General features: G+C 37.3%; 1 protein-coding gene across 1 annotated transcript; it reads left to right on the top strand.

The window, feature by feature from the left end:
* Positions 1–13,821: 13,821 nt before the first annotated feature.
* On the top strand, positions 13,822–67,906 carry SLC5A8 (solute carrier family 5 member 8). The gene is made up of 15 exons (XM_040637371.1): positions 13,822–14,172; positions 19,401–19,466; positions 21,030–21,081; positions 26,660–26,727; positions 27,735–27,889; positions 30,400–30,540; positions 33,520–33,649; positions 36,435–36,523; positions 37,420–37,532; positions 40,973–41,040; positions 54,474–54,560; positions 57,884–58,089; positions 63,781–63,884; positions 67,401–67,480; positions 67,781–67,906. The coding sequence occupies exons 1-15, from the start codon at positions 13,822–13,824 to the stop codon at positions 67,904–67,906; spliced, it is 1,836 nt and encodes a 611-aa protein (XP_040493305.1).
* Positions 67,907–72,089: the final 4,183 nt, after the last annotated feature.

Here is a 72,089-nt window from a genome sequence, read left to right as displayed (position 1 = left end):
AACCAATACCATATGATATCATTTATATGTGGACTCTAAAAAATAAACAAAAAGCAGAAATAGACCCATAAATACAGAGAACAAATTGATGGCTGCCAGAGAGGAGGGGGAATGGGCAAAATGGATGAAGGGGAGTGAGAGATACAAGCTTCCAGTTATGGAATGCATAAGTCATGGCAATAAAAGGTGGGTCATAGGGAATATAGTCAGTTTTGTATTTTAATAGGGTTGTATGGTGACAGATGGCAGCAACACTTATGAACATAGCATAATGTATTGACTTGAATCACTGTGTTGTACCCCTGAAACTAATGTAACATTGTGTGTCAACTATACTTCAATTTAAAAAAAAAAAAAACATACAGGGGCGCCTGGGTGGCACAGCAGTTAAGCGTCTGCCTTCGGCCCAGGGCGTGATCCTGGCGTTATGGGATCGAGCCCCACATCAGGCTACTCTGCTGGGAGCCTGCTTCTTCCTCTCCCACTCCCCCTGCTTGTGTTCCCTCTCTCGCTGGCTGTCTCTATCTCTGTCAAATAGATAAATAAAATCTTTAAAAAAAAAAAAACATACAAAAATAGATTTTAGGAACATAACCTGTTCATAAGGATGGGGCTTTCTACCTTTCAGTAGAAATGGTATGAGATCGGCCTTAGGAGATTCTAGATACAGCGTGGCTTCCCCCACCTTGCTCCCTTGTTCAATCCTTTCCTGTTACACATTGGGGATGAATAGCATTGCCTTTTGGAGGATTGCAAAGCACGAGCCTAACAAAGCTAATGTTTCTAGGACCATCTAACTCAGTTTTCCCAGAAATAAGCATGGGAATGAAGTTTTGAGGCCTAATGAGACCTTTTCTGATCTGAGAATGAGTTGGGAAACTCAAACTTCCTTTCTTTGTTCTTTTCAAGGAGGTGAAGGGGCTTGTGATGGCACTTGAGGGGGAAGGCTTTTGACAGATTAAGCACACAGGGTGCCATGGGAAATAAAATTGACAATAGATTCAGTTTAGTGAGATTTTGACAACTTTCAGAATTCTTCAGTCAAGCTTCAAATTTGGGGGGGCAAGAGAAAGCTTTTTGTCAACTGGGTTACACTTGGGTTTAGATTGGGGTACAGGTGGTTTCCAGTTGCCTAGCAAAGTTCCTCCAACTGCTAGAATTTGAAGAGCAGCCAGGGCTGGGCTGGGAGCATTTTACACAACTTTACTAAGCCAAGTTTCCCCTAGGAACCAATTATCTTTTGGCATAAAACAACCCTTGGCCAGTGAAAGTTTCAGCACACCACCTGGTCCAGGTAGCTGCCCTTTTGGAGAAGAAAGGGGCAGAGAGGATACTCACAGTGCCAGTAAGCAGAGCTCTCACAATGTAGGGAAGCATTCCTTCTCTTCTACCTTTACAAGAAAGGAAATTTGGAGTGTTCGTTCTCTGCTATTGGCGCTTCTCCTCATCACAGAGGCTTTGGGCCTATTTGCTATAGTAGATTGTTCTGTGCTCATTCTGTTGCTGAGAGGACAACTCTCCCTATAGATGATTTTCTGCTATTACAGATTTTTTCTTTTCTTTTTTTTTTTTTAAGACTTTATTTATTTTGAGAGAGAGAGAGCACAAGCGAGGGGGAAGGGTAGAGGGGGAGAGAGAAGCAGGCTAGCAGGCTCTGTGCCAAGCAGGGAGCCCAATGGACATGGGGCTCAATCCCAGGACCCTAGGATCATGACCCGAGCTGAAGGCAGACGCTTAACCGACTGAGCCACCCAGGTGCCCCTTTACTTTCTTCTTAAGTCCTATCTCCACAATGAGAATATGAAATCCTTGAAGTTGAGGATTGCGTGATGCATTTCATCTGTTTCTACCCTAGATCTTTCACAGTGTAGATTCTCAATATATGCTATGCGTTGATGATGACATTTACAAATACTTTCCTCTATTTATACAAAATATTGAAGAATAGCCATCATAAAAATGTGGGTTAAACTATGAGTATAATAGGTCTTCTTTTGCTTACCTGCATATTCTATTTCTGCAATGATTGGGAGTGGGGGAGAATCTCTGCCCTCAACAACCTTCTACCCTCCTAGAGGGAAAAGAGACCACAAATGTATTTGAACATAAAATTAATTAACTAAGAAAACCACCCAAAGCTAACTTTTATTGAGCACTTACTATATGCCAGGAACTGCTTTAAGCACTTTACCTGTGTTAGTTCATTTAATCCTAAAAATGATTCTTCTAATCATAGATGTCTCACATTGTCTTAAGAAACATCCTGTGCTCAAAAACTGGGTTATTTCCTGATTTTACACAAGCAGACTGACATACTTTATAATCCTAGTCATCATGATACAATAACACCTGTACTTTCATTTGAAAGACTTTAGGGAAATGGTCAATATACTGGCACAAAGGTGTGCTTTCACTCCATCATGAAATTGGGACTTGTACATGTCACAAGTATAAATGCAAATGAATTAAAGAAATTATTTCTAATCATTGGAGATTTTGAAACTGATAGTCTACTGGGTCCCACATCACTGCCTCATGGCATGACAAGAACTTGCTTACCAGATGACAATTCTCCAAGTATCACTCTGCTTAACTCATCCATCTTAAGAAGAGTGGAGTGACCACATGGATACTTAAAACGATTCTATTTAAAGTAAAATCTAGCCTGTAACATATGGAGATTTTGAGGTTGGCCTTCTAGCTCTGAGGATTCCCCCATCTGATGGGCAGTAGAAGCTACCTGAGATTCTCTAATGTTTCCAGGGAAGCAAAAATCATATGTAATGAAAGCAGAGAAGTTGGTGTCAACCCAAGGCCAACCCATCACCCCACCCAAACCAGAAAAGCAGGAGCTTGATGCCATGGAATGTGATAACTCCTCCTGCCAACCATCAGCTGGACTCAGAGCTTCCTGAGGTAGTTCCTGGAACTTTTGGCAAATGGAATCGAGAAAACAGGTTACACCGCCACTGTCAGAAACTGGAGCAGTCTCTGCAAGTAAAACAGAATCTATCACTTTAAGGAAAATAATAATCATAAAGACTATTAACAACGAAAACAATCCTGCCTATTTAGATTGGCCTACTGATACTCTAAAACATTTCTCCACTTTGGCCCAGAGTCAAGAATAGATGCTCCAGAGGGAAGAAGCAGGAGTAGCTATTGTTGGCAGAAAGGACAATCAGAATTTTGAAGCTGGGAAGTCCTAAGACCTTTCATTTCCCAAACAGGAGACAGAGGCATAGAGAGATTCAGAGACTTACCTAATATCACACAGCACAGTCAGTACTGGAATCCAGATTTCTGGGCTTCTAGTTCAGTGTGCTTTCACTTCGGATATTACCTTTTTTTTTTTTTAATAAAATGATGTAACATTGCAGAAAATGGAAAGTTTAGCAAAAAAAAAAATTACCCATAATCACAACTTTCTAATAACTATGGTCATTTTTATTTTCTTCTAACATGTCATTATTTTCATGTCTTTAACATAACTATAACCATTAATCATATGTTTCTGTTTTTCAAAGCCAAAAAATAAGCCTTTTCTCACTTAAAATTTAGGTGAATCTTTTATGTTCATTCCTGTTTATTTTTTGTTTGTATGTTTCAAGTTTTTATTTAAATTCCAGTTAACATAGAGTGTAATGTTAGTTTCAGGTGTAGGGTTTAGTAATTCAACACTTATATACAACCCCCAGTGCTCCTCACAAGTGCGGTCTTTAATCCCCATCACCCATTTGACAATCCGCCCCCCCGACGCACCTCCTCTCCAGCAGTCCTCAGTGTGTTCTCTATAGTTGAGTCTGTTTTATGGTTTTCCTCTCTCTCTTTCCCTCCTATGTTCATCTGTTTCATTTCTTAAATTGCACATATGAGTGAAATCATATGTTTATTATTGAATGCTTACATGCACCAGTGTACTGTTCTAAATAACACAGTCCCTGTCCCACAGAACTAACATTCTAGTGGGGTAGACATAGAATACATAAATGAGTAAGTAACGTACGATATTCGCCAACCAATGAGGATAATTTGTTTCTGAATAAAGGCCTTTGTGGGGGAAAATATAGCTCATTTTCTCATAGGCTGAAATTGTAACTAGCAGTAATTTCAGCTGGAAAAGAATTTTTCTCTAAAACCCCTAAATTAATTCTCAGTTACGCTAAAAACAAAGCTAGTCCCATTAAAATAGACACAATTCTATCATTGGTAAATAACGATCATAGGACTGTACTCACAAAGCATCTATATGCTATCCAGTGTTTATGTAATTAAATGTTTAAGAAAAAAAGAGCAATAAAGAATAAAGACATGAATGAAAGTGATGCACAAAATGAGTATTTCTGTGAGTACTTTAAAGGGAGAAACTTAAAGCAATCCACATCATTTTCAAGACTGCAAGGATGACACATGGGTGCTTATGCCAAATGTGCCCAGTGGCTTCCTAGCCCAAGAAGTCCAAATCCATCTTCCTGAATGTGAAGCTGAAATGAAGGTATTACTTCTTGTAATACCCCCCCCCCCTGCAAACACAGTTCTATCCAGGACAGCAGGACTGAATAGAATAATGGAAGTAGTGATAAGTGGTAGGAAACAAAATTTTTTTTAAAAACCATAAATAAATAAACAAACAAACAAATAAATAAATGTATGTATATATACATACACACACATACATACACATACATATGTACATATATGACTAAAGTGTCATTCAGGAAGCTATTGGATGATGTGTGCAGCCAAGACAAAGGAGTGTATCAAGGAAGACACATGAGATTCAGGCGATAAGAGATCTACTGGAAAAAGACTGGGAAAATCCCTGGAGTATGATAAACTGAGATCCCAGGGCAACAACTATGTAGCAGTTCTAGAGAGCAAACAGTCCACAGTGATGACATGATGTATTGAGGCATATTGGGTGGAGATTTACACTCTTGGGGAAGAGTTTGGGAGAGAGATGACTGGGGGAAGGATGCAGAGGGTCTTTTTTTTTTTTTTTTTTTTTTTTTTTTGAGTATATAGATATTCCCTTAGTCCCCCAATTTTCAGTATAACAGTTAGGCTACAGTTATATCCAGTGTCCTCTGTCTAGAGTCTCTCTGGTTTAACCTCTTCTGAAAGTGAAATTAAGTCTTCTGCTGGTGTGGGGGAGGGGCTGTTGCCCAGCTGCCCAGGGTAGGGATAAAATTTCCTCATATCTAGATTTTCAACCAATTCTGTTTTCAGCTGCCCCTCCCCAGCACCCTCTCCCCTTCAAGAACTATTGCAACCTCCAATCCCTGATCTTTTTGGTCTTCTGAGACACAACGAAGCCTGCTTGCAGGCTTCCTACTCTGTTGGCTTGAATTTCAGCTTCCTCTGGTTTTCTAAGTAAATTTCTACTTATTCATCTGCTTTTTGGCTTCCAAAATTTTATTCCTCTTCTTTTGTCTTTTGCTCTGTTTATCTTTTATGGTTTATGCTCTTTTTTTTCCACTACAGTCATGTCAGTAAGGTTTGAGAAGGAACAAAAGGTGAATATGTGTTCAATCTGTCATGCTGTTTAAAACCTAATTTTCTTTTAGGGGCGCCTGGGTAGCGCAGTCATTAAGCATCTGCCTTTGGCTCAGGGCGTGATCCCGGTGTTCCGGGGAGCCTGCTTCTTCCTCTCCCACTCCCCCTGCTGTGTTCCCTCTCTCTCTGGCTGTCTCTCTGTCACATAAATAAATAAAATCTAAAAAAAATAAATAAATAAACCTAGTTTTCTTTTAAATTGTAAAATATTTGCATACAGTTTAATGAATAATTATAAAGCGAGCAATCATTGACCAATACTCAAATCAAGAGATAAAACATTGCCAGCACCCTGAAAGCTCTCTATGTATCCCTTCCTGATGGCAACTCACTACCTCTCCCCAGAGATAACACTACTCTACCTTTTATGATTTATAGCTTCCTTCTTTTTCCTTATGATTTTACCACTATTTACAATCACTGTGAAACAATACAGTATAGTTTGGTCTGTTTTGGAATTTTATATAAATAGAGTCATACAGAGCATGTTCTTTTGTGTCTGACTTCTTTTATTTAACTCTATAAAATTCTACCATATCATTACACACATCCATTTTGATTGTATGAGGATTCCACAAACTATTAATCCATGTTACTGTGAATGTACTTTTGGGTTATTTCCAGTTTGAAGTAAGTCTTATAGCTATAGACATTCTTGTGCATACTCCTTGGTACACAGATACATAAATTTCATTTGGTATACAACAGGAAGTGAAAATTTGGTATCACAGTGAATGAATATCTTCATCCTTACATTACCAATCATTTTCCAAAGTATTTATATCAACATTATATGCATGTTTCCACTGCTCCACGTTCTCACCAACACTTGGTATTATCTGACTTTAGTTTTTGCCAATTTGGTAGCTGTACAACCTAACATACTTAGCAGGAAATTCAGTTGACCCTTGAACAACATGGTTTTGAACTGCACATGTCCACTTATATGCATATTTTTTCAATAAATACAGAACAGTACTGTAAATGTATTTTCTCTTTCCTATGATTTTCTTAACATTTTCTTTTCTCTAGTTTACTCTATTGTAAAAATACAGTATATGATACATATATCACACAAAATTTGTGTTAATTGACTGTTAGTTAATATTATTGGTAAGGTATCCTGTCAACAGTAGGCTATTATTCAGGGAATCAAAAGTTATCTGTGGATTTCCACCATGCAGTTAGGGTCATTGCCCCTAACTCCTACATTATGCAAGAATCAACCGTATTTTGCTTAGTTTTCCATGTACCTGCCATCACTTTATCACCCCACTTTTTGAAAGAATTTTTTAAACTCCTCTCTCATAAAGGTCAAATTTCATTGGTGTTTTGGGGGATATGTTCCACATGGCGCTTCCTGTTTCCCATGGATCTCCTGTTTCCTCACTCCCATGTCTTCCTCTTTCTGCATTTTTCTCCCTGTTTTCATAGAGCACATTCTCCAGAAGCTTCATAAGAAATGGTATGTAGAGAATACAATTTTGGGGGCCTTGATATTTGAAAACATCTTTATTCTCCTCTCCCATTTGCTTGATAGATTGATTGGGTTAGAATTTTAGGTTGGAAATAATTTCCTAAAGAATTTTGAAGGTACTTTATTGTCCTCTAGCTTACAATGTTGCTGTTAAGAAGTCTGATGCCATTCTGATTTCCGATCTTTGTATGTGACTTCTTTTTTTTTTTTTTTAAACCTCTGGAAGCATTTAGAATTGTTTATGTATGGGGTTCTGACATTTTAGAATATTGGGTCTTGATGTGGGTTTTTTCTTTTAAAAGATTTTATCTATTTTAGAGAGAGGGCATGCACATATGAGCAGGGAGAGGAATAGAGGAAGAAAAAGAGAGAATCCCAAGCAGATTCTGCACTGAGCATGGTCCCCAACATGAGCTCGGTCCCAGGAGCCTGAGATCACAACCTAAGCTGAAATCAAGTCGGTCGCTTAACCCACTTAGCCATCCAGGAACTCCTTAATGTGAGTCTTTTTAAATTCACTGTCTATACACTTGGTGAGCACTTTCAATCTGAAGACTATCATAGAACACTCATGAAAGAAATTGAGGAAGACACAAAGAAATGGAAAAACATTCCATGCTCATGGATTGGAAGAACAAATATTGTAAAAATGTCTATGCCACCCAGAGTAATCTATACATTCACTGCAATCCCTATTAAAATACCATCAACTTTTGTCACAGAGCTGGAAAAAATAATCCTAAAATTTGTATGAAATCATAAGACTCTGAATAGGCAAAGGAATGTTGAAAAAGAAAACCAAAGCTGGTGGCATCATGATTCTGCACTTCAAGCTCTATTACGAAGCTGTAATGATCAAGACAGTATGGTACTGGCACAAAAACAGACACATAGATCAATGGAACATAATAGAGAACCCAGAAATGGAGCCTCCACTCTATGGTCAGCTAAGCTTTGACAAAGCAGGAAAGAATATCCAATGTAAAAAAAAGATAGTCTCTCCAACAAATGGTGCTGGGAAAATTGGACAGTCACATGCAGAAGAATGAAACTGGACCATTTTCTTACACTATACACAAAGATAAACTCAAAATGGATGAAAGACCTCAATGTGAGGCAGGAATCCATCAAAATCCTAGAGGAGAACACAGGCAGCAACCTCTTCAACCTTGACTGCAGCAACTTCTTGCTAGACACGTCTCCAAAGGCAAGAGAAACAAAAGCAAAAATGAACTATTGGGACTTCATCAAGATAAAAAGCTTTTGCATAGCAAAGGAAACAGTTGACAAAACCAAAAGACAAGTGACACAATGGGAGAAGATATTTGCAAATGACGTATCAAATAAAGGGCTAGTATCCAAAAATCTATAAAGAACTTATCAAACTCAACATCTAAGAAACAAATAATCCAGTCAAGAAATGGGCAGAAGACATGAACAGACATTTCTCCAAAGAAGACATACAAATGGCCAATAGACACATGAGAAAATGCTCCACATCACTTGGCATCAGGAAAATACAAATCAAAACCACACTGATACCACCTCACACCAGTCAGAATGGCTAAAATTAACAAGTCAGGAAATGACAGATGTTGGTGAGGATGTGGAGAAAGGGGAACCCTCTTACACTGTTGGTACGAATGCAAGCTAGTGCAGCCACTCTGGAAAACAGTATAGAGATTCCTCAAGAAGTTGAAAATAGAGCTGCCCTATGACCCAGCAATTGCACTGGTAGGTATTTACCACAAAGATACAAATGTAGTGAACCAAAAGGGCACCTATACCCCAACGTTCATAGCAGCCATGTCCAGAATAGCCAAACTATGGAAAGAGCCCAGATGTCCATCAACAGATGAATGGATAAAGAAGATGTGGTATATATACACAATGGAATACTACTCCGCCATCAAAAAATGAAATCTTGCCATTTGCAACAACATGGATGGAACTAGAGGTTATTATGCCAAGTAAAATAAGTCAGTCAGAGAAAGACAATTATCATATGATCTCACTCATATGTGGAGTTTAAGAAACAAAATAGAGGATCATAGGGGAAGAGAGAAAAAAATAAAACGACTAAATCAGAGAGGGAGATAAATCATAAGAGACTCTTAATCATAGGAAACAAACTGAGGATTATTGGATGGGTGGAGTGGGGGGATGGGGTAACTGGGTGCTGGACATTAAGAAGGGCATGTGATGTGATGAGCACTGGATATTATATAAGACTGATGAATCACTGAACTCTACCTCTGAAACCAATAATACATTATATGTTAATTAATTGAATTTAAAAATAATCACGTTCTAAGGTTTTGGGAAATTTTCTTGAATTTTCCTTTGATAATTTCCTTTCCTCCATTCTCTCTCTAGAATTCCTATAGTCATGTTTTAGACTCCCAAGATTGAACTTCTAAATTTCTTTTCTTTTAGCTTCTATTTTTCATCTCTCTCTACTTTTGTTCTGCTTTATAGGTTTCTTCAACTTTATCTTCTGACCATTCACTAGTTGTTAATTTCTGCTTCTATATTTTTTGATTTCCAAGAGCATCTTCTTATCCTCTGAAATTAAGAGCAAATTCTGCATTTCACAGCATGCAGAATTTTCCTTGTTTTTTTCAGAAAATAATAACTAAATTTTTAGGGTTTCCCTTTGCATCCTGCATTGACTCTGTTTTTTTAATGTTTCTTTTTTTATTTTGAGGATTTTATTTACTTATTTGAGAGAGAGAGAGAGCAGGGGAGAGGGGCAGAAGGAGAGGGAGAAGTAGACTCCCTGCCGAGCAGGGAGCCTGATTCGGAGCTCCATCCCAGGACTCTGGTATCATGACCTATGCCAAAGGCAGACACGTAACTGACTGAGCCACCCAGGCGCCCTGTAATGTTTCTTTTCTAGTTTGTTTTTGTCTCTGTCTTTCTTCAAAAGGTTTTTCTCTAACAATAGTGATTCCTGACTATCCATTCATATTAAGGAGAGAGGCAATAGAAGCCAGCAGGAAAGTGTGTGTGGAGGCTGGGCTCATGGATGGGAGGGTCTCACTTTAGGACAGTCAGGTGGGGGCCCTGCCTTTTTATAGAACCCCTAAATGCCAGCATTCTCTTGGGCTGCTTGGTTTCTTCAGAAAGAAATCCTCTCCAGTCCTGCCTAAGAAAGCATACAAATTTGGGAGTCCTCATGCTGGGAGCCTAGTAGGAAAAGGATAGGGAGCGTGTCTCACCATTCAGTAGACAAACTTTTTCTAATCCCTGTCTTTTAGGAAAATGACTCACTCTAGTGCTTAGCTCTGACAGGTGTCCTTAGCCAGAGTTTTTTTACTTTAACCTCTCCAGAAGGTGTCTGTAGTTTTCCAGCAAGGAAAAAGGAGAGGCACTTACCTGACTGCCAGTCCCAAAGCACTCCTTATATGAGTCTTCTGGTTTTTCATTCTACCTCATACCCCAACTTTAGAAGTGTATGGCCCCTCTGATTTCTGACTTTTCCCAGGGGTATTATTGTACAAATTGCTTTGTCAGCTTCCTTTCCTTAACGTATTTCACAAGTGAGGAAAGCTGAAACCTATGTCATTTTCCACTTGTCTATCTGCATTCATTCTTCCCAAACTGTGGCAAACTTTTTATTGGCGATCATCTCATCTTGCCTTCTCTCTGTCCTTATGGGCTGACACCTTTTTTACTCCTTTGATGCCATGTTAATGGTGATTTAGGAGGTACTGGGGTATGTGCAAGGAATACATTTTAGTACATGGCTTTCCTTCTTTGTGTATAAGTTTCTGTATCCAAAAGAAGATTTGAGATTACTTGCAATAAAAGATACATATGCAGGAAAGGTTGAGACTTGGGAAAAACAACAAAAATTAAGTAGCAAAAGGAGGGAAATATCTGTGCCAGAAAATCAAGCTAAGGGTCTGGGCTATGATAGTATAAAAGTTGGCCTCACTAAGCTGCTATGGCAGTTTTGCTAGAAGGAGAAATATGATGAGTTTCATAGCCCTTATTATTTAGCAGGAAGAATACCAGGACATTAGATAAAACTTCTACTAAATTTATTGGGTTGGTTGATCCCATTACTTAATAAAAGTACCTAGTACTACAACTCAGAATTGATTACACTGAGTTGGTTAGAGTGAGACCCAGATAAGAAACAAAAGAAGACATGTGTGTGGTGGTATAGATGCTAAGTACTGATTCATATACATCTTTCCCAACTCAAGCCATGTGACAACAATGGCAATTGTACTGACCTGAAATTTCCAACTTTACTCAATGTTCCTAGGTGGAAGGATGTTAAGAAAGTACTCTGTAGAGGAAGACTCATGTGCTCTTATCTTCCTTGGCTAATTCAGAAGGGTATTCTCAGAGTCCCCTAGGAACTGTGATTGTGATGTCAAGGTAAAGAATAGGCAGACAGCAGAGAATTATGTTGGTAACACTTTCCTTTGCTTTTCCTCTCAAAAACAAGAGGAAACAGCCCATAGGTAAGCATATGAGTAAATCTAGATTCAGGATCCAATAAGATCACTCTCAGATTTCCAAATTTCACTTTTAGAAATTTGGGGGAAAATTCTGGATGCCAACAAGCATTGTAAAGTAGGGTCAGTATGTAGGTTTAGCATGTTTTTTAGGCAACAAACAGTGCTAGGTTCTGGGGGTTTACAAAGATGGGTAAGCACAGTCCCTTTTCCCCAGGAGCTTATCTTCCACCCACAGGAGATAATAAAATGGCACAGACATTTAATAGAGGAGACACCTTGCAGAGCTTATCATCCTCCTAGGTGGAGAACTAGTCCTCCTTCCCTACCCTCAGGGTGAATCTGCTCAGCCCACAGTGAGAACCCTGCCCTTCTGGCCAGGAATGATGGGATTAGAGGTCTGGGGACCTGTGACCAAAGCTTCTCCCAGAGATTTAGAATTAGAATTCAAAGGTGCTAATGGGTCTCTGCAGTGCACTGAACTAAGGGCATTTTTGACTAAGCACCTGTGGCAATGCAGAGAACACATCTGGAGAAAGAGAGGAAAATGAAGCAGGCATGTAGAATGGCTTTCCAGTTGCTGCTTTTGGATTCATGGAACCCATAAGACCTCCTGTATGAAGAGGCTTGATCAAAACAACTGCAATACTGTACCACCATGAAGGCCAACAAATGAGTATAAACATGCTAAGAGGACTAAGGTAGGTGAGAGAGTACCGCTGGTTGTAAAGCAGATGGGATTAGGAGATACTGTTTCCTGNTGAGTTTGAGTGCCAGGCAGTGAGAACAGGAGAAAATGCTGTCTCTGTCCAAGAGAGTCATAAGTGCAAAGATAGTAAATTTTACACAGTTGGGACATAATTCCAAGCCACATATTTGTTTAAATGATTGAGTTGCTTGGATTTAGCTTCTATTTCCTTCTTTAGTTCCCTTTGAAAATGTTATACAAATAACGCCAGGTCACAAAAAAATAAAACCTGAGATAGCTTTCTTCTTTCACATACTGGGTTGGGCTAAATGCATTCTGTGGATTGTTTACCAAGGATCACCTGGTAAATTATAAAGATGTATGACAATGAACAAACATGGCCTAAAATAGACCTATGCCAGGGTACTTTTGACTGGAGGGTCTATTTTACAGGAAAAACCTGGGAGTCACATTGCTTTACAAGGGTGACTCGTGTATTGTTAGTAATATTCCAAGGCAAGCTACTTAAAATATGTCCTGAGGACTGATACTGGAAATGATCTTGTTTTCAATATGCTTTCAAGTGTCTTCATTTAAGTGTACATATTTATGTCTACATTTAACATCTATCTACATTTGAACTCTACAAAATATAGCATTGTGATTCGAAGAACAAATTCTGAGATCAGACCTGGAATAAAAATCTTAATTGCCACTCTTGGGCAAGTGTTTTCATCTTCCTAAGCCAGTTCCCTCATTTGAAAAATGGAGATGATTCCTACCTCAAGGGTGATTGGAAGAATTACACTAATGTATAAGGTGCCAAGCATGTTCTATGTCACATAGATAAGACTCTTTAAATAGTAGGTATTATTAATACTCTAGAAACTGCCACGTTTAGGAGAGGACTGTTGGGCATCAGAAATGTTGATTGAATGAAAAGGCAGGCACCAATAGCACAGATTTCTTCCTCTCCTTTGTCATTGCTTACCTGCCTCAGGACTGATAACCTCAGCTCACTGCACACTGTCACCGGAATCTCCCATTCATTTATCAAATAAGGCAATCTAAAAACTCTGGGTGTATCTTCTCGTAAGGACCTGGACTGTTCAACTGGAAAGCTAAAAGTATAGGCGTGACAATTAGCCTTCGACCCACACCCCCCCCCCCCCGTAGCTCACCTGCTTATTTAAATGGTGCCTCTCTTCAGGTGCCAGTTGGTAACCTTTAGGCCGATCGCTCCGTGTGGACTGGCTGCCTGGCGCAGCTGGAGGCTCCACTTCTCGCAGGTGTCCGCGGCGCTCCGCGATCCCGGCCACCCCGAGCCCGCACCAGATGAGGGTTTAGCGTGGCGGAGGGTAGCGCCCGGAGCTCCCCGGAGTCCCAGTTAGAGGAGCTGACGGCGACTTCCGGCCTCCGCACCTTCGCCGGGCAGCTCGGGGCCACTTGGGGCGGGTGGGGGGGACGGATACCTGGAGGACGCCTCCAATCCCCGCGGGCGCCACGCCCGCCGCGCCCGCAGCGCGGGTAATAAGAAGAGCGCGCCAGGCCGCAGAGGTAAAACTCGGGCTCGGGCAGCGCGCCGCGGGGCCACAGTGTGTACGCAGAGCCCGGGCGACCGAGCGACCATGGACGCGCCGCGGGGCATCGGCACCTTCGTGGTGTGGGACTACGTGGTGTTCGCCGGGATGCTGCTCATCTCGGCTGCCATCGGCATCTACTACGCCTTCGCGGGGGGTGGCCAGCAGACCTCCAAGGACTTCTTGATGGGCGGCCGCAGAATGACTGCCGTGCCCGTGGCGCTGTCCCTCACCGCTAGCTTCATGTCGGCCGTCACTGTCCTGGGCACCCCCTCGGAGGTCTACCGTTTTGGGGCCATATTCAGCATCTTTGCCATCACCTACTTCTTTGTGGTGGCCATCAGCGCGGAGGTCTTCCTTCCCGTGTTCTACAAATTGGGAATTACCAGCACCTACGAGGTAAAGCGGGGGGCGCTGGGGAGGAAAAGGGGCAGGGCTTTTCAGGATCTTGGAGGGATTTTCCTCGGGGCGGACTCACCACCGTATCCAAATCTCTCCCTGTCTAGGTCCCTCACCTCCCCTGCCCTCCCTTTTGGAGGAGAGGTGCCCAGTGAAGGCGAAGGAATCTTGGGGCTTACTCTCAGGAGCTCAGTGAAAAAGAGAGGCTTCCAAAGTAAACGGAATGATTTGGACTAGTACTCACAAGGGCCCTTTCTGCTTTAACATCTTTGATTCAGAGTCAAGGGGAAAGATTTTAATACTCTTTATCAGAGGGAGGGCAAGTTGTTCAAGTCTCAGCCCCCCTCCTTGAAAGGAATCCCCTTGTTCCAGGTCCCCAGGCACCATTCACTTTTCCAGGATAGCTGGAGAAAAATTAATGCACTCTCCCCTCGGCGCCCTCCACACACACACATTCCCTGGAGAGGCAGATTCCCAAATGGTTAAGGTGCTGTAACTCTTGTCTCAGTACCTGAATTTGAGACCAGATTCTACCATTTACTAGCTGGGTAACCTTGGGTGATTTATTTAACCTTTCGTGCCCATTTTTTCATCTCAAAATGAAAATGATACCAACAACTTCATCCAGTTGTTGGGAGGATTAAATGAGATTCAAGTGTAGCATTTAGAATAGTATTTGGAGCAGGGTGAGTGCTGGATAAACTCTGACCGTAAGTATTTGTGGTGGTAGTGGCAGAAGTGGTTGTCTTGGGGTCACTAGGAAGATTTGGCTGCAAGGTTCTTAAACAGGCCTACCTTCTCTGTATGTGGAAAGATGATTAAGGAAAACCATCCTTCCTGTTGCACAGCTCCACGGGTTATAGGTTTTCTTCAGCTGTCTACAGGAAAGGGCTTTGCAAAGCTGGGGAATGTTTGGTTTAGTTTAAAGAGCTGTTGAATGGGAGTGTGGGGTTGGGGGGTGGATTAAAGCTCAGGCGAGTGAGGGGCCTGTTCAGTGCCCTCACTGGTCTCCCTTCCCCAGGCACTCACCCATAAGCAACATGGACAAACTGGGCAAAGTTTCCTCTCTCCCAGGTCATGATCCAGAGGGTGCTGACACTCATCCTCAGCAACCTCCTCAGTCCTTGAGCTTAGATACTCTTTGCTTTAATCCAGAGCCACTGGAGAGGTGGTTTCCTAGTGAGGCTGGTTCAACTGGTGCCGGCTATAGGGCCTCAATGGCACAAGTGTCAGTGACAAACTGACGGGGTTGTAGTGACGCCATCTAGGGTGAGGCACCCCTGGGGCAACAGTGCCTTCCAGTCACTCCGGTCATTGTGTTTGGAAGAGTTCAGTCATCATCCCAGAAGTGAGCAGGATGGAATTTCTCTGTTTTGCTCAAAGGTAACAAACTTGCTGTCCCAGGCCAAGCTCTTGTTTTTGGTGCCTTTTTTTTTTTTTTTTTTTTACCCTATGGTATTCTGAAAGAAAATTAATTTAGCATTTATGCTGTTGAGAAGTCAAAAAAATTCCAGATTCTAACTGCTTTTGAAAATGTAGAAGCCTGAGTGTACCTAGTCAGTTAAGCATCTGCCTTCGGCTCAGGCCATGATCCCAGGGTCCTGGGATAGAGCACACATCAGGTTCCCTGCTCAGGGGGAGCCTGCTTCTCCCTCTCCCTCTGCTGCTCTGCTTGCTTGTGCTCTCTCTCTCTCTGTCAAATAAATAAATAAAATCTTAAAAAAAAAACAAAAACGACAATCTAGAAGACTGGTGACACTGGGCTCACATTCCCTGTGGTGCAGGAACTCTGGTTTTACAGCCATTGCTCTCACTCCCTGTTGATTTCTTTATTGAGGCCTCATCATTGTAGGTGCATGGTTACTTTCTTATGGTAGAGAAATCTTTATCTGCATTTTTGTCTTCCTTAAAAATGCAAAAGAGAAAATGGACACTGGGACTTAGGGAGAACTTTAGTTTAAAGAGCTGTTGAATGGTGGTAGGGAGTGAAGGGAGTACTTGTTTTTGAGGGAGATGTGAGAGGACAAATTTCTTAGCAGATATGAGGAATATTCCAACATTTTAATATAGGAACACCGGGCTGATCCATTGGTGTATATTACCACTGGTGTATGAGCCCTTAGGCAATTTGAGTCCTTGAGCTCTGATCTGTAGTTAACTCCAGAACTCAGAAAGGGTTTCAAGAACCTGGCAAGAGGACTTCAGTCTCCAGAGAGGAATGCTCCTCTCATAAGCACTGACCCATGCCTCCTTGGGGGCAGCAACATTAACTCAACCAGAAACAGATTTCCCACACATTTCCCGTGGTGGAGGCTGTTAGCAGGGTTTCAGCTAAAAATGGCAAAAAGTCAACGTTTACCAAATGCTTAATACATGCGTGGCGCTGGGGTGCATGTTTTACACACATACATGATCTGACTCAATACTCAATCCTTATAAGGGACGTACCATGAGAGCCTCATGTTGCAGACAAAGTTAAGCTACATAAGAGAGTATCAGGCAAAGTAGACACATGCCTGGAGGCTATGAATTGGTGCCTACTGGCTGCTTCTGAAGCCTCTGGTAAGTCTGTTATACCCCCAGGCAGGGCTTAAAAGAGTGCAGAGAGAACAAGAGAAGTAGAACAGAACACCTAGAGTTGTGGGCATGCTGGGGGTGTCCATGACTGGGGGCACTGGGGGCAGAGAAGTGAGATAACATGCTTTGTCCCTGATAGTTGGCCATAGCAAACACTGTCTTGTGAGTATTTTTTGTTTTATGCTGAGAGGTGGAACCACCTACACAGAATGAGAAGTCCAGCATTGAGTGATACCTGGTATTCTTGCTGAAATATGAAATCTCTTCCTACTTACATTTCTTTAGCTAGAATTGGCTGTTCAGAAGCATTTTTGTTATCTGTTTATCCCTGCCTTCAAAGTGTAGGCCTGATAGGTGTTTAGCCACTTCCAGACCCACAAACAAGAAGTATAATGCAGGAATCCAGTTTCATTCCCCACTTTTTTGGGATCTTTCTGGGTCCATGTAATCTGTGTGTTGGAACTGAGTTGTCCAGAATATATGTGTGTTTGTGTGTGTATCTATATACATATATATGTGTGTATATATACATATTTGTGGATTATATTTATTCGTGTATATATTATTTATATATGTTTATTTGTGAATATATATGTATGCTTATAATTGTGGATTATATTTATCTGTGGATTTGGATACCAACTTCTTAATGTTTTAGTTTTGAATAACAGTTTATAGTATTTCCCCAACCATTCATATCATTCAGTAGTCTCCAAACCCCTGCTATGTAAGAGGGGAAAGAAAATACTGTGATCCTCATTTTCAAGAGGAGGAGCCAAAGATCTTCAGTGACGGCCCCAAGCTTGTGCAGTCACAAGTAGGACTGGGTTGAGGGCTGGAACTCCTCCCAAAAACTATACTGTGCTGCATATTTTTTTACCTGTCAGGTGTTTTGGAAGGTCCTACTATATGTCAGTGTCACCTACTCACTCAAAGCCATGGTCAGTTTGCTTACTTATTTATTTGGAATAATGTAGTTGTTCCCTGCCCAGATTTGGGCATTAAATGGTCCTAGACTTGCATTGTGGCTCTGACAGCTATTAGGTTTCAACTTTGATGTTCTCCCTGAGCCCCGGTGCCCTCCCCTCTAACAGGTAGTATGGCCTCAGGGAGCTGTTGGGAGGACAGTGTACACAGCAGGTACTCTATAACGGTTACCTGTGATTATGGAGCAAAAATATCTGGTGTCGTTTCCCCAGATTATTACTTCATGTCAGTTTTTCCTTCCTCTTCTTTTTCTGGTATGAAGACTGTTTTCAGCTTTAAAATTCTCTCAACGTGAGTAATAATATTCAAGTTAAAGTATGTTTAAGACCCCAGCTTCCTTCCAGCTCTAAAATTCTATGGTTCTAACTTTATAGTATATTATGACATAGAATACAGGAGATGAGCCAACTATATTTTAAGATACGGCAGATGCCAAGGAGAGTAGGAAAAATTGATGGGGTTGTTGGCACTGAACAGAAACTGACTTAGGCCAATTTAAGTAAAAAATAATTTATTTGGGAGGATATAGGGGTAGCCCATAGAAAAGAGTGAAAAGCTGAACAAATAGGCTGTGAAAGACAGAAGCCAGGGAAGCCTCTTCAGGCCACTGTCAGGATCAGTCTGCTTTGTTTCAGTCGTTTTCTGTCTTTATATTGTACCTCGGAGATCGAAATACCCATTGGAGAGAGGAACTGATTGGCTGAGCTTGGGTCATGTGACCATCCCTGAGTCAAAAGAGGCAGGGCACCTTGATAGACAATTCCATCACAATTGCCTACAGTGGGAAAGGGCTGATTCCCATGTGAATCAGGGAAATGTCTGAAGTAGATGCCAAGAGAAAGGGGAGAACAGTACTTTGCTCATTTTAAAAATGCAGAATATAATCCATTTAGGTGATATTCTGGAAAAGCCAAAACTAGGGATGGAGAACAGATCAGTGATTGCCAAGATTTAGGGGTTGGGAAAGAGTTTGACCACAAATGAACAACATAACAGAGTTCGCTGAGGGTGATGGAACTGGGCTGTATGTGTTAAAATGCAATGAACTGTACTTTAAAGCAAGAGTCAATTTTGCTATATGTAAAGAAAAATAGTAGTAACGTAGGAATACAGAATACAAATCACTTATGAAGTTGCTTTAAATTTCTTTTTTAAAATTTAAATCAATTTAGTTAATATATAGTGAATGTACTATTAATTTCAGAGGTAGAATTTAGTGATTCATCAGCTGTATAGAACACCTAGTGCTCATTACTTCAAGTGCCCTTCTTAATGCCCATCACCCAGTTAGTTACCCATCCCCCACCCACCTCCCCTCCAGCAACCCTCCATTTGTTTCCTGTAGTTAAGAGTCTCTTATGGTTTGCCTCCCTTTCTGTTTTTATCTTATTTTTTTTTCTTCCCTTCCCCTATGTTCATCTATTTTGTTTCTTAAATTCCACATGAGTGAAATCATATGGTATTTGTCTTTCTCTGACTGACTTATTTCAATTAGCATAATACCCTCTAGTTACATCTATGTCATTGCAAATGACAAGATTTCATTCTTTTTGATGACTGAAGTGGCTTTAAATTTCCAACCCCCTTTACTTCTTAAGCAGCTGATTTTTTTTAAGTGTGTGAAGTTTTCACGTATTAATCATTTCTTCTTTTTTTGGGAACAGTATTTAGAGCTCCGATTTAACAAATGTGTACGTCTCTGTGGAACAGTCCTCTTCGTTGTTCAAACAGTAAGTCACTCTCCATTCCTTTGCTCTACCTTTTGTTAGGCTTTTCATGGTTATTGACACTTCATTTATATTCATCTTCCTCTTAGCAGCTGAGTGCTTTAGGGATGGGTTTGATAAAGGAGGTCCAGGAAGGAGTTTTCATTCTCATCCCTATTTGTAATTCACTTCTCCAATCACAAGCTACCTAAGCATTTGCAAGAGCATGAGTGCCTTCGTAATTACTTAACGTGACTCCATTTTCTTTCTCTGTAAATGGCATAACTTAGATTGGTCATTAACACTTCCAATGTAAAAGGAAGGAACCCTTTGGGGTCTGGTAGAGAGAACTGAACCTGGTAGCTTGCATTTACCTACTGTCCAGACCCTTTCTGGATCATTTTTAGAAACGCCTACAGAAATGAAAAGTGGGGAACAAATGTTAGGACGATGGTCCATAGCCATGTTTTCAAATCTTCAGCTTGGTCAGGATAATGACTGTGGAAATCTGGTTCATTCTTGCAAAAAAGAGGAAAGCATCTCCCACTTGAAGGACTTACTTCCATTGATCTACCCATGTAATATAATCAAACATTCAAATACTATATAATTTGGCTTTTTTCATAATATGTTTTTATAGAGTAAACATAGAATCATAGAGAATCATAGAATCATAATACATTTTTATAGAATAAGTCACATACAATATATATAATTGAAAGATAAAATGCAGTGAAAATGATGTTCTAAGGAGGGTACATATTGCATGGTGCACTGGGTGTTATATGCAAATAATGAATCCTGGAACACTACATTAGAAACTAAGGATGTACTGTATGGTGATTAACATAACATAATAAAAAATTATTATAAAAAAATTTACATGAAGTTTAAATCAAATAAAAAATACATATCTGTAAAATTATTTTTACTACAAAGAAAATTAAATTTTGTATCTGAGTATGAGATCTTAAAAAAAAAAGAAAATGATGTCCTGAGAAAAAAGACCATTTTATCATACTATTGTACCCCAGATTAATAAATATTTGTTAGATGTATGAGTGAAAAATAATATATAGAAAAGATAGAATATGGTTTTTGATGGCTTTCAGGATTTTTTCAGTGCAAATTAATTAATGAGCGTGCAAACTTTTTAAAACCAGTTTCCAAAATTTTCACTGGTTTCCTAGTTACTTATGCAGTGATTAATGATAGTTTGAAAGCATTTGAATGAGAGGGCATCTCCTTTTAAATTTATTTTTTCTTTCTTTCTTTCAGTTGTTTAGATTGAGGAGAATTGATTTCGAACTTGAGGTGATGGATCAGTGACTATCTGCACTAAGCACCATGTGAAAAGTCCATAATTTTAACACAATTGGTCATAAAAGATTTTTGTAACCTATGACCACACCACAAACAGAAACGGAGAATCAACTTAAATAAAGATTTAAATAACATTTTCAAGTTACAAACACATTTTATTAAGTATATTGAAACTACTGTTTTAATTCATTGTTGAATTTATAGAAAAAATTGATAATTTATTTTATGATTCATACTGTTTATTTGGTTTCTTTTTTCCCATAGATTCTGTATACTGGAATTGTTATTTATGCCCCTGCCCTGGCTTTGAATCAAGGTACATTTTAGAGTTACCAGTTATGTCACTCAGATTTTGGGGGTCATTCTCTCTTTGGGGAGATGGGGAGATGGAGGAATGTTTCCAGTAACCTGCATCAGCTTGAGGGGAGCAAGATGGGCTTAGTGTTTAGCAGCTTCTTTGCGTTCCTGGATCGATAGCTCCAAAAGATCTATGATTAATAGAAGAGCAGACCTCCCTGAGGTGCCAACCTGCCATGCTCCATTCCTTCAGAATGCACGCCCCCTATGGTCTAAATCATGAATGGCTTGTACTTTCTTCCTTGGTGGCTGTAATCTGGAGCCCATAGTCAGGAGGCTTCTGTGTTACTCAGCTCAGTTCCATTGTAAAATATGGCAGGGGGAGAACTTTTCTTATTCCCATTTCTAATGTAGTCCAAAATGCAATAGAAGGAGATCTGTGTGATTTGAAATATCAGCTTGCTCCTAGTGACAAAATGAAAGATGACTCTGGTGTCCTTTTAAACAAATATATGAATATGATGCTGATTGACATACTCCTGGACTCTTTGGTTTTAGGCAGATAAAAGCCATGAAACTGGAATAGTTTACTGAGGCAAAGGTGCCTGTTAGTCATACCTTCAAAAGGCTTTCGGAGAACCCAACGTCCTTTAAGTTCTTATCAATTAGATGTGAGTTTATCACTAAAGCTTCCTTATGAAATGTACAAGTGGACTCTGACGGGAAAAATGTGATGCATTTCCTGGAGTTAATATAAAATGGAAAAGCCCTGCTAAATCCACACTCTAATTTCCTGCTTTCATGGTAGATAGATAGTAATTATTACCTAAGTTTATAAAGTACAACAGTATCATTACAAAGAATTCCATTATATAAAATGCTCTTGGATTCTGAATGCCAGGCATGTTCCATGTCAATATTACCAACATCATGAATGGGTCATGTGTTGTATAAAGAGCTGAGCTATAAACTTCATAAGTTACCTATTCGCTCTAAGTATAATTAAAGATGTGGCTTTAGGGTTTGAAAGTACAGTCCTGGCCTTCCATCTATGAAGAAATCAAGGACTCTGCTCTTATCATTTTATTGGGCTATTCCCTAGGAATTAGGACCCTGCATTTTGACCACTTGAATATCACAGTACTTTACTGTGACCAAGGATAAATATAAATACTTGGTGAGCAACGGATGCTCCATAGAAACTTGTTTAAGTGAAATGGATCTTAATATTCTCTAGGTCCAATCATTTCCTTTTTACCTTTTTAAAAATATATATATAGAAAACTTCAAACATATACTAGAAGCAATGGAACAGTATATTGAACTCTAATGTACCCTTAACTCTACACTAAAAATGATCAACTCTTGGTTCAATTCACTCTGTTTTCCTCACTAGGTTATTTTGGTATAAGTCTGAAGTATTTCATAATTTCATCTGAATTCAATGTCTTTTAAAAGTAAGGATGTGCTAATTTTTTCACTGAGTTATATTGACATAACGTTGTATTATATTATAATGATTCAAGAATTGTATATATTGCAAAATGACCACCACAATGTCTAGTTAACATCTGCCTCCATATATAGTTACAAAAGTTCTAGTGATGGGAGCTTTTAATATTTACTCTCTTGGCAACTTTCAAACATACAGGATTATTAATTATAGTCACCATGCTGTACATTACATCTCCATGGCTTATGTATTTTATAACTGGAAGTTCGTACCAGGATGTTATACAATTATACCATATTCATATCTAAAATATTAACATTATTTTTAAAAATATCAATATGAAGTCAATGTTCAGATTTCCCTGATTTTTTTTCAGTGTTTGTTAGAATCAGGGTTCAAGTAAGTTTATGTAATTGCAATTAGTTTATTTGTCTCTTAAGTTTCTCTTTCTTGCTTTTTAATTTTTAATTTTTTTTTTTTTTTTTTAAGTAGGCTCCAAACCTAGCATGGGGCCCAATGCAGGGCTTAAACTCACAACCCTGAGATCAAGACCTGAGCTGAGATCAAGAGTTAGACGCTTAACTAAATGAGCCATCCAGAAGCCCCTCTTGCTTTTTAAAATTAAAAACCATTTTTGTTGATGGGGCACCTGGGTGGCTCAGTCGTTAGGCGTCTGCCTTCGGCTCAGGGCGTGATCTCGGTGTTATGGGATCGAGCCCCACATCAGGCTCCTCCACTGGGAGCCTGCTTCTTCCTCTCCTACTCCCCCTGCTTGTGTTCCCTCTCTCTCTGGCTATCTCTCTCTGTCAAATAAATAAATAAAATCTTTTTAAAAAAACATTTTTTGTTGAAATACAGCTTAATACATCATAAAACGTACAGAAATTAAGTGTATAGTTAGACAAGTTTTAACAATTGTACAGCGTTTTGTGACCACCACCCAAGTCAAGATACAGACTATTTTCACCATCTAACCCTAGAAGATTTTCTTGTGCTTCCTTCTAATAAATTCCCCCACCAACCCAAGCTGCTGCTTTCTGATTTTTATCACCATAAATTAGTTTTCCCTGTTCTTAGATTTTATATAAATGGAATCAAATAGTGGCTTTTTTGTAACTGGTTTATTTTACCCAACAAAATGTTTCTGAGTTTCATTCATGTTGCTACATGTTTCAGTAGTTTGTTCCTATTTGTTGCTAGTATTTCATCATCTGTATCTCTACAATCTGTTTATCCATCAACAACATTGGGTTGTTTCCAGTTTTAGGCTACTATGAATTAAGACTACTAAAATCATTCTTGCACAGGTTTTGTTTTGTCTTGCTTTGCTTTTTTTTTAATTCATTTGCATTTGTCACAGCCTTTTAAAGCAGAATATGACTTGAACACTACATTTCCACTCACAAAACTTGCTGAGTTGCATTTTGAATGCTTTACAACAGTCCTAAATAGGCTTATGATTTCGCTACTCTAAACAGTGCTCTTCTTTGGAAAACAAGCCCTGCGAGTAGTTATTCCCATCAAGTTAGTTCAGTTTAACATACTAGTTTCTAGATGCCTGGTACATGCAGTTGATAACCACAGGGGATAGGAGATTTAAAAAGCAGATCCTAGAAGGTGAAAGTTGTTTTAACCAATATTTTTCTTTTAAACATCAAAGTATAGCTCAGAATACTTCAGTGACAAGAAATTTGGCCTTACTAAGGAATCTGCTTGATTGCTAAACACTTTAGACCACACAGTTAACATTAGGTTACATTACATCTTACAACAAATGTTACCTCGTTCCGTTAAAATAAGCCAATGTGGAACTAGGAACGAAAAACTAGCTGGGCTTTAGTTCCTGAATATCACAGCATCACTCAGAAAGAAATCTTATCTTCCCCTTAAATAGTTCTTGTCACGTCATATAGATTTTTAAAATGTTAACAAAAATAAAGAAAAACATCCTTGAAAATATGTTACCAGAGGGAATAAAGTATTGAATACATGTACCAATAATTCTTGGAGCAGCATTTAGTCTACTTCTTCCATGCATGATGTGTTGTCACCCCCCCTTGAGGGGCAGCATCTCTTTGGTTATGGCAACATTGCTGTCATCAGCAGTAGTGTCATCTCCATCAATACCAAGACCAAGTTTGATCATCCTGTAGATCCTGGTAGCTTGTGTCTGGGGATTTGCTTTTGACACCTATTTTCATCTCTTTTGGGTGAATACCTGGAAGCAGTGTAGTTAAACATACACCTGTTATAACCCAGTATAGGGCAGATGCATGTACAAAATTTAAGAGAAACTGGAAAATAATTTTTCTGAATGGTTGTACCATTTTACATGCCCACTCCACAGTGTATGCATGTCCAGGTTACTCAAGTTGTGCTTCTGCCCTGGCTTTGAATCAAGGTACATCTTAAGATTACCAATTATGTATGTCACTTACATTTGGGGCTAATTTATTATATAGGAAAACAACTGACTTTTGTATATTAACCTTGCATCATACAACCTTGGTATAATCACTTACTAGTTCCAGGAGTGTTTTCTTTTTTACATCAATGATCATGTCATCTGTGAACAAAGAGAGTTTTATTTCTTCTTTCCCAATCTGTATACCTTTTATTTTCTTTCTTGCCTTATTGCATTAGCAAGGACTTCCAGTACAATGTTAAAAAGGAGCAGTGAGAAGGAACATCCTCTTCTTGGACCTGATCTTAGTGGGAAAGCTTTGAGTCTCTCAGTCTTTTTTTTTTTTTTTTTTTTTTAAAGATTTTATTTATTTATTCGACAGAGATAGAGACAGCCAGCGAGAGAGGGAACACAAGCAGGGGGAGTGGGAGAGGAAGAAGCAGGCTCATAGCGGGAGAGCCTGATGTGGGGCTCGATCCCATAACACCGGGATCACGCCCTGAGCCGAAGGCAGACGCTTAACCGCTGTGCCACCCAGGCGCCCCTGAGTCTCTCAGTCTTAAGTAGCATGTTAGCTGCAGGATTTTTGTAGATAGTCTATCAGCTTGAGAAAGTTCCCCTCTATTCCTAGTTTACTGAGAGTTTTTATGATGAATGGATGTTGCATTTTGTCAAATCCTTTTTCTGCATCTTTAGATATGATCATGTGATATTTCTTTTTTAGTGTGTTAATATGATAGATTCCATTAATTGATTTTTAAATGTTGAACCAGCCTTGCATACCTGGGATAAATCCCTCTTGGTCATGGTGTATAATTCTTTTTATACTCTTTCAGATTCAATTTGCTAATCTTCAATTTGTTGAGGATTTTTGCAAATATGTTCATGAGAAATTTTGGTTTGTAGTATTCTTGTAATGTCTTTATCTGGTTTTCGTATTAGAGCAGTCCTGGCTTCATAGAATGAGTTAGGAAGTATCTGCTTCTATTCCCTGAAAGAGATTCAGGAGAATTGGTGTAATTTCTTCCTTAAATTGATAGAAATTACCAGTCAACCCACCTGGGCCTAGAGCTTTCTGTTTTGGAAGGTTTTTAATTATTGATTCAATTTCGTTAATAGATCTAGGCCTATTTAGATAATCTAGTCCTTACATGAGTGTGTTGGCCCATTGAGTCTTTAAAGGAATTGGTCCATTTTACATAGATTATTACATATGTGGGCAGAGTTTATTATCCTTCCATTTAAAAAGAATATCACATGCCCCTCCACTTCTTAGCTAAATGGTAGCAAATTTTACAACTTTTCTCTTTCTTGGTCTCATTTTAGGAACATGCACAACTTGTCTTTCAAGGACTGGTAGAATAGTGTGTTTATTTGAATCACGATGACACATACTCTGTGACCCCATTCAGTCTGGATAATTACCTCACACTATCAAGTTGTTTCTTAGCTTCATTACAATATAAATGCTTTTTCATGTATTTGATTTAGGCAATGTTGGATCTAGGAATGCTCTCTGAGGATAGAAACCAGTTCCATTTAACTTAACATGTAAAATTTTAAACTTCATGGGGACATTTTATGAGATTTGGACCTAATTTTAGGCAAGAGTAGAGAAGTAGGTAGAAAGATAGGTGCCTCATAAATGATATAGCTTCCTACTGATGATTTTTGAGAAGAATTTTTATGATGCACGTTTCACAGTTATGCCTGCATTTTCTTTTCTTTTTCTGTTTACAGTCACAGGATTTGATCTGTGGGGTGCAGTAGTGGCAACAGGGGTGGTCTGTACATTCTACTGCACACTGGTATGTCAAAAACGTTATTTCCTCTTTCACTCTACCAACTGTTTTGCAAAGTTGAAAATTCCAGTAGTTGTGTTCTGCAAACTAGATTGTTCATATGTCCTCTCCTACTCCTACCTCCCACAGTGTAACTTTTTATAAGAAATGTTCCATCTGGGGAAATATTTGATTCTTTATAGAACATTGATCATAACTGAAACTTTTTTCTTTTACCTGAACCATTGCAGTGGTCCTGAGACTTCTCCTAATTCATCCTTACTATTGCTAAATTATTATATTTGTGTTCATATTATTCCTCAGCTTTGAAAACTAAGATAACTTCCCATTGCTTATAGGCAGGAATCACAGCCAAAATGTGTAACAACCAGATAGTATGGACACTGATAATATTATGGATGGTAGTCCCTAGCAGTGGTGCAACTCTTGTGGCATATCTGACATACTAGGTCTTAAGACTTTAGTGGACTTTTTAGAAGATGGAGATCTCGGGAAGGGGATGGTCAGACAAGGACATAGGAACTGAAGTGAAACACTTGGGAAGTTTTTGGCAGTGGCTAGTACAAAACAATTCTAATATTTCAACAACTGGTATGCCCTTCTATGAGCATACTTGATTGGATATCAGCCCTGCCTATAGGATAAAATCTATGATATTGCCTTTTGTAATTTCACTCTGAATTTTCTTCCCAGCAATCTTCCTATACCATTTCATTTTGCTCCAAAATATATATCTGGCCAAACTCAACACGTCATGGACTTTGACTTCTTTATGCTTTTGCCCATGCTGTTTTTTCTTCTGGGAAGACCTTCCATCTTTGCTTCTGTCTGAAGGCTTGGCTTAAATCACACCTTCTCTTGAAGGTTCTTCCAACCTTACTGTCTACCATCTTGAATGTATTCGTTAGTCAAGATCTATGTTTTCATTATTTTTGTCCAGTATAGTATATAAGCAAGTAGGTGACTAATAATGTCTGATAAGAGCATTAATCCATAACACTTTTCCCTCAAAGGGTGGTCTTAAAGCGGTTATCTGGACAGATGTTTTTCAAGTTGGGATCATGGTGGCTGGATTTGCATCTGTGATTATACAGGCTACAGTGATTCAAGGTGGAATCAGCACTATTGTAAATGATTGCTATAATGGTGGAAGATTAAACTTCTGGAAGTAAGTTCCTATTTATCTCTTGGTCAATAGAACACTCCTTTTGGTTTTTTTCTGCAAAAATGATCTCATTATTGAAGTAGTAGATTTACATTAGAAATCAAATAGATGGCTAAGAATGTGGTACAAAATATTGAAGCTGATAAGTTAATGTGTGAGGGGTTTCCATCAGGTCTTTCAGGGGTTAAAGCAGTCAGATGGTTTCTCAGTTACCAGGAATATAGGATAGTGCTTCCTCCTGAGAAAGGATTGATAGCAAAAGAGTGTTTTTCTCCCAGATACTAAAATCTGGAATTGGTCAAAGGGTGGGGTAGGGTAATTAGGGAAGAGATAGTGGAGAAATAAGAAAAGGAAACCTCTTAAGAGAAAAACACTAAAGGACCAAGCTGTCATTTTGATGGTTCTTTGTTTCAAGCAGCCTAGAGAATTTTTCTATTGATATTGCCCTGGCAATATATAGAATATTATTACTGTATTTCATAATTGTATATATGTATAAATATTTTATAACATACTATATTATTTCTAGAGGATTGACTAGAAAAGTTACGACTAATGCCTTAAGTGTCAGTATATTGTATGATATAGCATATCTTAAACAGCTGTTTAAGTTTCCTAGACAAAGATCAATGGAGAAACTAGATATTTCATCACAAATATACCACACAACTTAGAAGAATATTTAAAACACCTTCCACTGTGGATCAGTAGTGTCGTTCTTGTTATCATGTTCAATGTGGGGAGGGGCTCATTTTGACATGAACTGGCTTATTTCCTCTTTAAGCAGTTCTACTTTGAGCCAGGCAAGCTGAAATCACCGGCAAGAAGAAAGAAAAAACATTTCTTACTTGGTGACTCTTCTAGTTTTCTGAAAATGGTGCTAATGTTTGAGAAGAGCCTTTTCAGAAATTGGACAGGGACAATGTGTTAATTTGCAGAGATAAGTTGAATTATGACAAATCAACTTCAGCTATTTTCAATAGTTTTTTTTTTAACCTCAAGATTCAGATTCCAAGGAAGAGCGCCCCCAGTTGTCCTAGCTTGGCCATTATTCCGTCCCTTGTTGGGGCCGAGCAGCACGTTTTATTGACAACCATTTAGACCACTGTATGGTGAAATCGTCGTTTCCCCAAAGCAAATTGGGTTGCTGTTATTAGAGGACAGGAGAATGGATACCAAGAAGCAGAAACAGCCAGTGGCCACTTAGAAGATCTTGATTACTACTAAATTTCCTAGTAGGCAAAATTGAGAGGAGAGGGTGTGGAACCAATCATTTTTCTGCAAGATAACTGTCACTTTGTACAAAGGTAACCCATATTGCTGCACTGAAGTGACAACTTATATACCAATAAGAGATTCTTAAAAGTAAAAGATTAGATACTTTTATGACTTTTACTTTGGAGGCTGCCAACCATTAAACAATAATGAATAGCCTTATTGTGTATTCCTTGTGAGTCTGATATATTTGAGAATATGGTGGGCAAAATATCTGCTCTGGTGGTGATAAACCAAGAGAAGGATTTTGTGTTGGTATTTTCTGTATGGTCTATAGTTGACATATATATTCTGTATGACCTAAAATCACTAAATTGGGTGTTATAAATCTTGTCTTACTTCCCTCAAGTAGATTCCTGAATCCTTTTGGCTCTTGACTTCCATTAGCTAATATAGTAGCTGTTTTCTCTATGGGTTAAAGTGTCAATACCCTTGAAACACTTAAACTTTAATATGAAGTGTTAGAGAATGGAATAGAGGCTCTTATATTTCCACAGGAATGTAATCAGAACACGTTATTCCACTAATCTTATATATAAGATTGAAATGGATTTGCAGAATTTCATAATTTTTAGAAAGTTCCTATGAAAGCCAATTTTGCAGAAATTTGTCGAACTCATATTGTGTATCGTGGATGAACAGAATCATTCCTCCCAAGATAATGCATTAAGAAGAGTTCAAAGACATACTAAATACAGAAGTGGAGCTTTCTTTGTAACAATATGTTGGACTTAAGTATGTGTCATAAAGTGACTTTTCACTATTAGCATTTAGCTTGTGCTCACAGCATCTTAAGAAAGCATGATGATAATGACATGGTAATTTTAGAAGATGAAAGCCTTTAAACTGCATTAATTGACTGAGTTCTTGAGCTTGAATATAAATTAGAAATATGACTGTACATGTGCTAGGAGAGAAATTATATATGCAAAATGTGTCAATTTTGTGTTCATTTCAGTACCGTATCTATTGCTCTGATGCACTTAGGAACTTTACTCTATTGCTCTCTCTCTTTTTAGTTTCATGCTTTTCTCTGATTATAGCAGAGCAGACTTGTTTAAATAGCAATTTCCTAAGGCCACAGGAGAACAATTTTTATGAAAGCTCAGAATTAGAGCATTCATTTTCCTTTAGTCCTGTCCAGATGTACATTGCTTGCTCCCAAAAAATATTCTAGGAGAATTTTCTGTAGTTTTTTGCTGATAGTTAAGATTCGTTTTCTGTCTCTTTTCATTTAGTTTTGATCCCAATCCTTTGCAAAGACATACATTCTGGACAATTATTATAGGAGGGACCTTCACATGGACCAGCATCTATGGTGTCAACCAATCCCAAGTGCAGAGATATATTTCCTGTAAAAGCAGATTCCAGGCAAAAATGTAAGCCAAACTATAGAATGGAAATCATTAATAACCATCAGTTGTCTTTATTGAAACTTGTTAATTAGTCAAGCTTTGCTCAGGTTTAAGCCTTTTGTATCATGAAATTCCAAGAAATAAATGATATACTTAGTTATAAAAGGATTAAGTAAAACAAAGTGGTACTGCATATTTTAAATCAGCTATTTGAAATATTTATATGACTTATTAAGTAAAATAAATCTTATTAAATAAATAGGCATTTATTGTGTATCTATTTGTATAAGGAGTTATGGAGGATAAACATTAGAATTATATGGCTCTTATAATGAAGGAACTTAACATCTAGTTAGGAAAATGTATATATACAAGTATGCAAAAAGTGAAATAACACTAGAAAGGTACGACAGTTCCTTGGAACAATGTAATAATAGAAGAAATGGTCGAGGACATCATATTGCCGGCTGTGCTAGTATATTTTATTTTCAGACAAAGTCATGAGTTTATAACTCCGCCCTAATATTTGCTATTTGAGTGGGCAAGTTACTTAGTCTCCCTGAGTCTCAGTTTCTAAACTTATAAAACGAGCATAAGAAATATTATACATCTCATGAGAGGTAATGTAAAATACTGTGCTTGGCACACACTTGGTAGGGGTCCAGTAAATGTGACCGCAAATCATGGGACGTGAAGGCAGAGAATGGGTGAGAGATTCCTGTCAACCAAGCAGATCCTGAGTAATGACCATATGTGGGCAGGTGGAGAATAGTAGGAGAGCATTCCAGATAGACATTGATTTGGACACAGCCCAGAGGTCAGAAGGATTATATGGTGAGGGACTGCTCAAGCCCATCTTGGCTTGAGCAAAGAGTATGAATGGTGGCTGGTTCTTTCTCAGGAGGCCTCAGTGTGGTGACCACCACTCCCCGTGCTGCTAAATAAAGCTGACTACACCTACATGCATTTAGGAACTTAAAAATTATAAATAGATTAAGAGTAACAGGGTGGTTGGAGTAGGACAAGGAATGGCAATTCTATTTCTATTCAAAGAAGAACATGAAAATATTGTAATGTCACATGTCATAACTCAATATATTGAGAGTAAATTGGTTTAGACATTATCTATCTTTGGAAAATTCCATAGTAAAAGACCTACACAAGTATCAGCACAGTAAATGGATATAGAATCCTCCAAAAGTGAGCTTAGGAGCTCTGATATTTTAAGAAACTTTGAAGGAATGTGATTTATACATCCAGTAATCCACTGGACTTTAAATCTGTACTAGATCTGATGCTTCTCCAAAATTAATTGTGCATATGCTCCTCTGTTTCTTTGGGAGCATGAAACTCAAAAGGCCCAATTTTATAACTAAGAAACCAGCATTAGAGCTTTAGAGCTTTCTTAATAAGAAGCAATTTCCTTTGGAATGGCCTTCAGCAGACGCCCTGAGCCCTGAGAGGAACCATTTTCTCCTACTTTTTAACACTGGCTCTATGGAAAGAATGAATCCCAGTCAAAAAGATAAGACCTACTGACATTGATTAACTGGGGACAGTATCAAATGTTGTTGATAAGTGACCTATTTGAATGGCATTAAAGTCAAATAAAACTATATAGTAAAGTATTAAACTCATATATGAACAAGGGTGTTTGAGCAGGGAAGTGTCTGGGTATATTTTCTGGTGATTTGGAGATGAACTATAGTTACTTATGCTATTTTTAGTCAGTGGCAAAACATACAGTAAATTTAGTCAATCAAGGGAAAAGGCTAGCAATCTGTTGTTTGCTACCTGTTGAAGGTGAGTTCTCCTGGAACAGACTCTGAGACGGAGTTTGGCATGCCAAAGTCTGTGAGGAAATCACCACCTGTAGAAGAAAGAAAAGAGAGGGAAGCAGAATTGGCCAGAGAGAGAAGCTGGATTGTAATGCATTCTTAGCCAAAGCCTTAGGGGAAGCCCTAATGCTGAGCTGACTCCAGATTTATCCCAGGTTAGCATAAGGAGACTGGTCCTTTAAAATTCTGAATGCAGTAGTCATTGGTGCCCCAAGGAAGGAGACATGACATTGGGGATTATACCTCTCTTCAGCCTAGGGCAGCTTGTTACAGTATCCACTATAGCACTATGGGGGGGGGGGGATGTAGACACCTTAGTGGGAACAAAGATTATTATTCAACTGATTATTAAGACATAGAACTCAATGCCATTAGCACTCATAATGTCAATAATTACCGTTTAACAAATGTTATTACACAGCAAGCACTGTGCTATATGATACACACTATTTCATCTAATCTTAAAACTCTGTGAGGTAGGCATCGTTATCTATAGGTGTAAATGAAGAAGCTGAAGATCAGAGGAGCGAAATCACTTGCCCAGGGTCGCATATGGTAGATGGAATGAAGATTTATGTCCATGTCTGACTCCAGTGCTGTTATACAAACCTTTACAACCTCCTGGAGCACACACCATGTATTATGATGCCGAACATTGTTTGGGAAGATAGCTGTTCAAGGAATGCAGGTTTACCTCTCATACTTACTAGGTGATATTAGAAACCACATTTAAAAGGTCTAATGAGTTGCTATGTAGATGCTAACAATGTTTAGCAGTGTATAACTGCATTACTTTGAAAAGGAAAATGAGTAATAGTTACTGCTCTGTTGACCATTAAAAATCTTTATTTCATGACAAGAAGCCCTGAAGTACCATAATTAGATACCATTATAAAGCTGGTATGCCCATGGGACTCTGACCAGGAGGATACATTTATTCAATAGAGAAGCCCCCATCTATTCCAAGTATTTCCAAATAAATTGTTGATTGACAGCGTAAGTAGAAGGTTAGGCTAGAATAAAATAGATAGCATTTTTGATAACCAAAAAATAATGTGCATTTATTGAGTAATCATGAAGGTCTCTTCTGTTTATGTAACAATTTTTCTGATCTTTGGGATGGAAATTACAATTGTCATTTGCTGGTTTGTTTTCACTTCCTTAGGTCTCTCTACATCAATCTTCTGGGACTCTGGGCAATCCTTGTCTGCTCAGTGTTGTGTGGGCTTGCCCTATATTCCAGGTATCATGACTGTGATCCTTGGACAGCCAAGAAAGTATCTGCACCAGACCAGGTTCAGTACCATGCCTTTCTTATATGCATTAATGTTATCCAGAAAGCTGATTAGTTGGGAGGAAAGAGTGTTCATGTTTTTGTAGACAAACAGCAAATGTGAACAACATAATCATCTTAAATTTCTAGAAAGCATTTGGCAAAAATTTATTTTAGCAGATATAGCAAAAATGAAGAATGCTGTATCCAAGATTAAACTATTGAAATACTTGGACAATTTCAAGCCAAGTATTAAATAGAACTAGGTCAAGGCTGAGAGTGGAAATGTAAACACAGAGGGGGGAAAAAACTATACACAAACCACGATAGTGTAAAACATTTTGTGGGTATTCTTAGATAACTTTTTTTAAATCAACAGTTTACCTTCCAGTTTTTAAATGATAGAGAAACAGACCTAATGAGTGAACATTTATTGAGGACCAACTATGCGATGAGATTCTGTGCCCAGAGCTTTGCGTGCTTTATCTCTTTTAATTCTTATGACCCGATAATTCTAATTTTAGAAGTGAGGAAGTGAGTGACTTGCAGAGAATTTATACGACTTGTTCAAGGTCACATAGCTGATAAATATAAACTATAAGTATAGCTGTAAGCACTCATCATACTATTATAAGTGCTTTATATAAACTTCAACTTTGAATCCTTATAACTACACACTGAGTTAGGTGCTATGATTATCTCTCTTTCAAAGATGAGAAAACTGAGGCAAAGATAAGTTATGTAATAGCTAGTAAACCTGGAACCAGAATTCAAGTGCAGGCAGGCTGCCACCAGAGTCCTAACTTTGAACCTCTATGCCATATACCACCTTTCAGAAAGCGTAGCTAGAATTCAAACCCAGGACTGCTAGACTCTGAAGCTTGAGTTCTTGCCAAAATTGTGTTCTAAGACTTGCTGTAGAACAAGTGCCCAGGGGACTTGTTAGATTGAAGATAGACTGAATTTTATGTTGACATAAATGCATCACATACTCCAAGAAAAAAATGCAACTTTGTGGGATTAGAAAATGAGAGCTTCCTTGAGCTGTGCTTCTCAACCCTCTAGTCACGTGTGTCCTCCTACTAATAAGTAGATCTTTCCTATTTGCTCAGAGAATCTAAGAATCATGTTTACTCTGAAGATAGACACATTCTTCCCTTATATTCTCTCTAGTGAAGAATACTTTGTGACTTTTGTCAATCCTTTTTGTTTGTAGATAATAGGGATGTTAAAAATGTTTCTCATATATCTTCCCCTATCCCTGGTCAACAACAACAAAAAATGTCTTCAACTTCCTGCCCTTGAGACTCCTTGTCACAGAATGCATTCAGGGGTGTCTTGCATGCATGCACCTTTAGAGAGCCTGTGCTACACTTTTTAAAAAGAAAGAGGCTTCCTTCTCATTGGACCAGTCCAGTATTGTGTTGATTATCGAGGAGTTGATTCAATTAGCATCTCCCTAGGTATACAGTGCACAGAAGGCACAGTCCGTAGAAGGTCAGGTCGATATCTTAACCTAAGGAGAGTGAGATATATTCCTGCAATGCATTCTCTATAGCTCGCCCTGAGGAAGCAAGATTAGTGTCTGGGTATAGTTTTACTATTTTTCTCTCATTCTTACATTTCTGGTTCTACCTATACCTAAGGGGACCACTGAGAACATGAAATATCACACCAAAGACTTTTGAGAAAGTTGATATTAGGGTAGAGGATTTTAGATCTCGTTACCACAGAAACAGTGGAAACTTAACTTTTGCTTATGTATGGAATACTACTTGAAGTTACGCTTTCAAGACTATCTTGGGATAACTGGGTCTTGATTTCATATAGAGATAAGTGCAGTTCTCTCTTTCTGAGAATAAAAAATGAGTAAGCTTTGGATAAAGGGGAGACATTCTTAAAAACAACTTAGCACAGACCCTGGCAACTGTGGGGGATGTTCTTCCTCATCCCATAACAAACTATTGTCAAGTGAAATCAGAAGAGGCTGATACAATAGGACATGACATCCACTCTATACTATCGGAGAAGAACTCAAGAATGTTTCAGTGCAAATGAGGTGACATTTTTCTAGAAAATTATCCTCTTAGGACCCCTCTGATTTAAAAATCAGTTTTGCCAAAAGACTGTCATGTGACATAGTACTGAAGTAATATACCTTCCCATTATTATTTAATATTTATTTTTTAAAAAGTAACTTATCAAAAAGTAAGTGGATATCAGGAGCTTTTTAAAAAGAAGCAAGTTTCTGGAACTTCCCGAGGTTACGCTCCACTTGTCACTATGTCTCATACTACGTGCAGCTATAATTACACTTTCAGTCCTGGGTAGTGATTAAAGTTCACAAAGATATCTTTGAGTCAACTGTAAAGTTAAGTGAATGCTTAAGCATAGAGGTATGTAAATATTTCCTTTAAATTGATTTATTATTCCAAAGAATGAGAACAGCTACCTTTTATCAAGCATTTACTGTATTCCATGTACTATACTAAGAGCTTGACATAGATGATGTAATTTAACTTTTATAGCGAGTCTTTGAGGTTAGTATTATTACCCCTACCAGATGAGGAAACTGAGTCTTAGAGAAGTAACAAAACCACCTCTGTCTGAATCCAGACCCTGTATCCTTAACTACTCTGCTATTATTTTAAGTGTTAACAATAAATGAGTTTAATTTTTCATATTTGGAAATTTCAATTATATGGAATAGGTTCCTTTAGTTTTTGAAGGATACAAGATAAATGAGACATTAATTAATTTCATTTGATAGAAAATAGCACTCAGAAGTAAATTTTGAAATTTTTCAGCTCATGCCTTATTTGGTACTGGACATTCTGCAAGATTTTCCAGGACTACCTGGACTTTTTGTGGCCTGTGCTTACAGTGGAACATTAAGGTATGAATTATGACTCTAACAATACATGGTTTCCCTGTTGGGATCTTTCTTTTGTTATTGGATATTTTGGGGGATAAAGCTGAATTCTGGACATGAGCACAAATGACCAAAAGTGGGTAATCTTACCCCATGTATCCTCTCTGTTGGTCTCACTCTTATCCATGTGGACTATCAGTCTATTATCCTGAGTCTCCACTTTTAACTTGGTCTCTACTATGATACATCATCACATACTCTGTAGGGTCACCATAGTAATGATCAGCTGATGGCAGTTTTCATTGATTCCCAAAAAGGGGTGCCTACAGTCTTGGTTTAAAATGTATGTATTGCTAAAACATGGTCAAAGGAAAATTAGAAGTAAAGTCTCCTATTATCATGCTGAATAATATACACTGTGCAACAAGCTTGTTCTGTGTTTCAACTTATTCATTGCACTTTCTTCCAGTGTTTGTGCCAGGGAATGAATTCTAATATATTATTAACACGCACAGCATTTGTTAGTGAGGATCCAGGAAATTAATATTACTGATATTGATGGCATACGTTTGTGAGGATTTATGACAGTCCTTTCTATGCACAAAGAAAAATACGTTTTAAAGTCATTACATAGTAGTACTATGTAGTCTGTGTAGATTCTTTCCATAGACACTGAGGATTTATTGCAAAGTGGAAGCAACATAAAATTGTCCTTTCTCACTGTTAAGCCTATGGATGTTGCCTGAATCATTCTTGGATGATAACAGCTTCCAGAAGGAGGATGTTGTGATCATTAAAAATATAGTAGAAATCTGGTTATATTTCAGAAATGACAGTTTGTTTGCCCCCTTTCTTATTCCTACTTAAAGTGTTGTCAAAGTTAAAATATTATAAATCAAAAGACTGATTTTCTCTTACAGCACAGTGTCCTCCAGTATTAATGCATTAGCTGCAGTAACTGTGGAAGATCTAATTAAACCTCACTTCAGATCGCTCTCAGAAAGGTCTCTCTCTTGGATTTCCCAAGGAATGAGTGAGTTTCCATTTTCACAATTCCATTTTACCTTCAGGAGATGATTTTTAGAAACACCAGAAATCTTTTCCATGGAAGAGACCGAGTAAGAACTTTGAAGTGTAAATGTATATGTACATATGCATGCCTATGACTAAATGTCGTCATGCCATATTTGCAATCAAGATTTGAGAGACATTACAAGCGATTAATTGTCAGGGGACCACGAAGAACAATATCCAGGGATCCTCATTTTTTTTTTTAAGTTTTAACTTAAATTCCAGTTAACTAATGTACAGTGTAATATTAGTTTCAGTGATTCAACACTTCCATGCAACACCTGGTGCTCCTAATGACAAGTGCGTTCCTTAATCCCCATCACCCATTTCATGCATCCCTCTACCCACCTCCCTTCTGGTAACCGTCAGCTTGTTCTTTATAGTAAAGAGTCTGTTTCTTGGTTTGCCTCTCTCTTTTTCCCCCCTCTATGCTTGTTTGTTTTGTTTGTTAAATTCCACATACGAGTGAAATCATATAGTATTTGTCTTTCTCTGACTGACTTATTTCACTTAGCGTTATATACTCTAGCTCCATCTATGTTGTTACAAATGGCAAAATCTCATTCCTTATGGCTAATATTCCACTGTGTATATATATACCACATCTTCTTTATCCATTCATCAGCTGATGAACACTTAGGCTGTTTCCATAATTTAGCTATTATAGACAATGCTGCCTATAAACATTGGGGTACATGTATCCCTTCAAATCAGCATTTTTTTATTCTTTGGGTAAATACCAAGTAGTGCAATTGTTGGATCATAGGGTAGTTCTATTTTTAACCTTTTGAGGAATCTACATATTGTTTTCCACAGTGGTTGTACCAGTTTGCGTTCCCACCACCAGTGTAGGAGGGTTCTCCTTTCTCCATATCCTTGCCAACACCTGTTGTTTCTAGTGTTGTTGATTTTAACCATTCTGACAGGTGTGAGGTGATATCTCATTGTGGTTTTGATTTGTTTACCTGATGATGAGAGATGTTGAGTGTCTTTTCAGGGGTCCTTATTTGTCTGTCCTTCTTTTCTCACTTCTTCCTATCCCAAATCTGTGTTAAAATTCTTAGCCACACACACAAAAAATTCAACCCTTTTCCTTTTCAAACTTTAGCCAGCGGTTTTAAGAAATACCCTTAGTTTGGAGCCAAGAGCCACACTTCTTCTTTATTGCTTAAGAGGGCACTGTTTAAAGTACAGAACACTGGGTGTTATACGCAACTGATAAATTATTGAACACTACATCTGAAACTAATGATGTACTATATGCTGGCTAGTTGAATTTAAATAAAAAAAGAAAACCTAAGCCAAAAAAATAGAGTACATAGTCCATGTGTATGAATTGAAGATAAAGAAACATAGTGTTATGATTTTTGACCCATATTGATTGTCTATTCTATCTATATATGGAGACTGCCCTGGAGATAGTCAATTAAATTGTACAAGGAATGTTCAGCTTCTATTGATAGATTGTAGAACCTTATTAGGGGTTAAATATCAGTTGAATGGAAAGGTTTAAAGACCCCAGTTCCCAGATGTCCCAAATGTACCAATCTGACTCAAAGAAATCTGGTTACTATACTTCATTCTTTGTGTTTGACGTTTTGGTTATATGTGTTTGGAATGAATGACTAGCAAACTTGTTTTTTAAAAAGAATATTTAACTTCAACCAAGTAATACTAATAGACTGTCAAAGAAATAGTAAATAATATCTTATTTTGAACTATAATTCTATATGTAATTGTCTTGACTATAGCCTGGAATAAATAATTTATATTCTTCAGTGTCCCTTAAATTTAAATAACATTGCATCATCTTATTATGTGCCTAATTTTAATCCTGGAACATAATTACAGAATGATACAATTCTTCCTAAGGAGTATTTAGATTGATTCATTATAGGGTTATTGAAGCTGTATGCTTTTAAATAGAAACTTTTGAAGCCAGACAGACCCAGTCTTGCTTTACCAATTTACTAACCTCAAGCAAACCCAATAACCCAATACAGCTTGAATTTTTTTGTATGAAAAATGTTAGAAAAAAATATTCATCTTGCAGGTACTATGAGGTTTAGAGATAATGCATATAAAATAAGAAGCACTATCTGGTGCTCAAGGAAGGGTGTTGATGATAATTAATAACAAATCAACTCTGCTGGTGTAGATGAGGTTTTCACTTACTTTGACTTATATAATGACTTACATGAAGTCATTATCTTGAGGTATGTACAGTGAGGACATTATAGAGAAGAACATGGCAAATAATTTATGTGTATTTCCATTAACTTTGAATACCAAAACCTCACTGTGGTGACCATTCATGAGCTATCAGAGAATAATCATGCTAAATATGTTGGAAATACTATTTACATTAGGATTTGGAGGCTTAAAAAAATCATTGCAACATGAGCTCTATGTAAAAACTTAATGTAAATTTTCCATTCAGGTGCAATAAGGTTATTTACCCAATATACTTAACAAAGGTGTGAGTGCTAGTGTAAATTAGAGGTAAGGAATGCACTAATTTTATGATGAGCAAAGTTATCATTCCTCTTTTTGTGTTTGATTTTTATGTATGGGAAATTATATTGACTGATTTCAGGTGATTTGTGCTAAATGGAAATCTTCAAAAATAAAAATCAGGGAACATGTGTATAAATTTTCCTATAATTTAAAAAGTAAAACATGTATTTGGAGAAAATCTGGAAAGTACTAAAAGCCAAAAGAAAAAAAAAAGTCCTATAATTTATACTCTGACCAGCTGTGGTGGCTTGAGAATTTCTATAAAGTTTGGGAAAACAATTTGGTAGAATGGGTAATGTCATACTTGATACTATCTTTCTTTGCTAGTTTAACAGGAAAGGCTTGAGGATGTTGATGGAGATTACAAGAGGACTAAAAGTCCTAAACCTACCCTTGGTGGGGATTGTCATTTCCCAGGAGAAGTGAACACTTCAAATCAAACGACTCTAATTTCTGATGTTTGTTACTCCCCTCCCCCATCATGTCATAGGGAGCAGAGCTGGATTGTGTCCCATTTCTGACAAACTGAAAACAGAAACCTGAGCCTTCCTTTATAAAACAAAAGTTTATGGAGGATTAGATAAATAACACAACAGTTCTTAGCTTTAAAGTCCCTATGGTTAATGCTAGGGATTTTTTTACTTATATAACCTAATGTTGTCACTAATCCCAGGACACAATATCAGAGTTTTCTTTCCCCTTTGCACACTGCTGATCCTGTANGGAAACACCCCTTCCCTTTTTTTGGCTGGCGCTGATGTATGTGGCCATTTTTCACCACAATCATATTAATTACTTTGAATCAAAGGCAGGGTAGTTCATTCTACTGAGAATTCTAATCCTCTGGGTCTGAATTTTACACTGGCTTTTGCATCATCCCTCTAGGTGTGCTGTTTGGAGCTCTGTGCATTGGAATGGCTGCACTGGCATCACTAATGGGAGCTTTGCTGCAGGTAAGAGCTGATTCTGCAAGGTTTGAATCATAAACACTGAATTCTTTTTAAAATGTTGATGTGACCATCCTTCCAGACTTCTCTATTCATCTATTCATAGACATATCGAGGAACAGAGTTGACTAAATTCTTTAAAAAGAAATTTTTTTAAGATTTTTATTTATTTATTTGACAGAGAGACAGCCAGCGAGAGAGGGAACATAAGCAGGGGGAGTGGGAGAGGAAGAAGCAGGCTCCCAGCGGGGGAGCCCGATGTGGGGCTCGATCCCAGGACTCCAGGATCACGCCTTGAGCTGAAGGCAGATGCTTAATGACTGAGCCACCCAGGTGCCCCTAAAATTTTTTTAAATTAAGCTTTGTATTTTGATAAAATTGTAGACTTATATGCAATTTAAGAAATAATACAGAAAGATCCCATACACCCTTTACCAATTTTCCCTCAATGGTGTGAGACTTAGATTGATGTTCTTTCCCCCCTGCTTTCTCCATAGATGTACAATTATAAAGGCTGTCTTTCTTCCATTGAATTGCACCTATATCAAAAATGAGTTAGGCGGGGTACCTGAGTGGCTCAGTCAGTTGGGCATGTGACTCTTGGTTTCAGCTCAGGTCATGATCTTGGGGTCAAAGGATTGAGCCCCTTGCCAGGCTCTGCACTTAGCACAGAGTCCTCTTGCCCCTCTCCCTCTCCTCCTTCCTCCACTTGCACGCACGTGCTCTCTCTCTCTCAAATAAAATCTTTCAAAAAATAAGTTAGGCATATTTGTGTGGACTTATTTCTGGTTTCTCTTTTCTGTTGTTAATCTATGTGTCTGTCCCTGTGCCAGTAGTATACAGTCTTGATTTTTGTAGCTTTATAATAAGTCTAGAATCAGGTAAACTAATTCCTTACACTTTATTCTTATTTTTCAAAATGGTTACAGCTATTCTTGTTCCTTTGCCTTTCCATATGAAGTTAGAATAATCTTCTGTATATCTAAAAAATGTTGCTTAAATTTTGATAGAATTGCACTAAACCTATATATCAATTTGGGGAGAATTGACATCTTTACTATGTTGAATCTTTGAATCCATGAGTATAGTATATCTCTTCATTTATTTAGATCTCTGATTTTTCTCATCACCATTTTGTAATTTTCAGTATACAAGCTCTGTATATATTTAGTGAGATTTACACCTTACAATTAAAAAAATTGTTTTAAGTTTTTTTTTAAAAAGACGTTTATTTGAGAGAGAGAGTGAGCATGAGTTGGGGGAGGAGCGAGGGAGAGAATCTCAAGCAGATTCCCCACTGAGTGCAGAGCCCAAAGTGGGATTTAATGCCACGACCCATCAGATAATGACTTGAGCCAAAATCATGAGTGGGATACTTAAACAACTGAGTCACCCAGGTGCCCCATAATTTTTTTAAAGTGTTAATTTTAATTCCTGTTAGTTAACATACAGTGGTGTATTAGTTTCAAGTATACAATATAGTGATAATGATTCAACAATGACATACATTACCTGGTGCTCATTATTACACGTGCACTCCTTAATCTACATCAACTACTTAATCCATCCCCCCATCCAGCTCTCCACTAGTAACCTTTGTTCTCTATAGTTAAGAGTGGTTCATCTCTCTTGGTTCATCTCTCTCTTTTTTCTTTACTCCTTTGTTTTCTTAAATTCCACATGAGTGAAATCATGATATTTGTCTTTCTCTCACTGGCTTATTTCACAAAGCATTATATTCTCTAGCTCTATCCACATCAGTATAAATGGCAAGATTTCATTCTTTATTATGGCTGGCTAATATTCATATATAAAATCTCCAGTCAATGGACTCTTGGGCTGCTTCCATATCTTGGCTATTGTAAATAATGCTGCTATAAACTTAGGGGTGAATATATCCCTTTGAATTAGTGTTTTTGTGTTCTTTGGGTAAATACCCAGTAGTGCAATTACTGGGTCATAGGATAGTTCTATTTTTAACTTTTTGAGTAATCTCTATACAGTTTCTAAGTATGTATTACCATCAAGGGTGGAATGCAGCAGTTTGCATTCCCACCAATTGTGCACAATGGTCCTTTTTCTTCACATCCTCACCAACACCTATTGTTTCTTGTGTTGTTGATTTTAGCTATTCTGATTGTTGTGAGGTGTTATCTCATTGTAGTTCTGGTATGCATTTCCCTGTTGATAAGTGATGATGAGGATCTTTTCATGTGTCTGTTGCCTGATGTCTTCTTTGGAGAAGTGTCTGTTCATGTCTTCTGCCCATTTTTTATTAGTTTTTTTTTTTTTCAGTGTTGACTTTTATAAGTTCTTTAAATATTTTAGGTACTAACCCTAATTAACCTGTGAATTGCAAAAATTTTCTCCCGTTGAGTAGGGTGCCTTTTAGTTTTGTGGATTACTTTCTTCACTGTGAAGAAGGTTTTTATTTTGATGAAGTCCCAATAGTTTATTTTTGCTTTTGTTTCCCTTGCCTCGGGGGACCTATCTAGAAAAAAGTTGCTACAGCCCATGTCAAAGAACTTACTGCCTGTGCTTTCTTCTAGGATTTTTATGGTTTAAGGTCTCACATTTAGGACTTTAATCCATTTTGAGTTTATTTTTGTGTATGGTGTAAGAAAGTTGTCAGATTCATTCTTCTGCAGGTTGCTGTCCAGTTTTCCCCACACCATTTGTTAAAAAGACTGTTTTTTTCCTACTAGATAGTCTTTCCTGCTTTGTCAAAGATTAATTGGCTATATAATTGTGGGTTTATTTCTGCATTTTCTATTGTGTTTCATTGATCTATGTGTCTATTTTTGTGTCAGTACCGTATGTTTTGATTGCTACAGCTTTGTAATACAACTTGAAGTCTGGAATTGTGATGCCTCCAGCTTTGCTTTTCTTTTTCAAGCTTGCTGTGGCTGTTTGGGGTCTTTTGTGGTTCCATATAAATTTTAGGATTGTTTTTTCTAGTTCTGTGAAAAATGTTGTTGGTATTTTGATAGGGATTGCGTTAAATGTGTAGATTGAGTAGTATAGACATTTTAATAATATTTGTTCTTCTAATCCATGAGCATGGGATATCGTTCCATTTCTTTGTGTCATCTTCAATTTCTTTCATCAGTTTTTTATAGTTTTCAGAGCACAGGTCTTTCACCTCCTTGGTTAAGTTTATTCCTTGCTATGTCATTATTTTGATGCAATTGTAAATGGGATTATTTTCTTAATTTCTCTTTCTGCTCCTTCATTATTAGTATATAGAAATGCAGTTGATTCTGTAGATTAGTTTTGTATCCTGTGACTTTACTGAATTTGTTTCAGTTCTAGCATTTTTTTTTTTTTTTTTTGGTGGAGTCTATATATAGTGTCAGGGCATCTGCAAATAATGAAAGTTTTACTTCTTTCTTACTGATTTGGGTGCCTTTTATTTCTTTATGTTGTCTGGTTGCTGTGGCTAGGACTTCCATAACTATATTGAATAAAAGTAGTGAGAGTGGGGGCACCTGGATGGCTTGGTCAGTTGAACATCTGACTCTTGATTTCAGCTCAGGTCATTATCTCAGGGTTGTGGGATCAAGCCCCATGTTGGGCTCCATGCTCAACACAGAGTCTGCTTGGGATTTTCTGTCTCCCTCTCCCTCTACTTGTGCACTCTCTCTTTCTTTCTCTAAAATAAATAAATAAAATATAAAAAAAAAAAAAGTGGTGAGACATCCTTGTCTTGTTCCTGACCTTAAGGGAAAAGCTGAACTTTTCCCCATGAAGTATTATGTTAGCTGTGGGTTGTTTGGTTGTTTTGTTTTGTTTTTGTATATGGCCTTTATTTTGTTGAGGTATGTTCCCACTAAACCTACCTCATTCAGGGTTTTGTTTTGTTTTGTTTTATCATGAATGGATGTTGTACTTTGTGAAATGCTTTTTCTGCATCTATTGAAATGATCATATAGTTCTTATTCTTTCTCTTATTGATGTGATGTGTTACATTGATTGATTTGTGAATATTGAACCACCCTTGCAACCCAATAATAAATCCCACTTGATTGTGGTAAATGATTTTTTTATGTATTGTTGGATTCGGTTTGCTAGTATTTTTTCTTGAATGTTTTTACATCTATGTTCATCAAAGATATTGGCCTGTACTCTTTTTTTGTGGTGTCTTTATCTGGTTTTGGTATCAGGGTAATGCTGTCCTCATAGAGTGAATTTGGAAGTTTTCCTCCCTTTTCTATTTTCTGGAATAGTTTGAGAAGAGTACGTATTAACTCTTCTTTAAATGTTTGGTAAAATTCACCTGTGAAGACATCTGATCCTGGACTTCTGTTTATTGGGAGTTTTTTGATTACTGATTCAATTTCTTTGCTGGTAATTGGTCTGTTCAAATTTTCTATTTCTTCCTATTTCAGTTTTCATCGATTATATGTTTCTAGGAATTTATTTCTTCTAGGTTGTCCAATTTGTTGTTTTTCATAATATTCTTTTATAATTATTTGTATTTCTGTGGTGTTGGTGGTTATTTCTCCTCTCTCATTTGTAATTTTATTGATTTGAATCCTTTCTCTTTTTTCTTGATAAATCTGGCTAGAGGCTTATCAATTTTATTAATTTTTGCAAAGAACCAGCTCCTGATTTTATTGATCTGTTCTACTATTTTTTTAGTTTCTGTATTATTTATTTCTTCTCTGATCCTTATTATTTCTTTCCTTCTGCTGGTTTTAGGCTTTGTTATTCATTTTTCTAGCTCCTTTAGGTGTAAGGTTAAGTTGTTTATTTGAGATTTTTCTTGCTTCTTGAGGTAGGCCTGTATTGCTATAAACTTCCTTCTTAGAGCCACTTTTTCTGCATCCCAAAGGTTTTGAACCATTGTGTTCTCATTTTCATTTGTTTCCATGTAGTTTTTAATTTCTTCTTTTGCTTCTTAGTTGACCCGTTCATTGTTTAGTAGCATGTTATTTAACCTCCATGTATTTGTGGTCTTTCAGATTTTTTTCTTGGGTTGACTTCTGGTTTCATAGCATTGTGGTCAGAAAAGAAGCATGGTATAACTTAGATCTGTTTTAATTTATTGAGGTGTGTTTTGTGGCTTAATATGTGACCTATTCTGGAGAATGTTCCATGTGCACTTGAAAAGAATGTGTATCCTGCTGTTGGTTGACCGAATGATTTGGATATATCTATTAAATCCATCTGGTAGTGTGTCATTCAAAGCCATTGTTTATTGTTGATTTTCTGTTTAGATCATTTATGTAAATGGGGTGTTAACATCCCCTAATATTAGTGTATTACTGTCAATTAGTGCCTTTATGTTTGTTATTACCTATTTTATGTATTTGGGCACTTCCATGTTAGATACATAAATATTTACAATTGTTATATCTTCTGTTAGATTATCCCCTTTATTGTTATATAGTGTCCTTCTTTGTCTATTGTTAGAATCTTTTTTTATTTTTATTTTTAAAGATTTAATTTATTCATTTGAGGCTGGGAGGGGCAGAGGGAGAGGGAGAGAATCTCAAGCAGACTCTGTGCTAAGCATGGAGCCTGATGTGGGGCTCAGTCTCACAAACCTGAGATCATGACCTGAGCTGGAATCAAGAAGCAGAAGCTTAACCTACTGAGCCACCCAGGTGTCCTAGAATCTTTTTTAAAAGTCTAGTTTGTCTGAGATAAGTATTGCCTCTCCAGCTTTCTTTGGAAGTGCATTTGCATGATAACTGTTTCTCCACCCTCTCACTTTCAATTTGTAGGTGTGTTTAGCTCTAAAACAAGTCTCTTATACGAAGCATATAGATGGGTCTTGTTTTTTTATCCATTATGTCTCCCTGTATTTTGATTGGAACATTTTGTCCATTTACATTCACAGTAATTATTTTTTTAATATTTTATTTATTTGAGAGAGAGAGAACACAAGTGGGGAGGAGGGGCAGAAGGCAAGGGAGAAGCAGACCCCCCCCCCCCACTGAGCAGGGAGCCCAAAGCAGGGCTCAATTCCAGGACCCTGGGATTATGACCTGAGCCAAAAGCAGATGCTTAACTGATTGAGCCATCCAGGCACCCCTCACAGTACTTATTGAAAGATATGTACTTATTGCCATTTTATTACTTGTTTTGTGGTTTTTTTCTGAAAATCTTCTCTGATCCTTTCTTGTCTTTCTTTCATGGTTTGCTGGTTTTCTTTAGTGATAAATTTGGATTGCTTTCTCCTTATTCTTTGTATATTTATTAGTGGTTTTTGATTTGTAGTTACCATTAGGTTTGTATATAACATCTTCTGCATATAGCAGCAGTCTATATTAAGTTGATAGTTGTTTAAGTTTGAACCTATTCTTTACTCCTCTCCTCCCCAAATTTTAGGTATATGTTGTCATATTTTACATCCTTGATTTTGTGAGTTCCTTCACTGATATTTCATAGAAATATTCATTTTTACTGTTTTTGTGTTTCCTATCTTCATACTGTTACTTTTAGTCTTTCCTTTCTACTCATAGAGTCCCCTTTAGTATTTCCTGCAGCGCTGGTTTAGTGGTCATGAACTCCTTTAGTTTTTGTCTGAGAAACTCTTTATCTCTCCTTCTATTCTGAATGATAGCCTTGCTGGATAGAATATTCTTTATTTCAAATTTTTCCCATTCAGCATTTTGAATATATATCATGCCAGTCCTTTCTGACGTGGAAAGTTTCTGCTGTACAATCTGTTGATAGCCTGATGGGATTTCCCTTGTATGTAACGTGTCTTTTGTCTTGCTGATTTTAAGATTTTTTTCTTTATATTTTGCCATTTTAAGTACAATATGTCTTGGTGTGGGTCTGCTTTTTTTGATTTTGTTGGGGGTTCTCTGTACCTCCTGGATCTGGATATCTGTTTCCTTCCCCAGTTTAGGAAAGTTTTCAGCTATTATTTCTTCAAATAAACTTTCTGCCTTCTTTTCTCTCTCTTCTTCTTCTGGGAATCCGATAATACATATGTTACTGTGTTGATGAGTCATTGAGTTCTCTGAGTCTATTGTCATTTTTCATTATTCTTTTTTCTCTCTTTTGTTCAACTTGATTACTTTCCATTACTCTGTGTTTCCTCCAGCCTGCTGTTCATTCCATCAAGCATGTTTCTGATTTCATTTACTGGGCCCTTTGTCTCTGCTATATTATTCCTTATTTCCATGTTAATTGTCTCACTGGTGCCTTCCACGCTTTTCTCAAGTCTAGCAAGTATTATTATGATCATTACTTTAAATTCTCTATCAGGCATGTTACTTCTGTTTCATGTATATCTCTAGCTGTGGCCTTGTCCTGTTCTTCCATTTGAGACAAATTCCTCTGTCCTTTCTTTTGTCTAAGTCTCTGTGCCTGCTTCTCTGTGTTAGAAAAGTCACCTACATTTCCTCCTCTTGAAGGTAATGGCCTTATGAAGAAGAGGTTCTGTAGTGCCCTACAATGTACAGTTGCCTGTTTTCCAGGGCCTGGCGCTTCAGAGAGTATTTCCACTGTGTGCTGCATGCACTCTGCTGTTGTGTCCTGGCCACTTTATCCTTTAGGCCAATTGTCTGAAGAGGCTCTATTTACCTATCATGAGCTGTATTTGTTCATTGACCTGAATGTGGGGAATTTTAACTAAGTGTACTCTGGTCTGCTTATGAAATGAGTCCTGTTGCCACAGCTGCCAGAACTGAGGCCCTGCAGAATTCATGGGTAGGGAGACATGGTGTGGGCAGGGGTTTGCCAGTCTTTGGGCCCACTGCACTGGGACTGAGGCAAGCGTGACTGAGATGGGCAGTTCCACTGGAGTGGGTGGGATGGGTCTTGGTGTCAGCAAGTTAGGTAGTGAGTGTCAGCACCGTACTGGTTCCCACAGGTGGCCCTGTGCTTATGCTGAGGGGCAGTGGAGGCCAGTTATCTTTGTTCCTGGAGGGGGTCTATCTATGAATGCTGCCTCTCTGAGACATGCTCCAAGAAGAGCAAATAACCTCCGCACTATGTGCCCCAAGCACTCTTCAGATTGCTGTTTCCATGCTGTATGTCCACAGACTATTTGCCCTGCCTTTTCTCTAAGAGTAGCACCAATGCCTCTGGGCTCTCCATGAGCCAAGCCCACTGACCTTTAAAACTCCAGGCTTTAAGCCCTGCTGGTTGCAAGAACTCATGAAATTCAGCCCCTCTCACTTTCCAATCCAGTTGCTGTAAGGAATCATCTTCCCTGTGCACTCCCCTGTGTGCTGGTCTGTCTCTTGCCCTTCCCTGAGACCACCGCTCTCTCCCCACCACAGTGGCCACAACCTGTTTCTCTCCCAAACCATGTCTCCACACTTCCTGCTTTCTGCCATGTGGCCTCTTCTCTACCTTTAGTTGTGGAGTTTGTTCTGCCAGTCTTCAAGTCTATTTCTGGGGTATGTAGGGTGACTTGATAGTCATCTAGTTGTATTCATGGGACAAGGGGAGCCTGGAGTCCTCCTACTCTGCCACCATCTCCTTCCTTATCCCAGTATTTAATTTTTTTAAGTGATTGTAAATGATATTGTACTTTTAATGTTGGTGTCCATCTGTTTGTTAATATGTAGAAATACAATTGATTTTTATGTATTTGTGTTGTATCCTGAGACCTTGCTGAATTTACTTATTAGTTCTTGGGATTTTCTACACAATCATGTCATCTTCAAACAGGGACAGTTTTATTTCTTCCTTTCCAATCTGTATGTATAGTTTTTATTTCTTTATTGCACTGGCTTCAACTTCCACATCATGTTGAAAAAGAGTAGTAAGAGTAGAAACCCTTTCCTTGTTCCCCAGTCTGGATGAGGAAAGCATTTAGTCTTTCACTCCTAGATATAATGTTAGCTGTAAGATTTTAGAGGATGCCCTTTACAAAGTTGAGGGAATTCCCTATTTCCCTATTTTCCATCTTTCTGAGAGTTTTTATTATGGATGAATGTTGAATTTTGTCAAGTGCTTTTTTTGCATTGTTGATATGGTAATATGATAGTCTTCTTTAGTCCTTTGACATGATGAGTTACATTAATTGATTTTAAAATGCTTAACCAGCCTTGCATTCCTGGAATAAACTTCACTTGGTCATGGTGTATAGTTATTTTTATATATTTCTGAATTCTATTTGTTAATATTTTTTTAAGGATTTTTGCATCCTGAGAAATATTGATCTGTAGTTCTTTTTTTGTAATGGCTTTGTCTGGTTTTGGTATCACAGTCACTCTAGCTTCATAAGATAAAGTGGGAAGAATTATTCTCTATTTTCTTAAAGAAATTGTATAAAATTGGTGTTAATGATTTAAATGTTTGATAGTATACTCTAGTGAAACCGTCTGGGCCTGGGTATTCCTTTTTTGGAAGTTTTAAAATTACAAATTAAATTTCCATAAGTTATAAGGCTATTCAAATTATCTGTTTCATATTGGGTGAATTATGGTAGTTTGTGTTTTCAAGAAATTGGTCCATTTCATCTAAGTTGTAAAATGTGTGTGTGTGGAGTTGTTCATAGTATTCCCTTATTATACATTTGGTGTCTGCAGGGTCTGTGGTATTATTGCTTGTTTTATTCCTAATATTGGTGATGTTATCTTTTTTCTTCATTCTTGTTGGAGGTTTGTCAACTTCATTGATATTTTCAAAAAACTACCTTCTCATTTCACTGATTTTTCTGTGTTGTTTTTCTATTTACAATTATTGCCTTTTGTTCTTATCTTTATCCTTTTCTTCTATTTGCTTTGGGTTTATTTTGCTGTTCTTGAGATGAGACCTTAGATTATTGATTTGAAACTTTTCCTCTTTTGTAGTGGGTGCACTAATTGCTAAAAAATTCTGTCAGCATTAATTTAGCTGTGTCTCACAACTTTTCATATTTTATATTTTTAAGTTTCGTTTGAAATGTCCTTTTGACCCATGAATTATTTAGAAGTATGCTACTTAGTTTCCAAGTGTTTAGAGATTTTCTTGTTATTTTTCTGCTATTGATTTCTAGTTTCATGTGGTCAAAGAGCACATTCTGTATGGTTTTAATTCTTTTAAATCTGTTGAGGTCTGTTATGGCCCAGGATATGGCATTTTGGTACATGTTCCATGGGTACTTAAAAAGAATGTGTACTCTACTGCTAGGTGTAGCATTCCATAAGTATCAATTAGATCCTGCTCATTGATGGTGTCCTTGAGTTTTCTATATCTTCCGATTTTCTGTTTAGTTTTTTTTATCAGTTGGTGAGAATGGAGTGGTGAATTCTCAACTATAATTGTGTATTTGTCTATTTTCCTTTTAGTTTTGTCAGTTTTTGTTTCATGTATTTTGAAGTTCTTGGTGCATAAATATTTAAGATTTCTATGTCTTGGTGAAGTAATTCTTTTTTCATCATATAATGTTTCTCTCTAATAATTTTATTTATCTAAAGTCTAATTTATCTGATATTAATGTAGTTACTCCTACTTTCCTTTGATTAATGGTTGCATAATGCACCTCTTTTCATCCTTTTACTTTGAACTTGTCTATATGTGACTTTGAACTTGTCTATAAGTGACTTTTTGCAGTCAGCATATGATTGGGCCATGTTTTTAAATATATCCTGCCAATTTCTGTCTTTTTTATTGGTGTATTAGACCATCTTTTACACTTAATGTAATTACTGGTATGTTAGGGTGTAAGTCTGTCATTTTTTGTTTAATGTTTGTTCTTTCTATTTTCATTCCCCCCTACCTTTCTATAGGATGCTTGAACATTTTTTAGAATCCATTTTTATTTATCTGTGTTGTTTTGAGTTTGCCTCTTAGAATAGCATTTTCAATTGTTGCTTTAGGTATTACATTATATAAGCATAACTTAACACAATCTACTTGTTTTGTCATTTTACCAGTTTGAGTACAGTATAGAATCCTTACCTCCCTTTATGTCTGTTTACCCAGTTTTTAATATAGCTGTCAAATATTTGATCCACATACATTACATGAATTACATGAATTACAGTGTTATCATTTTGTTTCAACAATCAAATATAACTTAGAAAACTCAAGAGGAGAAGGAAAGCCTTTTATATTTAGCCATATCTTTGCTTATTGTATTCTTTCTTCCTTGCTGATGTCCCAAGGTTCCTTCTTTTTATAATTTCTGTTCTTTTTAGAAAATTTTCTTTAGCCGTTCTTTCAGGTTCTTTCAGGATAGGTCTGCTGGCAAAAAATTCCCTTCATTTCCCTTCATCTGAGAATGTATTGATTTCCCCTTTATTCCCAAAAGATATTTTTGTTGGGTATAGGACTCTGAGTCAGCAGTTCTTTTTATCCAGCACTTGAAAAATATGTGCCACTTTCTTCTGGCCTCCATTATTTCTGAAGAAAAATTTGCCGCTACTCTAATTATTCTCCCCTACAGGCAAGGTATCATTTTTCTCTAGCTACTTTTAGAATTTTTTCTTTGTTGTTAGTTTTCAGAAATTTATTTCAGTGTGTCTTGGCATGTATTTCTTTGGGTTTCTCCTGTTTGGGGTTTGCTGAGCTTTTGAATCTGTAGGTTTATATCTCCTGTAAAATTTAGGAAGTTCATACATTATTTCTTTGAGTACTTTTTAGCCTCACTCTTTCTTTTCTCCTCCAGGACTCCGATGACGTGAATGTTAGATTTTTTTTTTTTTTTTTTTTTATGCTTGCCCAGATCCTGGAAACTCCTTTCATTTTTTTAAAGTCTATATTCTCTCTGTTGTTCAGATTAGGTAATTTCTATTGGTCTGTCTTCCAGTTCACTAATTCTTTCCTCTGTCTCCTTCATTCTGCTGTTGAATCCATCTATTGAGATTTTTATCTGTTAGTATTTTTCAGTTCTAAAAATTTCCATTTGGTTCTTTATATCTGCTATGTTTTTGCTGAGGCCTTCTGTTTTTTTTTTTTTCCTAAGACCTTCTCTTTTTTCATTTATTTCAAGCATGTTGTAATTACTGAAGCAGCTTTATCATGGCTGTCTGGGACTCCTGGACCTACCCATGATCCGGAAAGTTGAAGATCAGTGCTGAGCAAAGCATGTCCTCCAAACTCCTGCTTTAGACCTAAGTCTTGGGTCCATTCTGGTTTGTTTGCTTGTGGCATACCAGTTTTTTAAATAGTTTGGTTTCATCCTGATTATATGAATGAATGTATGATGTCCAGAAGCTCCAAGCTTATCTAGCACATCTATGCCATAACCAATAATACTCCTCTGAATGTGCTTTTCTCCGTAGTCTGCGTTATTGCTTATTCTTCCATAGTCTGCCTCATTGCTTATAACTCTTATTGTGATTGATTCCCCTTTTTTCATGTATCAACTCTGGCCTGAGTATATACAGTGACGTGTTCTAGTAGTGTCATCATAACTCCAAACCAGTTCTACCTTGGTTCATCTCTAACCAAGGTATTATTTCCTGAGACAGGTCTTTTTTTGGGGTATATTCCTTGTGCCTCCAAAACTGGCTCACAAGTCACACTGTCACAGCCTGCTTCATGGGCCATGTGGCTTATTTCACATTTTGCAGTGAAGTCTGTCTTCCTTCCTACTGGGATCTGGTTCAAAAGAAGTTGTGAAATGACTCCCTAGGATTATATTCTGAACCCATATCCTCCTCAAACACTAATTCTTTTTCCTCTCTATCCACACTCCTTTCCCTAGTCCACAACATAGGCTTCTTAATTTTTTTTTTTAACCTAGGACTGCTATCTATATCCTATAAAATTTTTCTTGATATTTTTTCTTTGCTTTACTGATTCTGTTATAAAGCTCCTTTACTTGGTAGACAAACCAATGTGTCCTCTCATCCTTCTTTTATGGTTCTATCCACTCTTAAAAAGTAGCCATTGGCTTATTGGGAACACACATCTCTTGGAATTTTCAGCTTTTGCATTTCTCCATTATTCACATTGTAACTTTTTTTTCACTGGTGTGATTTTGGCATCTATACATCAAAGCAAAGGTTGCATATAGCCAATTAAATTTTAAATCGACATGATTTGATCAATCTCTTAAAAAAATTAATCATATTTTTCATTCTAGTTCCATTCTTAGGGAATCAAGAATGGCATTTGGTTTCATTGCCATCGCTGCTCACTTAGCAATACTTATCCACAGTCTTGTTTTACAGAAGATTTTGAGACTGTCAAAGGACAAAGGAGTGATGTGATTGGTTATTATCACTTATAGGAACAGTTGGGAGAAGTAGTGTCCCTCTTGGCTTATGAATTCATATAGGTGTTCCCACTGTCTTGTCATGACTCTACCGTCTTTACATTCTGCTTCCTTTATTGAGGATATCTGAATGAACAGATGAATAGTTGAGACTGAGAAGCAGAAGTGTCAAGTTCTGATTACCTATTTGCCAATGGCAAGGCTGCCATGATTTTCAGGAGGAGATTGATTACTTTAAATCCTCATTCTGATGGAATTACTTTGAAACACCTTAACTTGGTATTTGAGATTGCTAGTTGCTGATTTTTTATTATTTTTGTAGGCAGCACTCAGCATATTTGGCATGGTTGGTGGACCACTTCTGGGCTTGTTTGCTTTGGGCATTTTGGTTCCCTTTGCCAACTCAATTGTAAGTATAATGAATGAGTATGTGTAAAGCTTACTTTCCTAACTAAAGTAACAGCTCTATAATTTTTTCTCAAATGGGAAGATATAGTTCCTTTGATATCTCTCATTAGTTACCTGATGACTTAAATTACTCAAATGGACTTTGCTGCGGTATAAAATAAAGTGCTGTGCACTCGGAGTCTGCAGATGTGAAACTAAATGGAAGCTGCCAAATAATATGTATTATGAATATTATATAGCTAAATCATATAATGTTACAATATAATTATATAACTAACCATATAATATTATAGAATATATAACATAACTAAAGGATATATATTATGAAACAATATGTATTATATTTTACATTATATGTAATATATATTATGAATATTATATAACATAACTAAAGGAACAACATTTTTTGTTCATTTATCTTTTTGCCCTTGAAAATCACTAGGATTTCTATAAACATATTTTAAATTTAAAATCAATTAATTAACATATAGTGTATTATTAGCTTCAGAGGTCACTAAACTCTACCGCTGAAAATCACTAGGCTTTAAAGAAAGGAGATCAACAGGCTCAGATGTGAAAGATTTAAGGGCAATAGAGCTGAGGATACCTGTGAATAGCCAGAGTACAGCAAAAAGAAGCAATAAGATAAGCTGTTCACCACCTTGACCAGAGAGTTTATATTCCTGATATTTAAAGGTATAGTTCCAATATCATGGTTCTGGCCCCAAAGGGGTGATCATAATTGGGAATAGTAACCAGAATGAGGTAATATCTCTCTTCTACACAGACATTTCTATGCTTTAAAGTACTAAATTTTGTTTGGAATAAATGAAATTGAAATTATTTCTCTGAAAGCCGGGAGAGACTCCACTGGGTCAGTCCTGCTATAAGGTGAAGTTCAGGAAAAACTGATAATGTATATATGGTTGTTTCATGTGGACATAGAATAACTGCAGAACCATGAATTTGCATTTAGAATTCTATTTTCTTCATGAGGCATTAGGGATTGGTAAAGTAGCTACTAATAAAGATTATTACCTTTATTATTAATAATCATTCTTAGAGAAAAGAATTTTTAACAGTTGGTATTTACACTTGCGGTAAGCATAGCATAATGTATAGAGATGTTGAATCACTGAGTTATATCCTGAAACTAATGTAACATTGTGTATCAACTGTACTCAAATAAATTTTTTTAAAAATAATTATTCTCCAGAAAATAATTGTCAATGAAGTATCATATGAAAAGCTAATCACAATGAAAGAATAGTTTGTATCTACCTTGGAATTTTGAAGCTTTGATTAGACTCTTTGCATTATGAAATGTGCAGTGGTTTGTTGAGTGTCTGAAATATTAAGAAAGACTGACTTGGTTTTTGACATTTACTACCACCATGGGTTGCCTCCAGAAAAGCTGTAGCAGACTAGGTCCCATGTAACCTTTTCTCAGGAAAAGTATGATATTATTATTCCTGTCATAGGAAGTACCTCTTTTTACAATACCCACATTTTCCATTAGCAGATTATCTACCTTTGCTTTGGAATGGACTTCCTGCCTTCCTCTCGCCCTCCATCTCCTTCCTCTCCTTTCCCTTTTCTCCTTCCCTTCCTTTGCTTCTCCTCCTCCCTTTCTTCCTCTTTCCGTCCCTTCCTCTCATTCATTCATTGAATATTTATGAGCTAAGCACTATCCTGGCAATAGAGAATACTAAATATTTCTGTACTCATGGGCTTTATAATTTTGTGAATCTTTGATCAAATCATGTACAATGCTGAGAATAAGCAAGTCTGCCCTGTCAACAGCTGGCCACACTACTATTCCAACCTCATATTATTGAAAAATATTTATTGCATGCCTGCTACATGTCCAGCACTGTGGTAAGTGCTGGGGTACCAAAACCAAAAAAAAATAAATAAATAAAAAATCTACTTCCGCTTCCAAGGTTCAGAGCTTAATGAAAGAGCTCATAGTGTTTGTCTGTAACATAAATCCTCTGATCTTGTCATCAGCCTTCATCTTATCCCATCAACACACCATTCTTTTTTCCTGCCCTATGATTTTGCTTATGTTTTTCCCCTTACTTCAGATATCCTCCCCTGTCTTCTCTATGGGGAGCCCAAGGCACAAGCTGTGCTGTCTGGTCAGTGTTCTTAAAAGAAGGGAGAGGGGCGCCTGGGTGGCACAGCGGTTGAGCGTCCGCCTTCGGCTCAGGGCGTGATCCCGGCGTTGTGGGATCGAGCCCCACATCGGGCTCCTTCGCTGTGGGCCTGCTTCTTCCTCTCCCACTCCCCCTGCTTGTGTTCCCTCTCTCGCTGGCTGTCTCTATCTCATAAATAATAAATAAAAAATCTTAAAAAAAAAAAAATTTAAAAGAAGGGAGAAATTTTCATCACAGAGGAAAAGGCCTACCAGCTCAAAGGTTCATTCAAGGTCTGGCAGAACACCTGGACTGCTGGTGAATAGCAGAAGTGGGGAACCCGAGTTTTCCAAAGATTGAGAAACCAAATGTCTTCAGAGGGAACATCTCTTCTTGTCTTTAGAAATACTTGGTGTGTTGGGGCTCCTGGGTGGCTCAGGTTAAGCGTCTGCCTTCGGCTTGGGTCATGATCCCAGGGTCCTGGGATTGAGCCCTGCAGCAGGCTCCCTGCTCAGTCGGGAGTCTGCTTCTCCTTCTGCCTCTCCCCCTGCTTGTATTCTCTCGTTCTATCTCTCTCTCTCTCTCTCTGTCAAATAAATAAAATATTAAAAAAAAAAATACTTGGTGTGGTTGTGTACACCATTGCAGTCATTTGTGAAAACTGTCTCCTATTTTCTTCCTAATTATCCCGAAGCACAATTACAATCATGCATGTTAAGTATGGGAATAAACTCTGTGTCTGCTTTCCCCTTCATAGTCTGTTGTTCATTTGGCATACCATTTGTTCACAGATTAAGCGAAAATAGACGGGGCAGTTGGCCTGGGCTCAACCATGTGATTGTTGTAGTTCTTTGGGTGTGAAGAGAGGAGGAGGCCAGAACAGAGAGCCAGCCATGGAAACAGAGTAGAAGGAATGGAATTATGAGATTGACAAAAAGAAAAATGAGCAGGGTGAGATAGGGATATGGAAAGGGAATAAAGGTACCGAGTCCTGAGGGCTCTGGGATGAGGGACCAGTGGCCCACGCTGCCCTTGACAAGAAGCAAGGATCTTGGGAAAGAGAATAATTTTAGGAGAGAAGCTAGAAAATCTGGCTTGGACCATGCTGAGCTTAATCTTCTGATGTTAATTTCTATCTCAAAGAAAACTATATTATTTTTCTTTTAAAAGCATTCTTGTTTTACAGGGAGCACTTGTTGGTCTGATGGCTGGATTTGCTGTTTCTTTGTGGGTTGGAATTGGCGCTCAACTTTATCCTCCACTGCCTGAGAGAACTATGCCACTAAGCCTTGAAACCTATGGCTGTAACAGCACATACAATGTGACAAATTGGGTGACAACCACAGAAATGCCATTTTCTACTAGTGCTTTTCAAATACACAATGCGGAAAGGTATCAAATTAGCTTTATAATGTCATATTTTAAGGAAATGCATGTGACAGGAAGAGAACCCCAGTTGATTTTTGTCTTGCCTGCAGTGGTGCGATTTTCCCCAATTCTGAAATGGGTAGAGCCCCTGTGGCTTTCTGGCTATAGTATTTTGTTTGGAAACAGCAAAAATTGCTATATGTTCTTAATTTTGGTAGAAATTTCTGCCTCACAGATCTAGAGAAGACTTGAATAGTAACAAAAAAAATTCTGTTATGGGTAAATGCTACCAAATATCAGCTCTAGTTGAATGAAAAATCATCTTTGTCAACTAAAAACGTTTTGAAATGAAAAGCAAAATCATAAAAGAAACATTGCTTTTATAGGCTTTGAAGTATAGCCTTTATAGTCTAAAAGCTAAAATCATCTAAATATGTTAGATCATTACTATTTGTTTAGGTTTAAAGATTCCAAATCTTTAAGCACTGGCAATGAGTTGCAGCTGTGATCAGCTCACTTGCTAGAGTTTTCTGTATGCAGTGTACTTTTGGGCTTCTGGATCCTTATGTCATCTGATTTAATGAAATGATATGGATCTATAGGTAGGTGAGTACTTTATAACATAGTGACTATAAGGGCAAGACTTCCTTTAGTGGACAATTTAATGTCCAGCCTTAAAGCATAAACCCCCTTGGAGACATTCAAGGAATACAAAGATGAGACTGCTGCCCCCAAATTATTGCCCCCAGTTCCAGCATTCCTGGAATGAAACAATTAAAGACTCATTCTCTTTGGGTCAAGACGTGGGGTCTCCCTCTTTTTTTTTTTTTTCTTTCTTTTTTAAAAGATTTTATTTATTTATTGGACAGAGAGAGACACAGCGAGAGAGGGAACACCAGCAGGGGGAGTGGGAGAGGGAGAAGCAGGCTTCCCACAGAGCGGGGAGCCCAGGGCGGAGCTCGATCCCAGGACCCTGGGATCATGACCTGAGCCAAATGCAGACGCTTAACGACTGAGCCACGCAGGCGCCCCTGGTGTCTCCCTCTTAAACTGGACACACTCCAGTGTGTGAGAGAGAAGGAATGTGACTTATTATCAGTAATTCGTGTTCCGAACAAAACCCAACTATGAGAATGCTTGCCGATGGAAGTTCAAGGCTGCTAAATGCATAGGTAGAGAGAAAATGTAGTTCCAGAGCCTGAGGCATATTTGGAGGAGGTTTGACTAGGTGGGGTGCTGTGGCGTGAGTGGCAGGGAAATGCCAAAAGCAGTTTGGACAAGCATGAAAGCACTAATGTTTGTGGGGGGGGGTAGTTAGAGTCAGAAAGGGAGAAAAAAATAATTGAAGGCTACGTGGGAGGACGTTCAGAATATACTTGTTTCACAATTTTGCTTAGCATTTGTCCTGATTGTGTAAATATCTCTCTCAATTTAAGAGTCTGAGGCAGAATAGTTATTTGGATTGTGAAACAAATAAATGAGCTGAAGTTTAGTATGTTCCTGGTACCATAATAATTACTTTTACATGTTAGCTTATTTATTAAAAAAACAGGTAATAAACAAGAATTTCTAAGAATGAACTATGTACTCAGCTCTGGGCTGGCCATTTACGTATTATCCCAAGAAGGTCTTCCCCTCTTATTCACTGTGGTTCCTGCCTTCCAGGAAGTTATAGTCTAGCTGGGGAGAGTGTGCTAATATACACAAAACACTTAATTCAGTAAGCACAGTAAGTATAAAAGTAGCACATGGTAAACAGTAATAAATACTTGATAAATATCTTTTAAAAGAATGAATATAAACAAAATTAGAGTGATTAGCATCAAGACTTTAGAGAGGTAGTACTACTTGAAGGATACAGAGGTTGGCTAGAAGGAGAGGGTCTGGAAAGTCACAGAAAATGACCAGAGGGAAGTTGGACAAGAAAATAAACACTTAAACAATACCCTGTGGTAAATAGTACTCATAGGCGATCAAGAGAGCCAGAGGGAGGATGAGCCTAACTCTTCCTGGTGGAGTCAAGGAAACCTTCTTAGAGGAGGATTACATGAGCTGGAATTAATCAGGTGAACAGGGTTGGGCAGAAGGGACAGAAGGAAGTGCATATTGCATAGTGGAGAAACAGTATATGCAAAGGCGTGAAGGTCTGAAGCCACATGGTATTTTAGGAAATCATACATAGTTCAGTGTCCCTAGAATACAAGGGGAATAAACTGACACAGCTGAGGATGAAACAAAATATCCTTTTTCTAGATACTGTGTTTCCATTACCTAGATTCAGTTTTTATTCTTTAAGTTCCCAATGCTTGATGGGTATATATCGATACCTCGTTGTAGTTTTAATTTGCATTTTCTTTATGATCAATTACATTCAATACCTTATTATTATATGTTTTTTTGGCCATTTCCATTTGGATATTTACTTTTGTGACTTGGCTGTTAAAATCATTAATCCAATTTTAAATGGATTCTCAGTTTTTCTCTAATTTATTTAGGAGTTTTTGATATATTCTAGGTACAAAGATATATTTTGAAATATTTTTCTCTTGCTTTGTGGGTTGCCTTTTTACTCTCTTAATGGTACTTTTTGGTGATCAGAATTTCTTCTACAATGAATTAATTAAGTTCAACTTATCAGTCTTTTTTTTTCTTTCAAGTTTTTATTTAAATTCCAGTTAGTTAACACATAGTGTAATATTAGTTTTAGGAGTAGAATTTATTGAGTCATCACTTACATATAACACCCATTGCTCGTCACAACAAGTGCCCTCCTTAATACCCATCACCCATTAAACCCATCCCTCCACCCACCTCCCCTCCAGCAACCCTCAGTTTGCTCTGTATAGTTAAGAGTCTGTTTTATGGTTTGCTTCTCTCTTTTCCCCCCATGTTCATCTGTTTTGTTTCTTAAATTCCACATATGAGTGCAATCATATGGTATTTGTATTTCTCTGGCTGACTTATTTTGCTTAACATAATATACTCTCGCTCCATCTACATTGTTACAAATGATAAGATTTCATTCTTTTTTTATGGCTGAGTAATATTCTGTTGTGTATATATACCACATCTTCTTTATTCATTCATCAGTCAATTGACTTTTGAGCTCTTTCCATAATTTGGCTATTTGGTTGATAATGCTGCTGTAAACATTGGGGTGCATGTATCTCTTCAAATCAGTATTTTTGTATCCTTTGGTAAACACCTAGTAGTGCAATTGCTGGATCATAGTGTAGCTCTATTTTTAACTCCTTGAGGAACTTCCATTCTGTTTTCCAGAGTGGCTGCACCAGTTTTCATTCCCACCAACAGTGTAAGAGGGTTCCCCTTTATCCACATCCTCGCCAATATGTGCTGTTTGCTGTGTTGTTAATTTTGGCCATTCTGACAGGTGTGAAGTGATATCTCATTGTAGTTTTTGTATCTCATTTGTAGTTTTTGATCTCATTTGTATCTCATTTGTAGTTTTTGATTTGATTATGAGAGATGTTGAGCACATTTTCATGTCTGTTAGCCATCTGTATGTCTTCTCTGGAGAAATGCCTATTCATGTCTTCTGCCCATTTCTTAACTGGATTTTTTTTGGGGGGGGGTGTTGAGTTTGATAAATTCTGTATAGATTTTGGATACCAATCCTTTATCAGATATGTCATTTGTAACATAATATTGTAATCTTCTCCCATTCTGAAGGTTGCCTTTTAGTTTTGTTGATTGTTTCCTTCATTGTGCAGAAGCTTTTTATCTTGATGGAGTCCCAATAGTTCATTTTTCCTTTTGTTTCCCTTGCCTCTGGAGATATATCTAGTAAGAAGTTGCTATGGCCTATATCAGAGAGGTTGCTCCTATGTTCTCCTCTAGGATTTTGATGGTTTCCTGTCTCACATTTATGTCTTTCATTCATTTTGAATTTATTTCTTTGTGTGGTGTAAGAAAGTGGTCCAGTTTCATTCTTTTGCAAGTTGCTATCCCGTTTTCCCAACACAATTTGTTGAAGAGACTGTCTTTTTTTTCCATTGGATATTCTTTCCTGCTTTGTCAAAGATGAGTTGACCATATAGTGATAGGTCAATTTTTGGGGTTTTCTATTCTTTTCCATTGATCTATATGTCTGTTTTTATGCCAGTACCATACTGTCTTAGTCACTACAACTTTGTACTATAACTTGAAGTCCAGAATTATGATACCTCCAGCTTTGCTTTGCTTTTTCAAGATTGCTTTGGCTATTTGGGGTCTTATGTGGTTCCATACAAATTTTAGGATTGTTTTTTCTAGCTCTGTAAAAAAAATACTGATGATATTTTGATAGGGATTGCATTAAAGTGTGGATTACTTTGGGATGTATAGACATTTTAAGAATATTTGTTCTTTCAATCCATGAGCATGGAATGTTTTTCCATTTCTTTGTGTCATTTTCAATTTCTTTCATAAGTGTTCTATAGTATTCAGAGTATAGATCTTTTACCTCTTTGGTTAGGTTTATTCCTAGGTATCTTATGGTTTTTGGTACATTTCAATGGGATCAATTCCTTGATTTCTCTTTCTGCTGCTTCATAATTGGTGTATAGAAATGCAACTGATTTCTGTACATTGATTTTGTGTCCTGTGACTTTACTGAGTTTGAGTGTTAGTTCTAGCAATTTTTTGGCAGAGTCTTTCAGATTTTCTACATATCATTTGAGAATTAAACTAAAGACTATAGCAAGAGGTAAAGAAGGGCACTATATCATAATAAAGGGGCCTGTCCAGTAAGAAGATCTAACAGTTGTAAATATTTATGCCCTCAACTCAGGAGCATCCAAATATATAAAACAACTAATAATAAATTAAAGGAACTCATTGATAATGATACAATAATAGGAGGGGACTTTAACACCCCACTTACGCCAATGGACAGATCATCTAAGCAGAAAATTAACAAAGAAACAATGGCTTCAAATGACACACTGGACCAGATGGACTTAACAGATATATTCAGAACATTTCATCCTAAAGCAGCAGAATACACTTTCTTTTTGAGATCAGGTCATGTTACTCCTCCATTTAAAATACTGCCACAAGTGCCATTGCCCAAAGTAAAACCCAAACTTCATATAAATCTAACAAAAAAAGACCTCTACCTTCCTCTCATCTTGTATTACTCTTATGTTGCTCATTATGGTTTAGTCAGGTGGTGTTTAACTCTCTCTAGGACGCTTTCCTCAAGAACTTTTTGTTATTCAGATGTCAGTTCAAATGTCACTTCTTCACAAATGCTTTCTCTGACCACACATTAGAGTGTAGTTCCTTCTTTCCACTCTGTTTCACGTTACCTTGTTTTATTTCCCTTACAGCACTTTCCACCAGTGGAAATTATTGTATTTATTAGTTTACTTATTTATTGTATTTCTCTCTCCATTAGAATGTAAACTTTATGAGGGCAGGAGCCTTATCAACCTTTTTTATGGTAGACTTTCCAGTGACAAGAACAGTGCCTGGGACATAAAGCAGAGTTGAATGAATACACGTGGATATTTAGTATTATAGTGTATGGTCAAGTTTAAGTCAGGCTTTTAATTCCTGATCCAATAAGATAAAGTTGGAACAGTAGATTATGACATTAAAAACATTGTTAAATATTTTATTCTGACTTTTACTATGCATGAAGATTATCGGGACTGCTCTAGTTGCTAATGGCATCACATGAAATCTTACAGTTATGCTTTTGTTCTCTCTCAGGACTCCACTGATGGATAACTGGTATTCTTTATCATATCTGTACTTCAGCACTCTTGGAACTTTGGTAACGGTATTCATGGGAATGCTGATCAGTTTACCAACAGGTAACTATCTAAACATTAGTATTGTTGTATTTACCTCCATATCAGTTTTTACTATATCTCTTTTATACCTATTTATGTTATTTTTCTATAGTTCTGTTAACAGTTAGTTTAATTACTTGTTCCATATTCCTCTTGGAAAATTTGAGTGCCTGGACTGGAAAGCAGAAGATTCTATTTGAACCTTTGTTCTGCCATTTACTAGCTGCATAAACTTAGGGAAGTCCATACGGCTACTCTGAGGCCGAGCTGTGTTATGTGTGAAATGAGGATAGTGGCGATTGACTTGCCTATCTCACAGGTTGCTGTAAGATGAAGATAAAGTGCTTGACAAATCCTATGTAGCGACTACACTGCTAGGATTTTACATGTATTGTAACAATCCTGTGTCATGACCTTTTCATCATCCTATGCTGACTTTTTATAAACTGTAAAGAAGTATACAAATGTAAGGAATGATAACTACAGTCCTTACATCTGAACATAGTGTGAAGCTTTTTTCACATGTCCATAAACTTTAAAAACATTATTTAAAAAAACAGACTGATAATACGCATCGTATACACTGGTCTCCGGGATTGCTACAGAGCTGTTATCCTGGGACTTCATTTTGTCCTCATTCTGTGAATTCCTTTGGTCTCTCCTGTGTTGGAGTCCCTGTTGCCTATATTCCATTATTGATAATTCTTGTTTATCCCCTTAATTGAATGGAGCACACCCTTTAGCATGTTCTTGGGAAAGGGTAGACAAGAGATTTTGAAGGTGTAGTGTCTCTTGAAAAAATGTCTTTAATTCTCCCTTATACTTGATTGATCACTTGTTTGAGCAGAGAATCCTAAGAAAATAATTTTGTTGTTTCTGAGAGGATCTCTTAATTTTCTCCTAGCTGATTATGTTGTTATTGAGAATGCCAGTGCCATGCTACCTGTTGGCACTTTGCATGTGACCCATTTCACAATGACTGCTTTGCCTTAAGCCCTTGTTAGGGTCTTTTCAATCTGAAGACCCATGTCCTTCAGTTTGGGGACATTTTCCTGTATTATTTCTTTTGTAATTTCCTGTGATTTTCTGTTCTGTCTTTCTGGAAACTCTTGTTAGTCAGATGTTTTAGTCTCAGACAGTTATTCTAATTTTCTTCTCTTTTCTCTCCTATTTTCCATCACTGTATCTTTTAGGTCTACTACATGGGATACTTTTCCAGTTACTTTTCCAATACATCTCAAAGGAACACTGCGATTCAGCTTTGAGAATAGTTTAAAAGGGAAGGAGGGCAGGTAGGGGGCTATTGCAGTAATCCAGGTGAGCAGTCATGGTGGCTCGAAGCAGGATAGCAGTGTAGAGCTAGTGAGAAGTGTGGGGCTCCATGATTTCCTGCATTCCCTCACCCATGTATATCCATAGCAACCAGAGTGGGGGAAGACAGCCCTATTGCCCTCTTCATCAAAGGTGCAATAACTAGTCAGAAATCCTATGCTTTGTCTTAGTATGTCTGATGTCTTTGTTTGCTTTATGCTACAAAGCTACCAACACTGTGCCACTTGGAGGAATTCTATCAATCATTGTTTTGTGGCTCCTGAATAGCACTGCCTTTCAAACTTCTGTGATACTTATATTTATAATTAATAAATTATATTAATAATTAGCAGTAATATTAATATAATCATATCAACAATTAAATTAATTATAATTATGATATATTGTAATGTGTAATTATACATTTATAATAAAGTTTGTAGCTATTTATTACCTCCCAAAGAGTTGTGTTTCTTTTTTTTAAAGAATTTTATTTATTTGACTGAGAGAGAGACAATGAGAGAGGGAACACAGCGGGGGGAATGGGAGAGGGAAAAGGAGGCTTCCCACCGAGCAGGGAACCCGATGCGGGGCTCAATCCCAGGACCCTGGGATCATGACCTGAGCTGAAGGCAGATGCTTAACGACTGAGCCACCCAGGCGCCCCTCAAACAGTTGTTTTAAACTATTCTCTTTCTTTTCAAAAAGGACTGTGCCTTTCTTCCTAAATAAAATTACCAACACAGTAGATTTATTCTTTTGTCTGTTTTGATATATTTTAAGACAGATTTTAAAGTTTTCTTACCCAGTAACCCAGTTATTCAGATCAGGAATACAACTATCAATCTCCTTGTATTATTTGACCTTAGATCCTTATTCAACCCATTCCTTTTTCTTTAAGAAAATGGAGTATCAGAGCATCCTTTGAGCGCTCCCTTTTTCTTTTTCCTTAGAAGTTTTTATTCCGATAGCCATATATGACTGCTTGTTTTGTTTTATAAAGTCATGCTTTACCTAGTGAGCAGGCATCCAGTGATAAAAAACAATTCAACTTCATTAATTTCATAAATGACTTATTTCCACTTCACAACAGCAATGAGCTGAGCACCTTGAAAAAATAATCTAGAAACATGAAATCCTAACACTCCTTGGGAAATAAATAGGAATACCAGGACTCAGTAAGAATTCCTGCCATACAGACTTGGTTGGCATTTCAGTTTCACCTAACCATGTACTGTGTACTGTGAGTGGGTCTGTCTCCTCAACAGTAAAATGGGGTAAATAATGCCCTACGTAGACCATGAGCTGTGAGTGCAGTAATTGTTTTACTCATCTCTGTCTCTCTAGCACCTAGTAGAGTCTCTCGCAGATGGTAGGCACTCAACAATGTTGAATGAATTAATTTAAAGTTGATACCATCTCCAGAACAGCAGAGGTTCCCATTATTAAAGCCTAGTATTTATACCGAAGTGGAGGATCCCAAATATTAGAGAGCGTGAAGATCACTTTGGAAATTTGGTAAAAATCAGGCTTCAGTGGCCCACCCAGAGTTTCTAACTGGGTTGGTCCAGGTTGGAGTCCAGGAATCTGCATTTCAAGTACTTCTGCTAGATGATTTGTACAAAAATAGTTTGAGAACCACACAGTTTTAAAAAGCTTTGTCTTTGATCTACAAATAAAATACCAAAACAAAGAATATTTTTTATAAAGCAGAATGTTAGGGAAGAGGAGTTGAATCAAACACCAATCATTATATTGATTTTTATTTAACTAATTTATTCAATAACTCATAATTTCCTGCATTTCTTCGTGCACATCTATATTCATAGCCATCAAACTGGGGAAAGGCAACTGCTCTGAAGCTGAGGCACATGGCTTGATATTTTATTGGTAGGTCGCAGAGGATGCTTTTATATCCGTTTCCCTACGAGTATTGGGCTCTTAGATTAAGTATCATATGAAGTAGGGGGCTTGCATTTAAGAACCATCGCATTCATCTTTGAACACTAGACTCATTTGTCACAGTGAGAGGCTTGCAGAATCTAAGCCTAAAAGAAGGGAAATGGTAAGCCAAGTCTTCAGCACTATGTTAAAGATTCTCTTTCTCTGTGTGTTTTATGAGTGCGTAGAGTTGGACGTGCACGAGTTAAATGCTTATATGATGGGCCGTCACTGGGTGGTTACAGGTATCTTTTTAACATTGTAAATGATGTAAATGTTTTTCAGGAGGAAGAAAACAAAACGTAGACCGCAGATTCCTATTAACCAAAGAGGACTTTTTATCCAATTTTGACATTTTTAAGAAAGTAAGTTGGCTTCCTTTCTCCTTAAATTAGTGAGACTGTGCTTTTATCATCAGGATAGAATATTAGTTAGTCCTCAGACTCTCTTTTGAACTCTGATGGACAAGGAAGGTATTTGCCCTATTCTTTTTGTTTGTTTGTTTGTTTTTTGTTTTTGTTTTGTATTCTTTGATGGTCTATTTCTTTCGTATATCCTGTCTTCAATAGACTACAAAGCTGATTTAGAGAAAGAAAAGCAGTAACAACTATTTAGATTTGAACAGTTACTTTTTCTCTAATCACTTTGTTAACATTTTCTTTTAGAAGAAGCATATTTTAAGCTATAAATCTCACCCAGTACAAGACGGTGGAACTGATAATCCTGCCTTCAACCATATTGAATTGAACTTCCCAGATCAAAGTGGCAAGATGAGTGGGACTCGTTTGTGAAGCATCTGTGATACTGGATGATCTTAAACAGTTATATATGTTTTCTAAGATAACTGGGTCAGGTTTCTTTTGGGGGGGGAGGGTTCTATAATGAGGAAGGTTTGGGGGGAAACTTTTGGGGGTAAAATTGTGTTAAAGCAAAGTGCTGACTCTTCACTTACTATGCTCATTAATTAATGCTACTCTGGAGTTGAGTTTCAGCATCGGCATTTTCCTCTATTTCTCTTATTTTAATGAAGCTGTCTTTGTGAGAGTTATGACCACATGTATGCTGAAGGATTAATATACACAGGTACACACATACTTGATGGTCAAAAAGAGTATTTTTAAATTTGGGCATTATTAAAAATATTTTCCATGCATTTGATGCTAGCATATGAGTTTTGGGGTTTGCCAAAATCAGAAGTAATACTGAAAAGACCTTTTCTCCTTCTATAACATACTCTATTTTTAGGAAACAATGAGGCGACAGATCTATGTTGTCTAGATCTTTGCTTCTCATTGATCCATATCAGCCTTATCAGGGAGCTTATTAACCTTGGAACCAGTTCTTGCTCAGGAAGGTGGTAATCAAGAAGCATCCTGTTTGGGACAGAACATGGGCCCAATGATCAAGGTCTTTTGGTGCTATGTGTCTATTCTTGTGCCTTTTTGCTAATTATCTAGAGCTCTTGGCCATTGACTGCTTATAGTGCCTTATACTCCAGTTCTTATATGCAATCCCAGTTTTGACCCATCAGCTCAGGTTTTGTTGTACACTTTACTTTGCTTGCCTTCCTAGTTTCCTATTTACTATGTTACCTTGGGCTTGTATATATCTTGAGATACCCAGTATGAATCATGCTACCCCAGATTCTGGTTTACTAAGTCCCAGACTATAAATTAGAAATCCTATGAGCCTGATACTGACTAAAGTACTTTCGACATAGGTACTTACAGATTTGGTGACCCAAGAACATTTACATGATTAAAATGGTTAAGCTCTGTGAAATTACATGATTATGTTGAATATTAATTTGAATGTCAACTAATTTGCAGTTAATTGAATTTAAAAGGTACATATGCTTAGAAATCTTGAATTCTAGTGTATTCACCCATTTAAAGAGTTCCATTACGTAGGCAAAAACTTTTTTTAATGTTCTGAATTACTAACTATATGCTTTGTTCCATGGTTTAAAATTTCAAGTAGCAATCTCAAAGTTTATTTTATTTTGCTACATTTCCAGCTAAGAGTTTGGTCACAGACTTTTATCAATAACATCTTTTTCTACAGTTCCCCCATTAGATACTCTTTAGAAATGTGGTTTTTTTATTTGTTTGCTTTACAATGTTTTAAAATGTGAGAAACATTTAGGTACATTAAATATATTTTAGAATTAAATACATTTTTGCTTATTTTCTGATATTTAGGTAAGTATGCTCTGTACTTTTAAAGGTTGCCAATTGAAAACATGAAGCAATAAAAAAATAGGAAGTAGCATTTATCTAAAGAAAGAGATTTATATAACATTTAAATTAATCATGTGTTCATATATTTCATATGTGTATAGATGTTATTTTTTTAATCAATATGTTTGTAAGCATACATCAAACTTTGTAAATCTCTCTACAATTTTTTAATGAGTAGGAAGACGTAATCTTATTTGTTTTATGCAAGTGTGATTTGAACTATTGTTATTTATTTAATAAGTGTAAATGCACATAGAATGCTTCAATTTTGGAAATCAAAGTCCAATTATTTAAATAATTTTTTCTTTATCTAACTGCTGAGGGATGATGCAATGTGTTTCTTAATGAAAGATATGATACTTCCATTCCTGTCCACTTTCTTTAACCAAATATATCGTTGTGACCTTGGGAACTGTTGATATTTTACCTTTATGAACACATAAGAGTGCCAGACCAGATTCTTAAGAAATCGGAATACTGTTATTATGAAAAATCATTTATCTTATCTGAATCTTCGGGTAAAACCAAATGGAGGTAAAATGTTAGTATATCATAATGTGAATGAAATCATCTAATGTTCTTAATTATTTCTGAATCACAACAATTGCAACAGGAGGGAAAACCCACATAAGTAGTCTATTTTCATTTTGTCATTGACAGATTGTATGACCTTGAATTTATACTTAATCTCCTCTAATGATGGAATTTAACTCTAAACACTTAACTACCTCACAGAAATAATGTGAGTATGAAAGATTAGATAGCACTTTATTAGCTCAAATAGTGTTACTTAAAATTTTAATATGATTGGAAATCAAAATTTGAGACAAAGGTCACTTGCTAGTTTTAAAAAACGACAAACTGGTAATAATTTGCAATGTAATGATGTCTAAAAAATATGTGCTGTAGAAATATTGAACTGTACTTAGGAATCAGCAGGATTATTCAAACAAAGAGAATGGAAACTATAAAGAAAGCTACAGACCAATCATATTCACCCAATAGAGAAATGAAATTTTATATGTAGGATATAAAATGGTATAAATGTATATGCCTCTGTTTGATTGCTTATGCATTAATTTTCTCTCTAGACCAGTGGTTCTAATGGGGCAGTTTTGCACCTGCAGGAACATTTTGAAATATCTGGATACATTTTTGGTTGTCACAGTCGGTGATGAGGTGCTACTGGCATCTAGTGGATAGAATTCAGGGACACTACCAAACATCCTGTAATACATAGGACAGCCCCTCTTCACAGTAAAAATGATCCTGCCCCAAGTAGCAGTAGTGTTGAGGTTAAGAAATCCTGCCCTAGAGGTTAAGGTTGCAATTTTTATTTTCCTGAAGTCACACCTGATGGTTTTGTTCCTTTAGGGAAATTGCCTTGACTCCTCAATCTGATCATTCTCATCTACAGGTGAGGATTAAAGTGTCGCTGCCATACACAATGTTAGGATACAGAACAATGACCATATATTTTCATAGCATTTTGAAAATATTAAGGAATATAAAATTGTGAATAATTATAAAAACAACTCTTTTTTTTTTAATTTTATTTATTTATTCGACAGAGATAGAGACAGCCAGCGAGAGAGGGAACATAAGCAGGGGGAGTGGGAGAGGAATAAGCAGGCTCATAACGGAAGAGCCTGATGTGGGGCTCGATCCCGTAACGCCGGGATCACGCCCTGAGCCGAAGGCAGACGCTTAACCGCTGTGCCACCCAGGCGCCCCTATAAAAACAACTCTTATGAAAGTTTCATTTTTGCAACATGATTTCCAACATTAACACACATTAAGATGAAGGAAATATTAAATATATGAATATGAAGATTTCGTAATTTTGTTTTACTTATGAAAACCCCAGAAAGTATAGTTTGTATGTTAACAATTCAGTGTCTGTCCATGATGTAGACACGAGGGACAGGGATAGGCGTGAGATCAGGGGGATGACTCTCTGTGTCAATTCTTGTAGGAAATTCTTAGTTTTTTCCAATAATAAGTTGTTGATACAGTTAACCGAGTGCATGCACAGTTACTCGAAATTTACCACATAATTTAGTTATTGTAAAATTTACTTTTATCTTTAAGTTGTGTGCCCATTGTGAACAATCTTGAGGGAATTGAAAACTGTAGTGTAAAACATGTTTGCATTTCTAATTTTTCAACTTGCTGATTAAACTCTCTACAAGTGTCTTTGCAGTTGTCTGTTCTTGGGGAAGAAAATGTCAAATTGAATATAATTAAGGTTATCAGCTTTTACAGAGAGTTATTTCCACTCTACCACATAAAGTACTTTTTCTGTATACTACATACAGATTATAAAAATGTAAGAAATAAACCTGTAGAACTTTTGTCGCTGAAGAATATTTTATGCTTTAAGTAATTAACACTGTATTTGAAAATAAAAGTCACATCATCAGTAATGAAAATTTCTTAGCCATTATTCCTTTGAATATTCCCCCCTCCCATTTTCTCTGTCCTGTAACTTTTTAACTCCTATTAGAGGAATGGCATACCTCTTTATCCTATCCTCCATGTCTCCTAATCTGGTTCATACTTTCTATCTTTTTATATTTAAAAATTTCAGGGTGCATCACACACACATATTTTCTTTTCAGTTTTTCCTAATCGGCTACTTAATCTGTCCATTGAATTTTCCATTTCAATGACTTTATTTTCTTCATTTTTAGAGTCAGATGTGCTTTTTCAATTTTTTCAAAGTTTCCTTTTC

Source organism: Ursus maritimus, unplaced genomic scaffold, assembly GCF_017311325.1.
Source record: "Ursus maritimus isolate PB19 unplaced genomic scaffold, ASM1731132v1 scaffold_21, whole genome shotgun sequence".
NCBI classification, from domain to species: domain Eukaryota; kingdom Metazoa; phylum Chordata; class Mammalia; order Carnivora; family Ursidae; genus Ursus; species Ursus maritimus.
The sequence above is the reverse complement of the archived record's forward strand: the minus strand, read 5'-3'. Positions and strand labels throughout refer to the sequence as shown.

Bases quoted from the DNA above. Each gene is read 5' to 3' on its own strand.
- SLC5A8 (XM_040637371.1), top strand. From the start codon at position 13,822: ATGGACGCGCCGCGGGGCATCGGCACCTTCGTGGTGTGGGACTACGTG. The intron at 58,090-63,780 runs GTATCAAATTAG...GTTCTCTCTCAG, and splicing joins CAAATACACAATGCGGAAAG to GACTCCACTGATGGATAACT. The intron at 67,481-67,780 runs GTAAGTTGGCTT...ATTTTCTTTTAG, and splicing joins ATTTTGACATTTTTAAGAAA to AAGAAGCATATTTTAAGCTA.